The 71202-nt window shown below is 46.5% G+C and overlaps 1 protein-coding gene and 4 long non-coding RNA genes across 8 annotated transcripts in view; all 5 read left to right on the top strand.

Annotated features, from left to right (window-relative positions):
• LOC142827740 (uncharacterized) overlaps nt 1-10962 on the top strand; it is a 12406-nt gene extending 1444 nt beyond the window's left edge. For both annotated transcript variants that reach the window (XR_016349037.1, XR_016349038.1), the window contains exons 2-4: nt 768-855; nt 3441-3571; nt 10846-10962. This is a non-coding gene — a long non-coding RNA (uncharacterized LOC142827740). The remainder of the gene's footprint in view (nt 1-767; nt 856-3440; nt 3572-10845) is intronic.
• A 9089-nt stretch (nt 10963-20051) lies between these two features.
• Nucleotides 20052-27618, top strand: LOC102454860 (uncharacterized). Of its 2 annotated transcripts, none has more exons than XR_012902457.2 (4): nt 20052-20188; nt 22170-22257; nt 24623-24753; nt 27446-27618. It is a non-coding gene; the product is annotated as an uncharacterized LOC102454860 (long non-coding RNA). The 2 variants fall into 2 exon arrangements; XR_012902456.2 differs by having other exon boundaries at nt 20106-20200.
• Nucleotides 27619-39599: 11981 nt separating this feature from the next.
• Nucleotides 39600-45752, top strand: LOC102454684 (uncharacterized). Of its 2 annotated transcripts, none has more exons than XR_012902222.2 (4): nt 39600-39705; nt 41803-41890; nt 43312-43438; nt 45532-45752. It is a non-coding gene; the product is annotated as an uncharacterized LOC102454684 (long non-coding RNA). The 2 variants fall into 2 exon arrangements; XR_001369193.4 differs by having other exon boundaries at nt 39621-39717.
• Nucleotides 45753-53463: 7711 nt separating this feature from the next.
• LOC106732949 (uncharacterized) lies at nt 53464-61001 on the top strand. Its single transcript, XR_001369187.3, has 4 exons — nt 53464-53532; nt 57100-57193; nt 59579-59702; nt 60823-61001. It is a non-coding gene; the product is annotated as an uncharacterized LOC106732949 (long non-coding RNA).
• Nucleotides 61002-66554: 5553 nt separating this feature from the next.
• LOC102454433 (ostricacin-4-like) overlaps nt 66555-71202 on the top strand; it is a 5358-nt gene continuing 710 nt past the window's right edge. The window contains exons 1-2 of the mRNA XM_089777002.1: nt 66555-66680; nt 69937-70024. Coding sequence (XP_089633128.1) covers nt 69967-70024 — 58 coding nt within the window. The 5' untranslated portion in view covers nt 66555-66680; nt 69937-69966. The remainder of the gene's footprint in view (nt 66681-69936; nt 70025-71202) is intronic.

The raw sequence follows: 71202 nt of genomic DNA, 5'->3' as shown, positions 1-71202 counted from the left end.
GGCGTGGAATATCCCTGCGCTTCATTTGCTTAAATAATGAGCAGCCATTTTTGTGCAAGAGGCTTTTGAGAAAAAAACAAGCTGTGTACACGGCTCCTTTTAGCACAAAAGCCTCGTGCTCAAAATCGGCTGCTAATTAATTATTCAAATGAAGCATGGCAATATTCCATGCCGCGCTTTATTTGCATAAGCTTTTCTGGACGAAAGCTACAGTGTAGACGCAGTCTCTGTATGTGGGTGCCCCAGTTTCCCTGGGCACTGCACTGAAGCCCGGTGCGGAATTGGCGTTTTGGATGTGACTCTCACTGTGGGGGAGGCTACTTGAGGCTGCCCCAGTTCAGCAATTACACACAAAAGGCTCAGGCTCTCATGTAACCTGAGGCTGGGTGGGGTGTGTGCGTGTTGCAACCAGATAACCCCTCTTGCCCAGGAAGCTGAACAAAGGAGGAGGCAGGGCTGACTATAGGGTGAGACAGGTCCTGAGTGTGTGTGTGTGTGAGTCTCTGCTGTCTTAGGATGCAGGGAGGTGGCCCAGGGCTCTGCCTTTCGGCCCCCGCTCCAGAAGATGGATTGTACTGGCTGCTCCTGGTTCCTGAGCTAACCAGTCTGTGCTATGCTGCACCCTTGTGAACGAAGACATCTTCTGTTCGACTTGCTGGCGGAGAGTCACATTTGGCTGCTGATGGGAGTGTGGGGCCAGAGACTCCCCGCTCTTCAGTGACAACCTATAAATGTCTCCTCTCTGTCTTTTTGTATTTTCTCTGCAGCTACGCTGAGATCCCTGCTCATCTCCAGCCATGAAGATCCTTTATCTGCTCTTTGCTCTTTTATTTCTGGTGCTCCAGGTTGCACCAGGTAAGATGTCAATGAAAAGGGGGTGATGATGCAGAGGGATCTCTAGCCTGCACTTACATTGTCTCACCCTTTCATTTAGATAAACATGGGACTCTTTTTACAATGAACACTAGTGCCTCTTCAGGGCTTGTCTACACTGCAAGCTTAGGACGATGTCGTTAGCATAAGGTCACATTTGTAATAAGTCTGTTTATACTACTGAACCCTTTCCTTCCACCTAAAGGGTTTTTAAAATTTACCCTCGTACTTCATAAAGTCAGAATGGACATTCATGCCTGGAATTAAGGGCAGTGTAAACACTATAATTTGCTTCCAGGACTACATGTACACTGCTATGCTATTTCAGGATACCGGAGTACCCTGAAATAGCTATCCCGCGTCTTCACAGCAAGTCCGTTATTTCTGGCTTGCTATTCTGAGATCTTTGCAAACCTCCTCATTTTACAAGGAGTAAGGGACGTGTTGTACTAGCGCTTTATTTCAACATCTGGTGCTGTAGACAGTGCCAAATGACAAAATAAGCTATTTTGAAATAGCATCGAAATAAGATATGCAATTTGCATGGCTCAAATTGTGTATCTTATTTCGACTTACAGTGTAGTTTGGACACACCCCAAGTGATGACCCCGAGTGTTCCAGTGTGACACTCTAGTGAGGACTTTGATCTGCAATGCTGTTGAGCCAGGCAACTTGGAAAAGCCCTTAAGAATTTTGGAATGCTTATTCCCTGTTGGAGCAGCTGTGGAGAGCTGAGCATGCATGTCCAAGGGCACGAATGCATTTCAGCAGGGATCATTCCAGAGTATCTGATTGCTGGGTGGGAGGTGGAAGAGAGTCCCTGCAGGCAGAGCTCCGAACCAGCAAAACGAATGCTGATATCTATGTCCAAATAGCACAGGGCAATACCACGTGAAGATAAAGGAGCTTAGACAAGTGTACCACAGGACAAGGCTAGTGAACAGCTGCTTTGGTTCTCAGACACAGATTTGGGAGGGTGACCACAGGCACCCACTAGCACCACCAACTCTGTTTTCATCCACGAGGCACTGGGGCCTTAGCCAAAAATTTCAATTTGCTGCTAGCACTGTGAGATAGCTACCCACAATGAATCACTCCTAGACTGGATGCAATCTCTGGCAGAGATCAGGATGTGCACTATTGAAGGCAGCCACCTAGTGGGGACATGCAAAATTGCAGTTGTTAAATCAGATGCTCCGAGACAAATTAAATCAACCTAATATCGTAGTGTGGACTCAGTCTGAAGAAAATACATAAAATTTGAGAGGAATTGCCCTGATTCCAGGGATGTGTTTTTGCTTCCCCCAGTAAAAATGATTGAGATTTGACTGAGTTATGACCAGTAAGAAAAATATTCCATAGTATTTTCCTCAGACCTCTCTGAGGCGTGCTGCTTACGTCACCGCAGAATCTATCAGCACGGCATGTAGAGTATTCCTGAAGCAGTCAATCACAGAATTCGAAAACTAGGTTGGATACAGAAAAATGAATTCATGCCAACCCCGTCCAATATATCTTTGGTCTAGGAGCAGGCACACAGAGCCGGCTGCTGGAAGACTGTAATTTACAATGCTGCTTCTGCTGCTGGCTAGTGTTAATAATTCGGTGCTTTCATAGCCTCAATTATAATATCAGGGCTCATTTGCCACTGAGAAGTTACGTGGTTGGGAATAGAGCCCAGGTCTATAAAATGATAGTCCCTAATCCCAGTGTCTTGGCCCCCACTCTCACCTCTCTGAGAACCTACCACAGGTATGTGTTTGGCTTTCTTCCTTGGAATGATCTCATCTGTTTGGGGCAGTATTTGCCACCCTGGCACGTCTCTGTTTCAGTTGCCCAACAAACTCCTGTTAAAAATGCTCCAACCTGATTATTCTACAAATTTTGGTTGTGTGCCTGGGGGCAGGATTTTCAAAGCTGCAGGTTCTTCAGAGTGGCCACTGCTCAGCAAGAAAGTATTCGTGAATGAGTCTTCAGAAAAAAAAAATCTGTTCAGAGTCTCACAGAGAGGCAGGCATTCCTTCTCTTAGAAAAATGACAGTCATCCCACCTGATGCAGCGCAGAATCCTAGCTGGCTAAATTCCATTGATGCTTCCTGGCACATCACTGTAGCAGCCAGAGGGAACCAAATTTACAGCTGGAGCTACTAAAAGGAAGGTGAAGAGGTGGTTTATATGCTTCGTAGATGATGCTCAAAATTTAGCTGTGAAATAGTCCTAGGATCAGGAAGGTGCCTGAGATGTGCATGTGAAAATCTATTCAGAGTTGGTTGAATTGTTCTCTGTGAAAATATCCCCACTCTTGGAGCAATCCTATTCAACATTTTTATGAATGACCTGGCAGAGAACATAAAATCATCACTGATAAAGGTTGCTATTCAACGTGCACAAAATTGCAGCCATGTAAGAATTATTAAATATCAAACAAAATGGTGCACAGAAAGATTAGTATAGTGACTAGGCAGTGTCTTAGTGAGTGGGAAACACCTGTAAAACTGCAAACACAATGCTCAGTTCCCCTTATGTGTATTTATGAAATTCAAGACTGTTTTTGGTTTTTGGTGCAGGATTTGGGTGTTCTTCTCTTTGTGAAATGCGATGTAATAGCATGGGAGGCTGGTGCTTTTATCATCATTGTCATTTCAGTACGAGTTTCATATTTCACTGCGCTCCGTTCGTATGCTGTCGTCGAGGCTAGGTAAGTTCATGATTCCACAAGGAAGACATGACTATGTGAACAGAGATATTTTTCCATCACTTTCTATATTGTTTAATCTTGGTGGAGGCGTATGACAAAGCACTGTCCAGGCTTCTGTGCTTTCCTGGATCCGGCCCGCCTAGGAGCTTACTTACTGACTTCTTTTATTTAAAGCAGCCTTCCCCTAGTTGCGAAGAGCAACTCCTCTGAGACCTGGCTACATCAGCATCAACTCCAGCACAATCCATAGGACAGTGGTTGAAAGAGGACAGCACAGAGCCAGTTACATCAGCATTAGTTTGTCCATGGGTCAATTCTGTCAAAGCACCTATAAGTGCCAGACCATCATTATTTGGGCATAAGCTACTCCGGAGATATATTCTGAAATAGCTTATTTCAAAATAGAGCGTCCACACTACAGGGGAGCTTCAAAATTAGTCTGAAGCAGGCTCCCGTTATGTGGATGCACTACATAGATTTAGAGCCCCGAGAAGCATGGGGGAAATATTACTTAGAATGGCTCTGGTGAGGAGCTATTTCGAAATAGTAACACTGGAGAGTCCATCATAAGACGGGATTTTCAGGTGTTCTCTCTTGAGCACTCTCTCTCTCTCTCTCTCTCCTACTGCCTACCCCCCTCTCTCTCAGCTCTCCTCTGCCTCCTGCCTCTCTCTGGGTATGTCTACACTACAGCGCTAATTCGAACTAACTTAGTTCGAATTACTTAATTCAAACTAAGATAATTCGAATTAGCGCATCCAGACTTAAACACTAGTTCGAATTAGCGTTTTGCTAATTCAAACTAGTATGTCCACACAGACTGTACCCTGAACTGGGGTTAAGGATGGCTGGAAGCAGTGCTGGCAGGGCATCAGAGGAGGACTTATAGCGTGGAGATGCTGCCTCAGGCTAGCCCAGGGCTGCGCTTAAAGGGACTCGACCCCCACCCTGGACAGACAGTTCTCAGGGGTGCCCTGCTTGCAAAGCAGTCCTGGCTTGGAGTGCCCTGAGTGCCCACATTCGGCACATCACAGCACTCAGACATTAGCCCGGCTGCACTTGCCACAGGCTGCCATCTGGGGAGAGGGGTCAATCGAGGGGCTGCAGGAGAGTTTCTACCCGGAGGAGCCCGCAGAGCCAGCCCAGTCCTCCCCATCAGGGGCTCGTACCCCATTCCTCCCTCAACTCCTTCCACTTACCCCTCCCTAACCCCCCTTCCTGATGTACAAAATAAAGGACACGTGTTCAAAAATAGAAACTCTCTTTATTGAACAAAACTCGGGGAGACTGCTAAAAGGAGGTGGGAGAGGGGAAGAGAGAGGGTGGGAGGGGGAGGGCAACTAAAATGATCAGAGGTTTGGAACAGGTCCCATATGAAGAGAGGCTAAAGAGACTGGGACTTCTCAGCTTAGAAAAGAGGAGACTGAGGCGGGATATGATAGATGTCTATAAAATCACGTGTTGTGTGGAGAGGGTGCATACAGAAAAGTTCTTCATTAGTTCCCATAATGGAAGGACTAGAGGACACCAAAGGAAAGGAATGGTAGCAGGCTTCAAACGAATAACGGAAAGTTCTTCTTCACAAAGCAAATAGTCAACCTGTGGAACTCCTTGCTGCAGGAGGCTGTGAAGGTTAGATCTAGAACAGAGTTTACAGAGAAGTGAGATAAAGTCATGGAGGTTGGGTCCCTGGAGTGGTATTAGCCAGGGGGTAGGAATGGTGTCCCTGGCCTCTGTTTGTGGAAGGCTGGAGATGGATGGCACAAGACAAATGGCTTGGTCATTGTCCTCTGTCCATCCCCTCCAGGGTACCTAGTGTTGGCCACTGTCGGCAGACAGGCCACTGGGCTAAATGGACCTTTGGTCTGACCCAGTACGGTTATTCTAAGCTCAAGGCTCAGGATCGGGGGTCTCAGTGGACCACCCTGATTTTCATGCAAACCTGTTCCTGGGTTGCCAGGCTGGCAGCTATCCTGCTCTAGACGGCCACTTTCCTGTGCTTAGTGCGGAAGTCGTGGATGAGGTCCACGATGTCTGCACTGGACCAGGAATGCGCCCGCCTTTTGTGGTCCTGTGCAGGCTCCCGGGAGCCGCCAGCCTGGTCCCGGGAAGAGGGGGAGGGCTGGGTGGCAGTGGGTGGCTGGCTCGAGCCGTGCCAGGTGCAGGGTCTGCTGGCTGGGTGCTGGCAGGCTTGCACCTGGCACAGGCACCGTAGCCAGCCCTTGCCCCTTTAACGAGTCCGGGGCCGGGAGGGGGGCAGTAGAGTTTCCCTGGTGTTGGCCAGAGTGGCCACCAGGGAAAGCTGGGGAGGGCTAGCCTCCCACTAGTTCGAATTAATTGGCTACACAGCCCTTAATTCGAACTAGTTAATTCGAACTAGGCTTAGTCCTCATGGAATGAGGTTTACCTAGTTCTAACTAAGCGCTCCGCTAGTTCGAATTAAGTTCGAACTAGCAGAGCGCTAGTGTAGCGCCTATCAAAGTTAATTCAAATTAACGTCTGTTAGTTCGAATTAACTTTGTAGTGTAGACATACCCTCTCTGTCTCTTTCTTTCTCTTCTCCCCGTCCTGCCTCTCTCTTCCCTATGTCTTTCCCCTTCCTCTTCCCCTTCCCCTTCCCTTCAGCTTTGAAGTTTGGCTGAGTACTGCCTGCTCAGCCGGGCTGCCGCGAGGGAGGGGGGCGGGGCTGTGACGTACTTGGCCAGGGGGTGGGGCTGTGTACATCACCGCCCTTCCTTCCCCTTCAACCGCAGGGGAGCCAAAATGGCCCCTTGCACTGCTGGCTCCCCCAGCGGCCCAGCTGAGGGTGCAGCACTCAGATGAGTGTCACAGTGGGAGAGGAAAGGGGGCGGGGAGGTACACAGGCCCTCCCCCTGGCTGTGTATGTCACTTCTCCGCCACTTTTCCCTTCCTCCGTGGTGGCTCGGTTGAGTGTTGCACGCTCAGCCGGGCCTCTGTGGGGGAGGAGGGGTAGAATGATGATATACCCAGCTAGGGGGCGGGGCTGTCTACATCACCGCCCCTCCCTCTCCTCTTCCCCGGTGGCCCGGCTGAGGGGCGCACCACTCAGCGCCACGGCGGGAGAAGGAAGGGGCCATGTACATCACTGCGCCGCCCCCACTCAGCTGGGCCCCGGCGGGATGGCAAGCGTTGGCAAGAGGCCCTTTGGGGTCCAACTGCGGCCAGTGTCTGCACCCCCCCCCCGCCAGGTCTGCTTCCAGCCCCCCTTCTCCTGTCCAGCCCCATAACCCCCAACCCCCCCAGCTCTGCTTCCCACCCCCTCTTCCTGCCGGCAAGCCCCACGGCCCCCTGGACACACTCCCCACCAGCGCTGCTTCCCTCCCCCCTTCCTCCAGGCCCCCCAGTCCTTCCCATACTGCCCCCCCAGTTCTGCTTTCCACCCCCTACCAGCCAGGCCTGCCTCCTTCCTCTCTCTGTGTGGCGCCTCCCCCCCCTTCCCCTCCCTTCCACTCCCCCCCCACGTGGCTGAGCGGCGGGGCCTGGCGTGGGGAGCAAGCAGTGGCAAGTGGTCCTTTGGGTGCCACGCAGGGAGGGAAAGGGGGCGGGGCTGGCTGGATGGGGGATGGAAAGCAGAGCTGGGGAGTAGATTGGGGGCTGTGGGCCTGGAGAGGAGGATGAGGGAGGGGCAGAGGAAAGGGGGAGGAAAGCAGCACTGGTGGAGAGGGATGTCTGGGGGCCTGAGCAGCCCGAACCAGCACAGAGTAAGGAGAAGGCATTACAGACGCACAGACACTGGGCTACTATATTTCATAATAGTAACAGTGCAGCATCTACACTGCAGCTATTTCGGAAGAGGAGTTCATCTCCGTGGAATGAGGTTTAAAAAAGTCTGAATAAGCTGACAACAATGAATTGCTGTGTAGATGCTCCCATTGTTACTAACGGGAGAGTGTAGACACACCCGGACTCAGAGCAGAACATTTTTGGAGTTCTGTAGTGATTAGTTCTTGACCATGCACCATTTAACATTTTTGTTTACTGACCAGGAAGAAACCTTAAAATCATCACTGACAAAGATAGCAAAGAACTTTAAAAAAGCAGCAGTAGGAAATAATGAAGCAGGGAAGGCAGGCAACAGAAGAATCTCAGTCACTTGCTAAAGTGGACGCAAACAAAAAGAAAAATAGCTTAATGCAGTTACAACTAAGAGTAGTCACCTAAGAACAAAAAAAGGGGGGAACTGTGTCCTGGAAAGCAATGGGCTCGGCTAGTCTATGCGGAAGATTCGAAGGAGGATATGCAAATTCCGCAGGAAAGCTCCGCTTTCGAAAATGAGATCAGAAGAAGATATGGAAATTCCTGAAGAATTTGCATATCCTCTTTCGAATCTTCTGCATAGGCTAGACATAGCCTTAGACAAAGGAACACAGGAAATCAAACTGGACCCCGGACTGACCACTGTGGGGCCCCAATACGCACATCCTACCAGTCTGAAAGTGAACCATTGACAACTGCTGTTTGATTGTGTTCTTTCAACCATTTGTGCCTCCACCTTATAGTAATATCACCTAGACCAGTGGTCGGCAAGCCGCGGCTCGCGAGCCACATGCGGCTCTTTACACTCTTTAATGCGGCTCTTCTGTGTGCCGGGCGCCCGCTCCCCTCCCTCCTCTCGGGCGGCCGCCCCAAAAGTCTAGTTACTAGACCAAACCGCAATTCAAACCGCATTTGGAGTGGGGCGGGGCCGCAGGGGGCGGGTGGGCGTGGGCCGGGATCCAATGGGGCTCCGGGGGCGGGGCCTCACCTGGGAAGGGGGCCGGGTGGTGTTTCTCGGCACCTCCTGCTGCTCAGCGCCGCTTCGTGTGAGTGCCGGGCCGGGGGGCAGTGAGACGGGGGGGGGGGGGGGAATAGGAGGGCATAGAGATAGTGAGGGGGGGTAAAGGAAGGGGGCTAGAGGCGGGGACGGGGGGGGCGCCACCCGGGCAGAGTGGCGGGTGGAGGAACCGTGGGACGGAGGGGAAGATGGGGCGGGGGGAGAAGGAGGGGGCAGGGGCGGGGAAAGGAGGGCAGTGGGGCAGGGGGGAATGGAGGGGGCAGGGGCAGGGGCGGAGGGGGAGAAAGGAGGAGGCAGGGGCAGTGGGGCGGGTGGGGAATGGAGGGGGCAGGGACGGGTGGGGAGAAAGGAGGGGGCAGGGGCAGTGGGGGGGTGGCGCCCGGGCAGCACGGCGCCCGGCCGGACACACAGCGGGGCGGGGGAGTGGACGAGACAGGGGCACTGGGAAGGGGTAGAGGACGGGGCGGGTCAGTGAGGCGGGCGGGGACGGAGAGGGCAGACGGGGAAGTGGCAGGAAGGGCGGGGTGCGGAAAAGGACAGTGCGGACGCGTGGAGGAGGGGCAGATCAGACACTTCTTTTCGTTGCGGGAAGTCGGGGTGTCTGCATTGTATGGTCGGGGGGTGGTGGCGTTGGGGTCTCTACACGGAGCTGCCTGTCTCTGGTGCTGGGACCCCAGTCTCTTGGGGCGGGCTGCCTTTGCTCGCGGGTCTCACTCCTTGCTTCACAGCTCGTTTGTTTTGTTGCGGAGCCTTTTCTCAGCTGAGACCCCCACCCTGGCTAGCCTGTGCTGCTGTTGCGCTTTGAACGTTATGCTAAGCATTTTGGAGCATTTAGTTTGAACCTGTGTAAAACACTCCTGGGCAGATAAACGGCCCGGGAGAGTAGAGGGGTGGATTTTAGCGATGCTTCATTCTGAATTTTTGCTTGGTCTGAAATGAGAGAAGAAGTTTCTTTCTGTGTGAATTAAACAGTCTGTAAAATACTAGTTCTTTCTTATCGTAATCACTCGGAGGGGCCTGTGCAAAGATACTCAGTGCAGAAGGTCCCTTATCATGATAGCCAGAGACCCGACAACACACAGATACCTCTAAGAAGTGTTAACAAGAACAGCCGGGATTCTGGAAACTGGAAGCTCTCTAAAAATCCAGTGCAGTCTTCACCCTTGAGGTTACTCACTTCTTGCAATTGAACAATGAAAATAGGGCGATTGGGTTGCAGGATTTGGTTTTTTTTATTGTAGCCTTTCTGTAATTGTTCCAGTGAGTTAATGCACTTCCTCATGTTTGGATTGCAGATACTGCTGGGGAAGCTTTGTTTATTTAAAACTGACCTGCTGGGAGGGGGTTGTTCCTTTTGTGCTGCTTTGTGATGTGTAACTGTAGCCTGAACATTTTAAGGTTTTATTTGCTTTCTGGGACCTTATAGTTAGGAATTTCAAGCTTGAGATGTGAATTTGGACAGAGGGAGACTGATCTGAAAGACTGAGCTGGCAGCATAGAGATGGTAGTTGAACTTCTTTGCAATTTAGTTTACTTGGCTATAAGGTATAGATGAAGAGCCCTATACAACTTCCACAGAAAGATGGAGTGGGGATGAGGATTTTCAGAAAGACCTATTGATGGAGGATTAGAGATGTAGGGGAATCAGAAGAGAACAGTTCACTGCTGAGGAAAAGGGTTTTAACTCATGCTCACTAAGGCACAGCAATTTAGCTTTAAACTTGGGTTAGCAGTGCTAGCTCATCTGAGGCTGCCCTATAGACTTTAACAGTATACTAATAAGAGTTAAATGCTGTGTTGCTGTATCTTCACTGTTTTGTCCTAAATTAGCTACCCTTGAGTTAAGCATACTTTTTTTATGTAGACATACCCAAGAGTGGTGAAAAGGCATACTTGCATGCAGAATATTCTCAATAAAAACTTATTGAAACTAAAAACAGTGTACCATCCTATGTATTTTCAGGTTTAAAAATGTGGCTCTCAAAATAAATTTCAATCGTGGTTTTGGCGAGATTTGGCTCAGTTGAAAAAAAAGGTTGCCCACCACTGACCTAGACTACATTTTCCTAGTTTGTACATGAGAAAGTCATGGGCAACTGTGGCAAACTCTTATTAAAACTCTTACTGAGCTAGATCATGTCTATGGCATCTCCCAGCCCACTAGACAGTAATCCTGCCAAAGAAAGAAAAAGGATTGTTTCGGCAGAATTTAGTCTAGACAAAGACATGTTGTCAGGTATCCTCCAGGTGCTTACAACTTAATGATTTCAGAAATAGTTTCAGTATCTTTCCAAGAAATGAGGTCTGTCTGATGGATGTATAATTTTCCCAGTCCTGTTTGGTCCCTTTTTAAACATAGATACAATCTTTTGGCCTTGCCCAGTTCTCTGTGACCTCACTTGTTCATCACGAGATCTCACATATATTCAGCCATTTGTATTAAAACTGTAGTTTTCTAATGTAATGTCATATTATTCAGGGTCCACAGGAGTGATGACAACAAAGATTCTCAAGGCATCATCTCTGGGAAGCTGGAAGAAAATGCCTTGCAGTGAAAATCTTGAAGAAAATCCAGAAAGAGGCTCTCTATTTTGTAATATGACTTTTGTCTAACTGAAATAAAAGCAACTGGTTGTGGTGGTGTATTGAAAATTTGTGTGAGTGTTTTCATGAGCACACGGAGCTTGTTTTCATACAGAGCAATGGGGATGATGGCCGTGTTTTGAAATGTTTTCAAGGTGGAGTTGTTAAAAGGGACAGAGAGAGAAATCTCCTCCGTGTTCTAAGTCCCTAGACTTTGACGTGGTTATTACATGGCTGGCATAGGAATAGTAAACAAGTGAGAGAAGACCGGCAGTGCATCTCTCCTCTTCTCTACCAACTGCCTCATCATTCCCCATGACATTCCCCACGACAGGTAGCCAATATGAGTTCCCATGTCTCCTTCCCTCCCATCCCATTAAGCTCGTAGTTGGTCTCCTGTCCTGTCCTGCTGGGCTCACATATCACAGGCAGAACCTCATGCACAAGACATCAGCCCAAGTTTGATACTGAGCTAAGCCCCTCATTCCCACAACCCATCTCCATCTGAGACACCTGCCTCTGCTTCAGCCAGGCTTCCCCAGCCATTTTAACCCAGTGCTGCCCTGCTCCAAAGCTCAGCCCTGCCCCACACACAGCCCAGTCCATGGGGTGATAGTTACCCTAACTGTGTGCTTTCTGGGTGTCACGTGATCAAACTTTAAATGTCCTCCAACCCTCCTTCTTCCCTCCCACCCCCCTCTGTATTTCAGGTCACATGGAAAGACAGTGAGAGGGCCTCAGGCAGGCCAGGAGTAGCAGGGCTTTGCAGATGTAAGGACACTCAGAAAGGATGTAGAAGGGCTTGCAGTCTTGCACAGCGTCTGAGCTTCTGTACCTCTCAGCATGCCCACAGGAGGAGAGAATTGAACACTGACATCCCTCCATCAACCCTAAATCCTCAACTTCCTCTGCTACCCCTCCACTCACCCTGCCCTCTTCTATCCCCTGTAGCTGCGAACCCCCCTCCCCCACACACAAACACAGACACACACTTTTTCCTCTACCCATTTATCCATCTCCTCCTCATAGCCCCATCCTTCTGTGCAGGCCCACATCCTTATTCCCTCTTATTGCAGTCTTTCGCCCTGCAAGCATTCTCAAGGGGAATTGATTTTCTTTTAAAAAACAGTGGCAGTGCATTATATATAGTCAGCTGAGCTCAGATCTCATTTCTCCGTAATTATAATCAGAAAAAAATGGGGAGAGTCAAGTTCAGTCTCAAATTTCTCCCCCAAAACAGCTTTCAAATATCAAACGTCATCTTTTATAACTCCTGTATAATGTAACCCATTCAACAGCCCTGTTTCCTCCATTCTTTGAGCTCTGTTCCTCATGGTGGCCCATTCGCTTTCTATCCTTTCCCTCCAGCGTTATGAGGAGATAACCCAATGCACTTTTGACTTTCCAAAGATGGTTGTTGTCCCATTCCTCATTCTTATTATCTCACATGTCTGGGTGACACTTCTCATGGAGTGAAGTCACCAAAATCTTCTGAAGAACTGGCACCATCTTATTTAGTAGAAAGTCCCCTCGGTCCTAGGAAAAATAAAAAAAGGGATTATAAAGGAATCCATTTTGAAGCACTTGGAAGAGGGAAAAATAATCAGGAACTCTCAACATGGATTCACCAAGGGCAAGTCACGCCTCAGCAACCTGATTGCCTTCGATGCCTTCTTTTAAGCCAACTCCCTCCCGCAGTGACTACTGCTTCACCCTCCCCTGGCTGCCTCTGATACAGTAGTCGAATAGTGACTCACATTTCCAGTTACCACTTGGAGGGTTGACAGGTTCTTGTCACAGGATCAGGGCCAGTATTTAAATTATTGTATGGTTGTGAATCTTATGTGCAGAGTTGCAAGACTCACACTACAAGAACTCTCATATGCTTACAAATATATTTTATTAATATACTTAGAACAGTCGCAAACACCCTAACTTAGACAGATAGACTGGGAATGTAGATCTATATTTCCACATAAACCGTTCCTTCTAGAACATCCTAAAGTGTAGTCCATCATCTTACTCATCACCATCACCTTCCCTATAGTCATCAAGGGCCATCATTCTTGCACCTCCCAAAGAATACATCTCCGTCTGCTCCCGCACCTTGGTTGGGATGGCCTTTTTATATATTATGGTGATTATGTCATGTTTGATACATATTCACTAGGGGACCTTTTCATATTGCCTTATTTGTATTTCCTCCCCCTACTAATGGTGAAATGTTTGTTTGTTTTTGTTTTTCTCATATACATCAGTTTCCTACCATGTTCCCTTCTGTGGTTTACAGATCACATTTGTTATTTTTATCCTACTCCAGTTACTCGGTCTAGTCTTAACTTGGTATTTCAGGGTTTTCCAAGTCGTGATGGGCCTGGTAAGTTTAGGGGTATGCTTGGAAGCCCGTAATGCCATGAAAAGTTGCTTCATCTTACCACTCTTTATCTAGGTGGGAGGTCCCAACTATCTGTTAAATTTGCTTTGGCTCAACATACAGGATGTAGCCCGTAGGCCTCTTCTGTTACAGCAAACTACTTCAGCATAAACCTATTGCACCTTGTTTTAATAACCAAATATTTAAACCCTATGGAAATAAGAAATCTATACGATAGAGTATAGGGAAGCAAGTAGGTTAGCCCTACAGGCTAAAACTGGGAAGGGGATTTAGGAGTGAGTACATAAGAACATATCCTAAGAATGGCCGTACTGGGTCTGACCAAAGGTTCATCTATCCCAGTAGCTTGTCTGCCAACAGTGGCCACCACTAGGTGCCCCAGAGGGGGTGGACCGAAGACAATGATCAAGCGATTAGTCTCCTGCCATCCTTCTCCAGCCTCTGACAAACAGAGGCCAGGGACACCATTTCTATCCACTGGCTAATAGCCTTTTATGGACCTAACCTCCATGAACTTATCTAGCTTCTCTTTAAACTCTGCTAGCCCCCTAGTTCGAACTAGGGAGGCTAATGTAGGCATTCAAAGTTGCAAATCAAACCTGGGATTTCAATATCCCGTGCTTGATTTGCATCTTCCCTGCCGGTCACTATTTTTGAAATGTACAAGTCCTGACTAACTGCTTCACGTGGCAGAAACCCAGTAGTTCGAATTAAAGCCCTAATTCAAACTACCTGTTATTCCTCCTGTAAGCAGCTAAACTTAAAGAGCCACACACAGGGTTTCCTACTCCTGACATGGGTTTTTTGCCATTGAATTCTTAAGGTTTTGGAGACTGGGACGCACTGAAGTGCAGATGCAAGTGATATTTATCAGACTGTGCTGCAATCTGTCAATTACCACTCTTAGTCTTTGTACAACACCAGCAACACCCATGACCCACTTCAGGGAAATACAATTAACTGGATCCTACCTGGGAGCTGTTGCACCCCATAAACATCGACTTCCTGGAGCAAAGCCAGTTCAAGCCAACTCTGAGACTGCCAGTGACTTTATTAAGCTTGGGGAAAATGCCCAGTTGCCCAGAGAGATCGCAGGAAGCAGGTCTATCCGGGGAGAGGCAAGGAAAGAAGGTGTATTTGTTTAGAATAAATTGTATCTATATATTATATGTAGGTAGGGCAATTTCCTACTTGTATGCATCCAAACCCAGAGGAGAATAAGAACAGCTCAGTACAGGTGGTAGGGCAGAGGGGGAGCAAGGAACTGGTCTTGGGGAGGGTGGAATTCCTTCCTCACAACAACCAGAAGCCATAGCTTGAAACTTGCTGAGGGTGCAAGCCATCCCCTCATGCAGGACATTAATAAAGATGTTGAACAAAAATGGCCCTAGAACTGATCCTTGGGGCACTCTCCTCGACAGCGACCGCCAACCAGACAGCGAGCCATTGATCACTATCTGTTGAGATAGATGATCTATCTAGCTTTTTGTCTATGTTACAGTCCATTTGTCCAATCCATATTTTAACTTGCTGGCAAGAGTACCAGGGGGAAAATATTAAAATTTTGCTAAATTCAAATATGCTATATCACATTCATTGCTTTCTCCATATCCAGAGAACCAGTTACCTCATCATGGAAGGCAATCAGGATGGCAAGGCATGACTTTCTCTTGGTGAATCCATTTTGACAATTCCTGACCATTTTCCTCTTTTCCAAGAGCTTCAAAATGGATTTCTTGAAGATTCCTTCTATGATTTTGCCAAGGACTCAAGAAGACACTGCCAGTTCTTTAGAAGATTTTGGTAGCTTCCCTGTGGGACCGGGGGTCACCCAGACCTCAAAGGGTACATCTACACTAACCCCCTAATTCGAACTAGGGAGGCCAATCAGGGTGACCGAAATTGCAAATGAAGCGTGGGATTTAAATATTCCGTGCTTCATTAGCATGTTCATGTCCGTTCGCCATTTTGGAAACTGACTATTCCAGAATAACTACCCGCGTCTTCATGCGGCAGAGAAGCGCGATTCTGAGATAAACCCCTTTGTTTGAATTAACAGTTCAAAATGCTCAGAAGCCAGTGGCAGAACATTTCTGTTTATCAAACCATAATCTCACAGATCTGAAGGTGGCGGTCTTGTCACAGGCCAGTTGCTCAAGCCAAATCCACAGGAAAAGCTTGGAATCACAATACATATGCAAATTCAATTCAATTAATTATGGACTTTTAATTGAGATATGGGGTGGTGGAACCTTTATCACTGAAGGTGCCAACTACTTTCTGAATGGTATCCTTCCTGCCTTATCCATCCACTGACTTTGATATTTATCTACTCAGGTTTAGCACCCTTTCTCCTGATACTTTATGCATAGAAGTAGGGGTGTGGGCGACAGAACATCTTTCTTCCTCTCCCCTCCTCCCCCTTTCCCTTCTCCTATTTATTTCAAGTTTCCTTATCCTCTAAGCATAACTCCGGTCATCTGAAGAAGTGGGCGGTGCCTATGAAAGCATATGATACCATCTACATGTTAGTCTATAACAGTGTTTCCCAATTTTATTTGGCCGAGGAACCCTTTTCACCTTTTCAGAATTTCGTGGGTCACAACCACTTGCATCTGCATCTGACAAAATGGCTTTGACCCACAAAGTCTTATACCCAAACAAATCAGTTAGGATAGTGATAGAAATGTAGCCATGTTAGTCTGGGGTAGCTGAAGCAAAATGCAGGACAATGTAGCACTTTAAGGACTAACAAGATGGTTTATTAGATGATGAGCTTTCGTAGGCCAGACCCACTTCCTCAGATCAAATAGTGGAAGAAAATAGTCACAACCATATATACCAAAGGATACAATTAAAAAAAAAATTTCATTCATTTTTTTTAATTTCATCCTTTGGTATATATGGTTGTGACTATTTTCTTCCACTATTTGATCTGAGGAAGTGGGTCTGGCCCACGAAAGCTCATCATCTAATAAACCATCTTGTTAGTCTTTAAAGTGCTACATTGTCCTGCATTATAAATCAGTTAGGGTATGTCTACACTACAAAGTTAATTTCCACTAACAGCCATTAATTTGAACTAACTTTAATAGCGGCTCTACATAAAAGCTGCTAGTTAGAATTTAATTCGAACTAGCGGAGCGCTTAATTCGAACTTGGTAAGCCTCATTCTATGAGGAGTAATGCCAAATTCGAAGTAAGTCGTTTGAATTAAGCGCTGTGTAGTCACTTAATTCGAACTAGCTGGTGGCTAGTCCTTCCCAGGTTCCCCTGGTGGCCACTCTGCGCCAAACCAGGGAAACTCTTCTGCCCCCCTCCCAGCCCCGGAGCCCTTCAAGGGGCAGATTCTGGCCACAGTGCCTGTGCCAGTTGCCAGTCTGCCAGCAACCCTGCACCTGGTACACCATGAGCCAGCCACCCACTGCCACCCAGCTCTCTGCCTCTTCCCAGGAACATGCTGGCAGCTCTCAGGAGCCTGCCAGGGGCCGAAAAAGATGGGTGCCCACCTGGTCTAGTGTGGAGATCGTGTACCTCCTTGAGGTTTGGGAGGAAGCCTCCAACGTCCATGATCTCCGCAGTAGGCAAAGGAATGCAGCCATCTACAGCCGCATGGCTGCCAGCCTGGTCACCGGGCCACTTGGGCAGCCAGGTGCAGGTCCACTACAAAATCAAAGACCTGCGGCAGGCCTACTCCAGGGCCTCCCAACCAGGGGCTGACCCAGACACCTGCCCTCATTACAAGGCCCTGGTCCATATCCTGGGGGCTCACGCAATTCCTGACGTCGGGTGGTGATCGACTCCGGGGCAGAGGGCTCCGCCCCGAAACAGGGGAAGAGGAGGAAGACGAGGAGGATGACAGCTAGGAGCCGCAGGAGCTCTGTTTAGGCGGCCAACAACTGATAGCTTTATTGATCAGTAAAGGAAAGTGAGCAAAACGTGGTCCCAGCAAAGTCGGGTCCAGTAAGGCTGCTTAATACAATCGATCCTAGTATCTTTATACCCTTGACCAAACAGCCTGACGCCAGGGCATCCAATTAAGCTAGGAAATCATCAATTATGCTAGTAAAATAAAGCCTTATCAACAAGATGGTGGACAGGTACGAGGGAGTACCTCTCCTGTCTAAACCAGTCCAATTAAACATTCCGATAGCACATCTGTCTTGGCCTGGCACATGGGGTGATAGAAAGTTCACTCTGGTCTACATGCAAAGGCAAAAAGCTGAAATGGTTTCTGTTATACAAGATGGCTTCTAGCTAAACATAAAAATGGTTTCTACAGCTTCTACATCCCCTTATGTGGGGGAGGGAGAGAGGGAGTACAGGGACTGTGCGCCTGGGCCTTGCCCACCATGGGGCAGCAGATGGGTGTCATGAAGGAGTCCTGGCCCGTTCCCCACACGCCGACCTCACCTTGCAGAGGGGGGCTGGGTTTCACCCACCGTGTCCCCAGGGAGAACTGACCACTGCTCTTGTTTCACCACAGCCGGAGCACCTACTGGTGCAGGGCACACCCCCTGCCTGGAACAACCACACGCACCCGGGCCAGCAGGCGCACCTGTGACCAGGAGGAGTACCAGCGGCAGCACCTGTGGCTACTAGAGCAGCATCTCCGCAACCAGGAGCACTGAGTCCATGAGGACCTGTGGCTGTGGCAGCAGAGCTTGCAGGTGCTGGAGGAGCAGGGCCGTGCCCTCAGAGGTCACCTCCAGACCCTGGTTGACAGGTTCCTGCCTCCTTCTGCTTCAACCCCAGCGGCCACCCCAGCTCTCGCTCCTCCTCCCACCTCTGCTCCCCCTCCTGCTTCTTCCACCCCCCCGTCCCTCTTGCCCCACCTTCCACACCCACTCCCTCCCAACACCTCCACACCCACAGTGCTGCGAGATGGGAGAGCCAGCAAGACCCCAAACCCTGAGCTTTCCCTTCCCTTCCTACCCTTGCCTCCCCCTTCCAGCTCCCTCCTCACAGGTTTCCCACTCTCATCTCCCACCCTCATTCCTCCCTCCCCCCACCTCAGTTCTATGAAATAAAAGAGATTTTTGTTGGCAAAACAGGTGTTTTTATTTTACATTAGGAAGGGTGCTTAGTGAGGGGAAAGAGGAAGAAGGTGATGGTGGAAGAAGGCCCCAGTGGGGCATTTCAGGGAGAGTTCAGTCCTTCTCCACCTGGAAGCTCTCCCGGAGGGCTTCCTGGATGGCATCGGTGCAGGGCTGCACATACTTGCCAGCCAAGTGTTCCACCTCAGCCATCCAGGCTGGCAGGAAAGCCTTCCCCTTTCTCTCGCATAAATTGTTCAGCACACAACATGCTGCCACCACGGGAGGCATATTGTTCTTGGTGAGGTCGAGGCGGGTGAGGAGGCATCTGAATTGGGCTTTCAGGAGTCTGAAGGACCCCTCCACCACAATGCGGGCCCTGGTGAGCCTGGCATTGAAGTCCTGGCGGGAGGGGTTGAGGTGCCCCGTGTACGGCTTCATCAGCCAGGGCTGTAGGGGGTAGGCGGCATCCCCCACCAGGCAGACGGGCATGTCCACGTCCCCGAACCTGATGTAGCGGTTGGGGAAGAAAGTCCTGGTGTGCAGCCTCTGGCACCCGTGCGTCGTATACCTTGCCGGACCAGCGCACATTAATGTCCGTGTACTGGCCCCGGTGGTCAGATACGGCCTGCAGGACCACTGAGAAGTAGCTCTTCATGTTGATATACAGGGAGGCCTGGTGTTCCAGGGCACAGATGGGGATGTGTTTTCCATCCATTGCCCCCCAGCAGTTGGGGAAGCCCAGGGCGCCGAAACCCTGAATGACCGCGTCCAGCTCGGTGAGGTGGACGACCCTGCAGAACAGCAACCGGTTGATGGCCTTGAGCACCTGCAGAGAGACACAGAAAACCGAGAATCACTGAGGTGCCCGGGTGGCTGGGAGTGTTTGTTCCCTGGCAGTGCCCTGTGCCCCAATCCCAGAGGCAACCCCCGCTGCAATTCTGGCCACCGTGGGCAGTTTGTAGTACAGCTGCTACAGACCAAACCCTCCCGTTCAAAGAACTTTCGCTTCCTCCCCCCGTTTTCCGTGGGGAAGACCATCCCCTTCTTGCAGTCCCTCTCCCTCTGGGCCAGTGGCGGGTGAGTGCCGAACCTGCAGGAGCACTGCTCCAGCGGTGGATTTCCCCACGCCGAACTGGTTCCCGACGGATCGGTAGCTGTCCGGCGTGGAAAGCTTCCACAGGGCGATGGCCACCCGCTTGTGGAGGGAATGGCGGGCCTCATGCGAGTGTCCCTTTGCTGCGGAGCAGGGACGAGCCACTCGCAGAACTCCAGGAAGGTGTCCTTCTTCATCCTGAAGTTCTGGGTCCGCTGTTGGTCTCCCCAGCGCTCCCGGACGATGCGGTCCCACCAGTCGCTGCTGGTGTCCAGACACCAGATATGGCGGGGCACACTGGCATCCGGGTGCTGCTGCCACTCCTCCATGACCCCTGTTGAAGTAAGTTGTTGATCAGAGACAAATAAGCAGATGTCCGTTATATGTGCCAAGATATTTTACCCAAACCGCTGTAGCCTAACATGGTTTACACAATCTGGGATGGCGCAAGATGCTTTCAACAATGACCCTAAATATTCTAGAGAGACAGAGTTGCAAGAATTCCATCATCCATTTCTTGCAAATTTCCCCACAAGCAGGGTGCTTTCTGATTGGCTCAAAGCAGGTTGGCCAAGAAGAAACCAAACTTTCAGAGACGGTATAAAATTGAGAGTTTGTATCATCAAAACCCACTCCCTAAAGCTTATAGATCTTCATGAGAGACAATAACTGGGACTGTCATCACCTGTCGATTGAGAGCATCCCCAAGCTGGTAACTATTAAGGTTGTTTCCCTTGTGATCCCTCTACTATCTCTTCCTGTACAGGCCTGTCTCGGGAAATAGTTGGGAGATGCAGAAAGAGAAGACTATTGGTGTCATAACTGTTTCTGTGTCTGAACTACTTGAAAGAACTCTCTAGCTGTCTGGAGAAACCACTTGGTGCCACTGTGATGCAGTGCTGGAGAACAGGCCTTCATTCAGCTTTCATGGATAAGTAGGAAAATTCCGTGCATTTCGTTTATGCAAATACAAGCATTGCTATTTTAAAGCTTCCTGAGTTGAAAGCATGGACAGAATAATTCCAGTTATCTGACTTCCCTTTATACAAGGAATCCCAGTTACCCAAATGCGCTGTGTGAATCACCTTTGCTGAGCTACCTTTAGCGTGGTGGGAGCTGTGATTTGGGAGGATTTCCATTATTAGCAATGAGGACAGGGAAAAGGGAAGAAGAAGTAGGGGTAAGATGGGGGAAGAATAAGTGAGGAGGGAGAGAAAAAGCAAACAGGGAAGAGAGACAGAGGAAGGGGTTACAGCAAAGACAGAAAGGAAAAGCCTTCAAGGAGAGAAAGGACAAAGGGAGATACAGGGCAGGAGTTAGGGAAAGAGAACATGGCCAAAGGGATAGGGAATGAGGAAATGCAGAGGAGAGTGGAGGAGAGAGAAAGGGAAGGAAAAGAAGAGCAAAGGAATAGCCACAGAAGCAGACAAACTCCTTGTTGCTTCCTGAGGGAATCCTGACATGGACAACTCTGGGTTCTATAAGCCCCTGTATAAATAGTGAGGGGTAGGGCCAGCTCTCTTCTCTGAAGCTGTCAGTGCTAAAGCAGCACCAAACAGTCTCCTGTCTCCCTTTGCTTCATTACCCTTCCTTCTCCTTTTCTCCCCTTCTGCCTTCTCTCTGTCTCCCTTTGGGCTCTGCCCATACAGCACCTTGGGAACTCCCCTCACTGCAGCATGTAGGGGTGAAGCACAGCTCAGAACGACCCCTTCCTCTTCCGAGTTCCCTTTGGATTCTAACTTCAAATTCTCTTGCCTATTTGTCTCCTCAAATGCCTGGTTATCCCAAGTTTTGGCTGTCTCCCAGGCCTGTCAGATAAATGGGTGTGTGCTGTAATAGAAGTGTGTTGTCTAAAATAGGGGTAGCTCAGGCTATAACTGTAGCCTTCTTGCGGAAAAGCATATGCAAATGAAGCATGGAGTGGAATCTCACTGCGATTCATTTGCATAATAAATGAGCAGCCATTTTTGTACAAGAGGCTTTTGCACAAAAATGAGCTGTGTACACGGCTCCTTTTAGCGCAAAAGCCTCTTGTGCAAAACCGGCTGCTAATTAATTATTCAAATGAAGCATGGCGATATTCCGTGATGCGCTTCATTTGCATAAGCTTTTTCAGAAGAAGGCTACAGTGTAGACGCAGTCTCTGTGTGTGGGTGCCCCAGTTTCCCTGGGCACTGCACGGAAGCCCGGCGCGGGATGGGAGTTTTGGATGTGACTCTCACTGTGGGGGAGGCTGCCTGAGGCTGCCCCAGCTGAGCAATTACACACCAATGGCTCAGGCTCTCATGTAACCTGAGGCTAGGTGGTGTATGTGTGTGTGCGCGCGCGTTTGTTGCAACCAGATAACGCCTCTTGCCCAAGAAGCTGAACAAAGGAGGAGGCAGGGCTGATTATAGGGTAGACAGGTACTGAGTGTGTGTGTGAGTCTTTGCGGTCTTAGGATGCAGGGAGGTAGCCCAGGGCTCTGCCTTTCGGCCCCACACTCCCGAAGATGGATTGTACTGGCTGCTCCTGGTTCCTGAGCTAACCAGTCTGTGCTAAGCTGCACCCTTGTGAACGAATACATCTTCTGTTCGACTTGCTGGCGGAGAGTCACATTTGGCTGCGGATGGGAGTGTGGGGCCAGAGACTCCCCGCTCTTCAGTGACAACCTATAAATGTCTCCTCTCTGTCTTTTTGTATTTTCTCTGCAGCTACGCTGAGATCCCTGCTCATCTCCAGCCATGAAGATCCTTTATCTGCTCTTCGCTCTTTTCTTTCTGGTGCTCCAGGTTGCACCAGGTAAGATGTTGATGAAAAGGGGGTGATGATGCAGAGGGATCTCTAGCCTGCACTTACATTGTCTAACCCTTACTTTTAGATAAACATCGGATTGTTTTTACAATGAACACTAGTGCCTCTTCAGGGCTGGTCCACACTGCAATCTTAGGTCGATCCTGAAATAGCTAATCCACGTCTTCACATCAAGCCCGTTATTTCAGGTTTGCTATTCTGACATCTTTGTAAACCTCCTCATTTTACGAGGAGCAAGGGAAGTGTTGGAGTAGCACTTTATTTCAAAATTTGGCGCTGTAGACAGTGCCAAATGACAAAATAAGCAATTTTGAAATAGCATCGAAATAAGATATGCAATTTGCTTGGCCCAAGTCACACAGGGCAATGCCATGTGAACATAAAGCAGCTTAGACAAGTGTGTCTTATTTCGAGTTACAGTGCAGTGTAGACACTCCCCATGTGATCTGCAATGCTGTTGAGCCAGGCAAGTTGGAAAAGCCCTTGAGGAATTTTGGAATGCTTATTCCCTGTTGGAGCAGCTGTGGAGAGCTGAGCATGTGTGCCCAGAGGCATGAATGCATTTCAGCAGGGATCATTCCAGAGTATCTGATAGCTGGGTGGGAGGTGGAAGAGAGTCCCTGCAGGCAGAGCTCCGAACCAGCAAAACGAATGCTGATATCTATGTCCAAATCGCACAGGGCTATGCCACATGAAGATAAAGGAGCTTAGACAAGTGTACCACAGGACAAGGCTAGTGAACAGCTGCTCTGGTTCTCAGACACAGATTTGGGAGGGTGACAACAGGCACCCACTAGCACCACCAACTCTGTTTTCATCCACGAGGCACTGGGATCCTAGCCCAAAATTTCAATTTGCTGCTAGGACTGTGAGATAGCTACCCACAACGCATCGCTCCTTGTCTGGATTCAATCCTTGGCAGAGATCAGGATGTGCACTATTGAAGGCAGCCCCTTAGTGGGGACATGCAAAATCGCTGTTGTTATATCAGATGCTCCGAGGCAAATTAAATCAACCTAATTTCATAGTGTGGACTCAGTATGAAGACAATACATGAAATCTGAGAGTAATTGCCCTGATTCCAGGGATGTGTTTTTGCTGCCCCCAGTAAAAATGATTGAGATTTGATTGAGTTATGACCAGTTGGAAAAAATATTCCATAGTATTTTCCTCAGATCTTTCTGAGGCGTGCTGCTTACGTCACCCCAGAATCTATCAGCTCGTCATGTAGAGTATTCCTGAAGCAGGCAATCACAGAATTGGACCGCTAGGTTGGATACAGACCAAATGAATTCATGCCAACCCCGTCCAATATATCTTTGGTCCAGGAGCAGGCACAGAGCCGGCAGCTGGAAGACTGTAATTTACAATGCTGCTTCTGCTGCTGGCTAGTGTTAATAATTTGGTGCTTTCATAGCCTCTGTTATAATGTCAGGGCTCATTTGCCACTGAGAAGTTACGTGGCTGGGAATAGAGCCCAGGTCTATAAAATGATAGTCCCAGTGTTTTGGCCTCCATTCTCACCTCTTTGAGAACCTACCACAGGTATGTGTTTGGCTTCCTTCCTTGGAATGATCTCATCTGTTTGGGGCAGTATTTGCCACCCTGGCACGTCTCTGTTTCAGTTGCCCAACAAACTCTTGTTAAAAATGCTCCAACCTGAGTATTCTACAAGTTTTGGTTGTGTGCCTGGGGGCAGCATTTTCAAAGCTGCAGGTTCTTCAGAGTGGCCACTGCTCAGCAAGAAGGTATTTGTGAATGAGTCTTCAGACAAAAAAAAAGTGTTCAGAGTCACACAGAGAGGCAGGCATTCCTTCTCTTTGAAAAATGATAGTCATCCTGACGCAGCACAGAATCCTAGCTGGCTAAATTCCATTGGTGACACTCCCTGGCACATCACTGTAGCAGCCAGAGGGAACCAGATTTACAGCTGGAGCTACTAAAAGGAAGGTGAAGAGGTGGTTTACATGCTTCGCAGATGATGCTCAAAATTTAGCTGTGAAATAGTCCTAGGATCAGGAAGGTGCCTGAGATGTGCATGTGAAAATCTATTCAGAGTTGGTTGAATTGTTCTCTGTGAAAATATCCCCACTATTGGACCAATCCTATTCAACATTTTTATGAATGACCTGGCAGAGAACATAAAATCATCACTGATAAAGGTTGCTATTGAACGTGCACAAAATTGCAGCCATGTAAGAATTATTTAATATCAAGCAAAATGGTGCACAGAAAGATTAGTGGAGTGACTATGCAGTGTCTTAGTGAGTGGGAAACACCCGTAAAACTGCAAACACTATGCTCATTTTCCTTCGTGTGTGTTTATGAACATCAAGACTTTTTTTGGTTTTAGGTGCAGGATTTGAGTGTCCTCCTGGTTGTAGAATACAATGTAATGGGATGGGAGGCGAGTGCCTTCGTATTTGTCCAAGAAATAAGATCCTGTTTTCCTGCGGCCGGTTCGTATGCTGTCGTCGAGGCTGGGTAAGTTCAGGATTCCACAAGGAAGACATGACTATGTGAACAGAGATATTTTTCCATCACTTTCTATATTGTTTAATCTTGGTGGAGCCGTGTGACAAAGCACTGTCCAAGGTTCTCTGTTTTCCTGGATCCGGCCCGCCTGGGAGCTCACTTACTGACATCTTTTAGTTAGAGCAACTCCTCTGAGACCTGGCTACACCAGCATGAGCTCCAGCACAATCCATAGGACAGTGCTTGAAAGAGGACAGCTCAGAGCCAGTTACATCAGCATTAGTTTGTCCATGGGTCAATTTTGTCAAAGCACCTGTAAGTGCCAGACCATCATATTATGGGCATAAACTACTCCGGAGATATATTCTGAAATAACTTATTTCAAAATAGAGTGTCCACACTAAAGGGGAGCTTCAAAATTAGCCAGGGGCAGGCTCTTGTTATGTGGATGCACGATATAGATTTAGAGCCTCAAGAAGCATGGGGGAGATGTTACTTAGGATGGCCCCAGTGAGGAGCTATTTCGTAATAGTAACAGTGAAGCGTCCACACTGCAGCTATTTCAAAATACCTATTTTGGAAGAGGAGTTCGTCCTCATGGAATGAGGTTTAAAAAAGTCTGAATAAGCTGACCGTTATTTTGATATTATTTCAAAACAATGAATTGCTGTGTAGAAGCTCGCATCATATATATAGTAGCCCATTGTCTGTGCATCTGTAACGCTGACGTACATGGCCACGCCTTCCGGCCATGTATGTCAGCGCCCCGTCCCCCTTCCCCTCCCTACGTGGATGTTCAGCCAGCCCCATGGCCCTCCAGACACTCCCGGTGGAGGAGCAAGCAGCGGCAAGTGGCTCTTTGGGGTCTGGGGAGCACGGATCCCAAAGGGCCACTTGCCGGTGTTTGCTCCCCCGCTGGAGCACAGCAGAAGTGCTGCTCAGCTGAGCGGTGCGGTGCGCCACTGAGGGAGGGGAAGGGGGCGCAACTGGCTGGAAGGGGGGTGGGAAGCAGCAGTGGGAGGAGCTGAGGGGCTGGAGGGGAGGATGGGGGGGACCGGAGGAAGGGGGGAGGGAAGCAGCACTGGCGGAGGGAAGTGGGGAATGTCCGGGGGGCCGTAGGGCTGCTGGTAGGAAGAGGGGATGGGAAGCAGACCTGGGGAGGGGGGTCGGGGGCCGTGGGGCTGGACGGGAGGAGGGGGGTGGGAAGCCCCGGGGAGCCAGCAGTGCAAGGGGCTGTTTGGGCTCCCCCGGGGTGAGAGTGGGAGGGAGGGCGGTGATGTACATGGCTCCGCCCCCTGGCCATGTACATCACCACCTCGCCCCCACTCCCTCGCGGCAGCCAGGCTGAGCAGGCAGCAATCAGCCAAGCGCGACGGCAGGAGGAACGGGGAAGGGGAAGTGGGGAGGGGAGAGAGAGAGGAGAGAGAGAGGCAGGAGGAGGAGGAGAAGAGAAAGGGAGAGTGAGAGGCAGGAGGGGAAGAAGAGAAAGAAAGAGACGGATAGAGAGGCAGGAGGCGGAGGAGAGCTAAGAGAGACGGGGGGGGAGGCAGTAGGAGGAAAAAGAGAGAGAGAGACAGAGCGAGAGAGGTTAGGAAAGAAGACCTGAAAATCCCATCTTATGGCGGGCTCATTGGCTAGTTGTTAATAACAGTAGAGTGTAGACACACCCTGACTCATAGCAGAACATTTCTTGTAGGTCTGTAGTGATTAGTTCTTGACCATGCACCATTTAACATGTTTGTTTAATGACCAGGAAGAAACCTTAAAATCATCACTGACAAAGATAGCAAAGAACTTTAAAAAAGCAGCAGTAGGAAATAATGAAGAAGGGAAGGCAGGTAACAGAAGAATCTCAGTCACTTGCTGAAGTGGACCCAAGCAAAAAGAAAAATAGCTTAATGCAGTTACAAATAAGAGTAGTCACCTAAGAACAAAAAAAGTGGGGAACTGTGTCCTGGAAAGCAATGGGCTGGGCTACTCTATGCGGAAGATTCGAAAGAGGATATGCAAATTACGCGGAGAGCTCCGCTTTCGAAAATGAGATCAGAAGAAGATATGGAAATTCCTGCAGAATTTGCATATCCTCTTTCGAATCTTCTGCATAGGCTAGACATAGCCTTAGACAAAGGAACACAGGAAATCAAACTGGACCCCGGACTGACCACTGTGGGGCCCCAATGTGCACACCCTACCAGTTTGAAAGTGAACCATTGACAATTGCTGTTTGATTGTGTTCTTTCAACCACTTCGCCTCCACTTAATAGTAATACCACCTAGACTACATTTTCCTAGTTTGCACATGAGAAAGTCATGTGCAACTGTGACAAACTCTTACTAAAACTCTTACTGAGCTATATCATGTCTATGGCATCTCCCAGCCCACTAGACAGTAATCCCGTCAAAGAATGAAAATGGATTGTATTGGCAGGATTTAGTCTAGACAAAGACATGTTGACTGTTATCCTCCAGGTGCTTACAAGTTAATGATTTCAGAATAAGTTTCAGTGTCATTCCAAAAAATGAAGAGTGGCTGATGGATGTATAATTTTCCCATTCCTGTTTGGTCCCTTTTTAAAGATAGATACAATCTTTTGGCCTTGCCCAGTTCTCTGTGAAATCACTTGTTCACCACGAGATCTCACATATATTCGGCCATTTGTATGAAAACTGTAGTTTTCTAATGTAATGTCTTATTATTCAGTGTCCACAGGAGTGATGACAACAAAGTTTCTCAAGGCATCATTTCTGGGAAGCTGGAAGAAAATGCCTTGCAATGAAAATCTTGAAGAAAATCCAGAAAGAGGCTCTCTATTCTGCAGTATGACTTCAGTCTGACTGAAATAAAAGCAGCTTGTTGTGGTGGTGTATTGCAAAGGTGTGTGAGTGTTTTCATGAGCACACGGAGTGACAGAAATCTCCTCCGTGTTCTAAGACCCTAGACTTTGACGTGGTTATTACATGGCTGTCACAGCAATTGTAAGTGAGTGAGAGAAGACGGGCTGTGCATCTCTCCTCTTCTCTACCAACTGCCTCATCATTCCCCACGACATTCCCCACGACAGGTAGCCACCCTGCCTTCCAATGTATCCTTCCCTCCCATCCCGTTAAGCCCGTAGTTGGTCTCCTGTCCTGTCCTGCTGGGCTCACATATCATAGGCAGAACCTCAAGCACAAGACATCAGCCCAAGCTTCACACTGAGCTAAGCCCCTCATTCCCACAACCCATCTCCACCTGGGACACCTGCGTCTGCTTCAGCCAGGCTTCCCCAGCCATGTTAACCTAGTGCTACCCTGCTCCAAAGCAGAGCCCTGCCCCACACACAGCCCAGTCCATGGGGTGATAGTTACCTTAACTGTGTGCTTTAGGGTGTCATGTGATCAAACTTCAAATGCCCTCCAATCCTCCTTCTTCTCTCCCACCCCCCTCTTTATCTCTGGTCACATAGAAAGGGCTCTGCAGATGTAAGGACACAGCAAGGAGGGAGAAGGGCTTGGAGTCCAGCAGAGCGTCTGAGCTTCTGTTGATCTCAGCATGCCCACAGGAGGAGAGAATTGAACACTGACATCCCTCCATTGACCCTAAATCCTCAACTTCCTCTGCTACCCCTCTACCCATCCTGCCCTCTTCTATCCCCTGTAGCTATGAACCACTCCTCCCCCCCACACACACAAACACAGACACAGACTTCTTCCTCTACCCATTTTCCATCTCCTCCTCATAGCTCCATCCTTTTGTGCAGGTCCACATCCTTGTTCCCTCAGGGTATGTCTACCCTACCCCTCTAGTTTGAACTAGGGGGGTAATGTATGCATACCGAACTTGCTAATGAAGCCCGGGATTTGAATTTCCCGGGCTTCATTAGCATAAAGCCGGCGCCGCCATTTTTAAAAGCCGGCTAGTGCAAACCCCGTGCCGCGCGACTACACGCGGCACGGACTAGATAGTTCGGATTAGGCTTCTAATCCGAACTATCTGTACGCCTCGAACTAGGGGGGTAGTGTAGACATACCCTCAGTCTTTCACCCTGCAAGCATTCTCAAGGGGAATTTATTTTCTTTTAAAAAACAGTGGCAGTGCATTATATATAGTCAGCTGAGCTCAGATCCCTTTTCTCTATAATGATAATCAGAAATAAATGGGGAGAGGCAAGTTAATTCACAAATTTCTCCCCCCAAAACAGCTTTCAAATATCAAACATCATATTTTATTACTCCTGAATAATGTTACCCATTCAACTGCCCTGTTTCCTTCATTCTCTGTGCTCTGTTCTTCGGGGTGGCCCATTTGCTTTATATCCTTCCTCACCAGAATTATGAGGAGATAACCCAATGCACATTTGACTTTCCAAAGATGGTTGCTGTCCCAACCCTTATTCTTATTATCTCACATGTCTGGGTGACACTTCTCATGGAGTGAAGCCACCAAAATCTTCTGAAGAACTGGCACCATCTTATTTAGTAGAAAGTCCCCTCAGTTCTGGGGAAAATACAAAAAGGGATTCCCAAGGAATCCATTTTGAAGCACTTGGAAGAGAGAAAAATAATAAGGAACTCTCAACATGGATTCACCAAGGGCAAATCACGCCTCAGCAACCTGATTGCCAACGATGACTTCTTTTATGTCAACTCTTCCCAGCAGTGACTCCTGCTACCCTCTCCCCTGGCTACCTCTGATACAGTAGTTGAGTCGTGACTCAAAGTTCTAGTTACCTTGAGGGTTGACAGGATCTTGACACCGGATCACGTGCAGTATTTAAATTATAGATTGGTTGGGAATCTGATGTGCACAGTTGCAACACTCACACTACAAGAACTGTCTTGTGCTTACAAATATATTTTATTAATATACTTAGAAAAGTCGCAAACACCCTAACTTAGACAGATAGACTGGGAATGTAGTTCTATATTTCCACATTCACTGCTCCTTCTAGAACATCCTAAACATCCGAAATATCCTTCTAGAACGTCCATCATCTTCCTCATCACCATTACCTTCCCTATGGTCACCAAGGGCCATCATTCTTGAACCTCCCAAGGAATACATCTCTGAGTCCTCCTGCACATTGGTTGGAATGGCATTTTTATATATTATGCTGACTATTTCATGTTTGATACATATTCAGTAGGGGACCTTTTCCTATTGCCTTATTTGTATTTCCTCCCCCTCTAATGGTGACATGTTTTTTCTTTTTGTTTTTTTCATATACATCACTTTCCTACCATGGTCCCTTTTGTGGTTTACAGATCACATTTGTTATTTTTATCTTACTCCAGTTACTCGGTCTGGTCTTTACTGGGTATTTCAGGGTTTTTGCAAGTCAGAATGGGACTCTGTTAAGTTTGGGGGTATACTTGGAAGCCCGTAATGCCATGAAAAGTTGCTTCATCTTACCACTCTTTATCTAGGTGGGAGGTCCCAACTATAGTCTAAATTTGCTTTAACTCAACATACAGGATGTAGCCCGTACGCCTCTTGTGTTACAGCCAAACTACTTCAGCATAAACCTGTTATAATCACCAAATATTTAAACCCTAAGGAAATAAGAAATCTATACAATAGAGCAGGGGTCTCCAAACTTTTCAGCCCGAGGGCCGCATTAACTATCAAACAGCAGTTCGGGGGCCGACTACACACTTGAGGTCCAAATAAAAAACAATCAAAACATGGATGTTGTTTTTAATTATTTATTTAATATTATTTTATTCAGTTATTATTTAATAACACATTGATACACTACACATGAACACCTGTATTAGTGTGAATGGTGAAATTGTTTCCTGGATGCCAAAATAGCAGACATTTCTGGCTTTAGATTTGTTGTCCCTAACATCAACAGTGACCTGAGATTATCATCGGACAAGTTTGTTCTCAAATTGTTCTTCACATATTTCATTCTTGAAAATGTTTGTTCACACAGGTATGTTGTTCCAAAGATTGAAAGGTACCTTGATGCAAAAGTTTTGACATTAGGAAAGTCTTCCTTGGGCAAAAACTGGTAAAAACCCACCAGTCCTATTTTGAACTTGTCCCTAAGGAGGTCATTTGCTTGCAACTCAATGACTTCCAGCTGCAGTTCATCTGGGCAACTGGCCACATCTGCTTCAAATGGGTTTTGAAACAATCTCACTTCTTCTGCCTTTGAATCCAAGTCAGAAAACCGCTGCTGAAACTGCAGCTGGAGGTCTTTGATGATCTCGCATGCAAATGACGTGGGGAACTCAGCTGTTGCTTCAGCCATGAAGACCTTGCACTGCTGAAAGTGCGTCAAGTTGTTGGCCTGTACTTGTTCCAAAAACAAGACAAGTTTGGATCTGAAGGCCTTTAGGTGGGTGTATAGATCTGAAACTAGATTTTGCTTTCCTTGTAGTTTTAGGTTCAGAAAATTTAAATGACTAGTTATGTCTGCAGCAAAAGCCAATTTCCATACCCACTCTTCATCAGACAGTAATGGCTGTGGCTTGCCTTTACTTTCCAGGAAGTCACCTATTTCCTTTCTTAACTTAAATACTCTGCTCAGAACTTTCTCACAACTTAGCCATCTTACTGCTGTGTAATATGGTAAATCTTGCGATTCTGTGTCTGTATCTTTCAACATGTCTCTGAACTGTCTATGGTTGAGCCCATGTGACCTTATTAAATTCACCATCTTCACCACAGGATTCAGTACACTGCTAATGTCCACATATTTAGCACACAAAGCTTGCTGGTGAATAATACAGTGCAGGAACATTGGTTGTATAATGTTTTTCTCATTACACATCTGCTTCACTTGTCCAACCAAGCCTTTCTTTATGCCACTCATGTTCTTTCCTCCATCAACAGTCAGGCAACTGAGGTTAGTCCAGTCCAAGTTATAATCAGCAAATGTTTTTTTCAACTCATTGAATATATCCTCTCCGGTAACAGTGCCATACATGCTATGTAGGGAAGCCAGCTCTTGTGTTATGTTCATGTCTTCATCCACACCTCTAATGAACACAAGCAGTTGAGAGGTGGAGCAGCTGTCCAGCGATTCATCCATTGCAATTGAAAAATGGTGAAACTTGCTTGCATTTTTCGCTATTTGAGTCACAATGTTTTCACCCATGTCTGCAACATGGCGGGCAATGGTATTCGCACCCAAAGCTACATTTTCAAATTGTTTTGACTTTTCTGGGCAAAGTTCCTCAGCCACTTCCAACAAACATTCCTTCACTACTTCACCATCTGTAAAGGGTTTGCCACTTTTAGCCAGGACGTAGGCAACTTTATAACTGGCCTTAGTTAAGGATTCATTTTCATTTGAGGATTTACTGAACAATGTCCTCTGAGATGTGAGTTGATTTTGTAATTTCAGACTCCATTCTTCTTGAAATTGCCGACACTCATCGTCTGTTTTTCTTTTCCTCTTCTCGGCCATCGCTGGGCACTAAAATAAAGTGAATTCAACATGAATAAATAATGAAACTGAAAGTATCTTGCACACAATATCGCTCAAAAAACCTGATTATGCGAACTAATTTTGTCGCAATAATAGCTGCAAATGACCCGAAACAATTTTTAAAAATTCTTATGATTTCTTAAGTTAAACTTACCTGAATATAGTGTGCAAATATATCCACTTATGGTAGAGAGATTGTTGCTTTTAATGTTTCCTCTTCAGAATATTCGCCTGCGAATCCATTTCTCCCGGAAGGGGGGGGGGGCTTTTCCTCCTGCTCTCCCCTTCCTCTGCATGCTGTCCTCCCCTCCTGCTTGCCACCGCTCACTCCTTCCCCCCCCCGGGCGGAAGGGGTCACCTTTTTAAAGTTCCCGCCGGGGTTCACGTTCCCCCGCACGTCGCCGGGCGGGCGTTACCACCACCGCCCATCCTGCCCCCTGATTGGCCGGCTGCCCTGTCAGTCTGGGCGGGGGAACGCCGCCTGTGCTAACCCCCGCCCCCTGCGCCGTTTGCCGCCGCGCGGCCACTTGTCAGCGGAGCGGCCCGCTTCTCCTGCCCCGGCGCGGCGTGAGTACACGCCGCACACCCCTGACAGGGCCCCCCCCCGCAGCAAGAAGGGCCCGTTCGGCGGCGCCCCAGGGACGGGCGGGGGTCGCCTCATCACACCGGCACGCGGAAGAAGGCGGGGCCAGACAAAAAGGTCTCCACGGGCCGGATGAGAGGGCCTCGCGGGCCGCATCCGGCCCGCGGGCCGTAGTTTGGAGACCCCTGCAATAGAGTATAGGGAAGCAAGTGGGTTAGCCCTATAGGCTAAAACTGGGAAGGGGATTTAGGGGTGAGTACATAAGAATATAAGAACATAAGAATGGCCGTACTGGGTCTGACCAAATGTCCATCTAGCCCAGTAGCCTGTCTGCCAACAGTGGCCAGAACCAGGTGCCCCAGAGAGGGTGGACCGAAGACAATGATCAAGCGATTAGTCTCCTGCCATCCTTCTCCAGCCTCTGACAAACAGAGGCCAGGGACACCAATTCTTTGCCCTGGCTAATTGCCTTTTATGCACTTGCAGAGGGGGAGTAAGGGACTGGCCTAAGGGAGGATAGAATTCCTTCCTCACAACAACCAGGAGCCGTAGCTTGAAACTTGCTGAGGTTGCAATCCATCCCCTCATGCAGGTCATTAATAAAATGTTGAACAAAAATGGTCCTAGAACTGATCTTTGGGGCACTCTCCTCGATAGCGACCACCAACCAGACAGCGAGCCGATAACCAACTTTGTTGAGAAATATGATCTATCCAGCTTTCTGTCTACCCGGGGGGAAATATTAAAATTTTGCTAACTTCAAAATTGCTATATCACGTTCATTGCCTTCTCCATATCCAGAGAACCAGTTACCTCATCATGGAAGGCAATCAGGATGGCAAGGCATGACTTTCTCTTGAGGAATCCATTTTGACAATTCCTGACCATTTCCCTCTTTTCCAAGAGCTTCAAAATGGATTTCTTGAAGATTCTTTCTATGATTTTGCCAAGGACTGAAGGAACTTCCTACTAAAGAAGACACTGCCAGTTCTTTAGAAGATTTTGGTAGCTTCACTGTGGGATAGGCCGTCACCCAGATCTCAAAGGGTACATCTACACTAGCGACCAAGTTCGAACTAGGGAGGCTAATGAGGGCGACCGAGATTGCAAATGAAGCGCGGGATTTAAATAACCCGTGCTTCATTAGCATGTTCCTGGTCGTTCGCCATTTTGGAAAATGACATGCCCAGAATACCTACCCACGTCTCCACGCGGCAGAGAAGCACGATTCCGAGATAAACCCCTTAGTTTGAATTAACAGTTCAAAATACTTAGAAGCCAGTGGCAGAACATTTCTGTTTACCAAACCATAATCTCACAGATCTGAAGGTGGCGCTCTTGTCACAGGCCAGTTGCTCAAGCCAAATCCACAGGAAAAGCTTGGAATCACAATACATATGCAAATTCAATTCAATTAATTATGGACTTAATCAAGATATGGGGTGGTGGAACCTTTATCACTGAAGGTTCTAACTACTTTCTGAATAGTATCCTTCTTGCCTTATCTATCCACTGACTTTGATCTTTATCTACTCAGGTTTAGCACCCTTTCTCCTGATACTTTATGCATAGAGGTAGGGGGGTGGGTGAGAGAACATACAACATACACCAACCTGTAGGGAAATACTTCAGTCTTCCTGGACACACAATTGCAGATCTAAAAGTAGCCATCCCGCAGCAAAAAAACTGCAGGGCCTGACTTCAAAGAGAAACTGCTGAGCTACAATTTATCTTCAAGTTTGACACAATCAACTCTGGATTAAACAAAGACTGTGAATGGCTTGCTAACTACAAAAGCAGCTTCTGCTCTCTTGGAATTCACACCTCCAGATCAACTACTAGAAGTGGGCCTCATCCTCCTTGATTGGATCCACCTCGTCATCTCCAGCCTGATTCTGACCTGCATATATATACCTGCCTCTGGAAATTTCCACTACATGCATCTGATGAAGTGGGTCTTTACCCACAAACGCTTATGCTCCAACACTTCAGTTAGTCTATAAGGTGCCACAGGACTCCTAGCTACTTTCTGAATGGTATCCTTCCTGCCTTACCCATCCACTGACTTTGATCTTTATCTACTCAGGTTTAGTACCCACGAAAGCTCATGATACCATCTACACGTTTTGTTAGTCTTAAAAGTGCTACCAGACCATTTGCTTGCTGTTTTTTTTCTGTAACAGACTAACTCGGCTACTCCCTGAAGCTGCCCAAATATGGATATTCTCTAAATAGGGTTGCCAAATGGTTTCAACAAAAATACTAGACCCACTTGACATTACATCACAATCTCCATGACATCTTATTTAGAAATACCGGACATTGAAATTTTCTCATTTATATTTTCTCAATTTGTTTCCAGAACGGAAAGCTCAAATACTGGACTGTCCGGTTCAAACCTGGACACCTGGCAACCCTATCTCTACACCTTATTTGATAGATAGGATGACTATATATGTCATGAGGTATCCTTGCAACTATAAATCCAACAGAGGATCATGCACAATGTTCCTATAGGCCTTATAATATTTTAGTGCAATGCACTTTACAGATTTTTACTGTTTAATTGTTTCACCACATATCAGCTTAGAATATCACCTTTTTTATCATAAATGAATGCCTTCTACACATATGTTAGCAATTATGTAGACATTCCGAATGGAAATCAGAAAGGTGAACACAGATATTGTGTCATAAGACATAAACCAGCACAAGGCCCAATTCAGCTTAAAATTATTAATAGTTATTATTAACCATTAGTAGTATTTTTAAACATATGATGTAACCCAACTATCTCACAAAGAAAACATAGAGATTACACAAATGCTGGTACAGAACCATGTAGAACAGTGTCTCATCATATTGCGTGGTGGAGTTTGGGCTATGTCCCCGGGACCTGCACTTCCTGGCAGGTTGGTGTATGCTTCTGAGGCTCGCAATGTCCCTACCACTGCCTCAGAGGTAAGGGTACCTCTCTTCATGAGCCATTTTCACCATCGGCCAGACCCTCCAACATCCAAAGGTCTTTTTCACCTCGGTCTGAAATAATTGATGTAATAGTTACCAATGTTATTAATAACAAATGAATCAAGTCAATCCAATTACTTTGTTGCAGCGAGGTGAACTATGAAAAACACACAGGACTCTCAGAGGGCAACTGTGTTAGTCTGTATCTGTCGAAACAATGAGTAGCCCTGCCTCACATTAAAAGCAGATTTGGTTTGCTTATATTGGATGACTGAGCATAAGCTTTCGTGGGTCAAAACCACTTGAATCTGCATCTGACAAAGTGGCTTTGACTCACAAAGTCTTATGCCCAAACAAATCAGTTAAGGTATGTCTACACTACATAGTTAATTCGAACTAAATACCATTAGTTCGAATGAATTTTAATAGCAGCTATATATACAAATGGCTAGTTCGAATTTAATTTGAAATAGCGGAGCACTTAATTTGAACTTGGTAAGCCTCACTCTACGAGAAGTAATGCCAAATTCGAAATAAGTAGTTTGAATTAAGCGCTGTGTAGTCTCTTAATTCGAACTAGCTGGAGGCTAGTCCTTCCCAAGTTCCCCTGGTGGCCACTCTGGGCCAAACCAGGGAAACTCTTCTGCCTCCCTCTGTAGCCAGACAGGAACCCCCCTTGTAACATCCATTTTTGCTTGCCTGGAGCATACAGGGCACACAGAGCAGAAGGCCCAGGCTGTGTGACCGTGAATGGCTGTAAACAGAGATGTGCCAATTGCTGACCAAGAGGCTGCCAAGGAGTGTCCTTGACTTAACCCATATTGATACGAACACACAGCCGTCCGCGGGGGGAGGAATCTCTCACCCAGTAAAAAAATGTCTAGTACTCACAATTTAGTTATCTCTCTCTTGCAAGTGTAAATTAACTTGATGCGGGCCCCCAGGGGTATATAGATGGGTCCAGCAGCACATTTTCTCTGAGTGTCAATCTACCATCTATCTGCCGGTCAGGTTAGGTGTTTGATCTCCCGAGGTTCCAAGGGGACGCCCACCTCGTATTCGTCTTTCCTAGGAATTGAGAGACTGGCCCTGGCCTGACACGCTGGAGTCGAGAGGCACAGAAGGGGGTAAAAAGTGTACCTGTATGTGGTCCTTTGCTTAAGTATATATATACATAGTGTTAGAGCTCTTTAAAGATTAAGCTGTCACTTGGTACCATTATTTCTATTTTCTATCTTTACCTTTTTCCTGTAATCATTTTTAAGACCTACATATATATATATTTGCTAGCATTTACAAAATAGAGCAATAGCCATTGTAACCATATGATTTATAAGCTTCTTTAATAAACCTGTAACTGTTTAAGCTTTAACTTGACTCCATCAGTTGCCGTAATAGAACCAAGCACAATTTAAAAGAACTTCAGCCGGTCATAAAGGGACAGACATAGGGAGAGGTTGGGCGTTTGGATCTGTGTCACTCCCAGGTGACAAGATCTGTTGGGGCACCTTTTCAGCCTTTCCTAGGCTGCCTGCTGCGAAGGAACCCCTGTGTTCTAGCAACTAAAATCTAAGGTGTAATAAGCTCTTCCTATACCACGGGGCGTCTGTTGGCCTGCTGGCCACCCTCTGCGACGGGACCCCAGTCCTAGCAGTAAAGACACGGACGTTAAACCTTTTCTCGGTAACACACACACACACAAACACACACACACTGCCCTGACTGTCGGCTGACACCCTCCCAGCCCCGGAGCCATTAAAGGGGCAGATTCTGGCCACAGAGACTGTGCCAGTTGCCAGTCTGCCAGCACCCAGCCAGCAGACCCTGCACCTGGCACGACATGAGCCATCCACCTGCTGCTACCCAGCCCTCCACCTCTTCCCAGGACCAGGCTGGCAGCTCTCAGGAGCCTGCCAGGGGCCGAAAAAGACAGACACCCGCCTGGTCTAGTGCGGAGATCGTGGACCTCATTGAGGGTTGGGAGAACGCCTCCAATGTCCACGATCTCCACAGTAGGCAAAGGAATGCAGCCGTCTATAGCCGCATGGCTGCCAGCCTGGTCACCAGAGGCCACCTGCGCAGCCAGGTGCAGGTCTGCTACAAAATCAAAGACCTACGGAAGGCCTACTCCAGGGCCTCCCAACCAGGGGCCGACCCAGACACCTGCCCTCATTACGAGATCCTGGATCACATCCTGGGGGGTCACGCAGTCCCTGCCCCCGGGTGGTGATCAACACCGGGGCAGAGGGCCCCGCCCCTGAAAAAAGGGAAGAGGAGGAAGACGAGGAGGATGACAGCCAGGAGCCACAGGAGCCTGCAGGGAGTCTGGCCAGGACCCAGAACCCCCAAGTCATCCCACAGAGCCCATCAGCTGTGTCGTCTGAGACCGGGGAGGTCTCCACATGTGAGTGCCATCATAGTCCCCTTATGTGGGGGAGGGACAGAGAGGGAGTCCTGGGACCGTGCGCCTGGGCTTTGCCCACCATGGAGCAGCGGCTGGAGCCCTGGCCCATCCCCCACACGCTGACCTCACCTTGCAGAGGGGGGCTGGGTTTCACCCACTGTGTCCCCAGGGAGAACTGACCACTGCTCTTGTTTCACCACAGCCGCAGCACCTGCTAGTGCAGGGCACAACCCCCCGCCTGGAACAACCACACGCACCCGGGCCAGCAGGCGCACCTGTGACTAGGAGGAGTACCAGCGGCGGCACCTGTGGCTACTAGAGCAGCATCTCCGCAACCAGGAGCACTGGGTCTGTGAGGACCTGCAGCTGTGGCAGCAGAGCTTGCAGGTGCTGGAGGAGCAGAGCCGTGCCCTCAGAGGTCACCTCCAGAACCTGGTGGACAGGTTCCTGCCTTATCCTGCTCCAGCCCCTGCGGCCACCCTTGCTCCCCCTCCCGCTTCCTCCACCCCCCATCCCTTCTGCCTGACCCTCCACACACTTGCAGCAACAAGTCCAAAAACGGCACCAAAATGCCCAGGGCCAGCTCGGACACCATGGTGCCAAGTGTAGCACCGTCCCCAATGAGAACGACTGAAACAGGCAGGCAGAAAGGAAAACGCTTTGCTGTCCCTCGGCGAGGTAGGCAAGCAAGAGAAAAAGTTGAGAACCGGCTGTCCGGGTGGGGGGCGGAGGGGGGGGTCCGTTTAAGCACGAGCATCAGATAACCTAAGATAGCAGCCACACAAAGCAACTACTGACCTGATGCCCTGCTGGAACCGGTTTCAGCTGGCCTTAAATGCGACCCAGTATCCAATCAGTGTGGACACGCTAATTTGAATTAGAAAAAAGCAAATTAGAATTACTTTTTGGGTCTAGATGCGTTATTTCGAATTAACTTACTTCAAACTAACTAATTCAAAATAAGTTAATTTGAAATAACGCTGTAGTGTAGACATACCCTTCGTATTTAAGGTACCACAGAACTCCTCATAGTTTTTATGAAAAATGTTATTAATCAAAAAAGGAATGTGAGAGGACTTTACAGTATTGGAAATTTCTGCTGGCAGCTGAAAGTGCTGACAGAGAAAATGCCATTTAGAGACAGATATAACATTGTTTTAAATTGGCCAAAGACAGGGAGGCCTATCGGAAGTTGACTGTTGAAGTAAGTTGCTGATCAGAGACAAATGAGCAGATGTTCGTTATATGTGCCAAGATGTTTTACCCAAACCGCTGTAGCCTAACATTGTTTACACAATCTGGGATGGCACAAGATGTTTTGCACAACGACCCTAAATATTCCAGAGAGACAGAGTTGCAAAAATTCCAACATCCAAACGGTAGTAGGACTGTTCAGAATTTCCCCACAAGCACGGTGCTTTCTGATTGGCCCACAACAGGTTGGCCAAGAAGAAACCAAGCTTTCAGAGACGGTATAAAATTGAGAATTTGTATCATCAAAACCCACTCACTAAAGCTTATAGATCTGCATGAGAGACATTAACTGGGACTGTCATCACCTGTCGATTGAGAGCATCCCCAAGCTGGTAACTATTAAGGTTGTTTCCCTTATGATCCCTCTACTATCTCTTCCTGTACAGGTCTGTCTCGGGAAATGGTTGGGAGATGCAGAAAGAGAAGACTATTGGTGACATAACTGTTTCTGTGTCTGAACTAATTGAATGAATTCTCTAGCTGTCTGGAGAAACCACTTGGTGCCACTGTGATGCAGTGCTAGAGAACAGGCCTTCATTCCAGCTTTCATGGATAAGTAGCAAAATTCGGTGCATTTCATTTATGCAAATACAAGCATGGCTATTTTAAAGCTACCTGAGTTCAGAGCATGGGCAGGATAATTCCAGTTATCTGACTTCCCTTTATACAAGGAATCCTAGTTACCCAAATGCGCTGTGTGAATCACCCACTGCTGAGCTACCTTTAGCGTTGTGGGAGCTGTGATTTGGGAGGATTTCCAGAATTAGCAATGAGGACAGGGAAAAGGGAAGAAGAAGTAGGAATAAGGTAGGGGGAAGAATAATTGAGGAGGGAGAGAAAAAGCAAACAGGGAAGAGAGAAAGGAAGGGGTTAAGGCAAAGACAGAAAGGAAAAGCCTTCAAGGAGAGAAAGGACAAAGGGAGACACAGGGCAGGAGTTAGGGAAAGAGAACAGGGCCGAAGGGATGGGGAATGAGGAAATGCAGAGGAGGGTGGAGGAGAGAGAAAGGGAAGGAAAAGAAGAGCAGAGGAATAGCCACAGAAGCAGACAAACTCCTTGCTGCTTCTTGAGGGAATCCTGACATGAGTTAGAATCCTTGAGTTAGAATCCAAAGGAAACTCGGAAGAGGAAGGGGTCATTCTGAGCTGCGCTTCACCCCTACATGCTGCAGTGAGAGTCGTTCCCAAGGTGCTGTATGGGCAGAGCCCAAAGGGAGACAGAGAGAAGGCAGAAGGAGGGAAAAGGAGAAGGAAGTTTAATGAAGCAAAGGGAGACAGGAGACTGTTTGGTGCTGCTTTAGCACTGACAGCTCCAGAGAAGAGACAGAAAGGAAAAGCCTTCAAGGAGAGAAAGGACAAAGGGAGACACAGGACAGGAGTTAGGGAAGGAGAACCCTGTATAAATAGTAAGGGGTAGGGCCAGCTCTCTTCTCTGGAGCTGTCAGTGCTAAAGCTACAGTGTGGATGCAGTCTCTGTGTGTGGGTGCCCCAGTTTCCCTCGGCACTGCCCTGAAGCCCGGCGCGGGATGGGGGTTTTGGATGTGACTCTCATTGTAGGGGAGGCTGCCTGAGGGTGCCCTAGCTCAGCAATTACACACCAATGGCTCAGGCTCTCTTGTAACCTGAGGCTAGGCGGTGTGTGTGTGTGTGTGTGTGTTGAAACCAGATAACACCTTTTGCCCAGGAAGCTGAACAAAGGAGGAGGCAGGGCTGCCTAAAGGGTGAGGCAGGTGCTGAGTGTGTGTGTGAGTCTTTGCTGTCTTAGGACGCAGGGAAGTGGCCCAGGGCCCTGCCCTTCAGGCTCCCACTCCCAAAGATGGATTGTACTGGCTGTTCCTGGTTCCTGTGCTAACAAGTCTGTGCTATGCTGCATCCTTGTGAACGAATACATCTTGGCTATGTCTACACTGGCAGCTTCTTGTGCAAGAACATCTTCTGCAAGGGCTCTTGTGCAAGAAGTTTTGTGCAAGAATACGTCCTCACTGCCATGTGCGAGCTGTGCTTTTGCACAAGAGCGCTTATGGCACTGTGGACGGTCTCTTGCGCAAGAAAGCTCTGATGGCCATTTTAGCCATAGGGCTTTTTTTCACAAGAAATCCCTGCCGAGCATCCAGACTGCCCTCCTGTGCAAGAGAGCTTATATCTGAGAAAGAAGAGCGTAGAACTTGTGCAAGAAGCCCTCTCTTACCACGCCGTTCTGTAAATTTCCTTGCGCAAGAGTGGGCAGGCAGTGTGGATGCTCTGCAGATTCTTGCGCAAGAACGGCCAGACTTGCGCAAGAATCTGCGAGTGTAGACCCAGCCATTCTGTTCGACTTGCTGGCGGAGAGTCACATTTGGCTGCGTATGGGACTGTGGGCCCAGAGACTCCCCATGCTTCGGTGACAACCTATAAATGTCTCCTCTCTGTCTTTTTGTATTTTCTCTGCAGCTACGCTGAGATCCCTGCTCATCTCCAGCCATGAAGATCCTTTATCTGCTCTTCTCTATTTTCTTTCTGGTGCTCCAGGTTGCACCAGGTAAGATGTCGATGAAAAGGGGGGGATGATGCAGAGGGATCTCTAGCCTGCACTTACATTGTCTCACCCTCTCTTTTTACAATGAACACTAGTGCCTCTTCAGGGCCGGTCTACATTGCAAGCTTAGGACGATGTAGTCAGCATAAGGTCACATTTGTAATAAGTCTGTTTACACTGCTGAACCCTTTCCTTCCACCTAAAGGGCTTTTAAAATTTACCCTCGTACATCATAAAGTCAGAATGGACATTCCTGCCTGGAATTAAGGGCAGTGTAAACACTATAATTTGCTTCCAACTCTACATCTACACTGCAATGCTATTTCAGGATACCGGAGTATCCTGAAATAGCTATCCCGCGTCTTCACAGCAAGCCCGTTATTTCAGCACGGAATGTAGAGTATTCCTGAAGCAGGCAATCACAGAATTGGACAACTAGGTTGGATACAGACAAAATGAATTCATGCCAACCCCGTCCAATATATCTTTGGTCTAGGAGCAGGCACAGAGCCGGCAGCTGGAAGACTGTAATTTACAATGCTGCTTCTGCTGCTGGCTAGTGTTAACAATTCGGTGCTTTCATAGCCTCTATTATAAAGTCAGGGCTCATTTGCCACTGAGAAGTTACGTGGTTGGGAATAGAGCCCACGTCTATAAAATGATAATCCCTAATCCCAGTGTCTTGGCCCCCACTCTCACCTCTCTGAGAACCTACCACAGGTATGTGTTTGGCTTTCTTCCTTGGAATGATCTCATCTGTTTGGGGCAGTATTTGCCACCCCTGGCACGTCTCTGTTTCAGTTGCCCAATGAACTCTTGTTAAAAATGCTCCAACCTGAGTATTCTACAAGTGTTGGTTGTGTGCCTGGGGGCAGCATTTTCAACGCTGCAGGTTCTTCAGAGTGGCCACTGCTCAGCAAGAAAGTATTCGTGAATGAGTCTTCAGAAAAAAAAATGTGTTCAGAGTCACACAGAGAGGCAGGCATTCCTTTTCTTTGAAAAATGATAGTCATCCTGATGCAGCACAGAATCCTAGCTGGCTAAATTCCATTGGTGATGCTGCCTGGCACATCACTGTAACAGCCAGAGGGAACCAAAACTACAGCTGGAGCTACTAAAAGAAGGTGAAGAGGTGGGCAGCTACTTCCTTTTTACTCCTTAAAGGCTCAGGCACCAAAGGATGAGAGAACTGTATCTCTGATAGCCAGCAATCCAGGTTACTTAACTCACTCTTCTCCCTTCTTAGCATCAGCCACTGAGAATTTGCACGTGGCTACATACAGTACTAAAGCAGTGACAATCTTCTGCACCTAAAGATAACTGGGCTGATTTTGCCTGGTATAAATGAATGGGAAATGCCTGTCATCTGTGAATCATGCCCTAATTTACCTGCAGAAGGATGATTATTCCTTTTGTCTCTTCAGATTTCTCACAGGCTCAGGATCTCAGCAAGAGGTGTGTAAATCTTGGGGGCATCTGTTACATTGGGTCATGCCCTCGTCATGCGATACGCAGAGGAAGGTGCAATCGCGGGAACGTTTGCTGTAAAACGTAAGTTCAGCAGTCCACAAAGCAAAGATTTCAGTGTGAACAGAAACATTTGTTCCTCTCCTTACAGCAAAGGTTAACATTTGGGGGGGGGGGGGGGGAGAGGTCCGTGCATGTAGCCCAGCACGAAGACCAAGGAAGTTTCAAGTGGCATCTGTAGAGCCCTGCAAATCTGTGGATATCTGCTTTGTAACCATGAGTATCCTCACCTACGGCCGTGGATGCTGGTATCTGTGGCGCCTTTTTGTGCCTACAGATGTGGATACAAATTTTGTATTTGGAACCCCACAGATGCACAGATATGGACTTTGTATCTACGGGTATTCACATCTGCAGGTGCGGATGCAGATATCCATGGGTCATGTTTGCAAATGTGTATGTGGATACCAATTTTATATCTGTGCCAGGCTCTATGCATCTGTGCTGCCCACATAGTAGGCCACGTGACAGCTGGCGTGGCCCCAACATGGATAAGAGCCACCACTGTGGCTACATTTGCATAGAACAACCTTACCCCCTGACTGTTGGTGGGCTTCTCCCGAGCTTGGAGGTGCCCATATTCTCTGCAGATTCAGGGGTGCAGCACTTAGACACAACAGCTTCCAGCAACATCTACACCACCAGGACAACCTCTGCTTGGAATAGGGACAGCAGAGCCCTGCATGGCAGCCATGAGCTACTCAGACTTTGGGATAATCCCTCACCCCGCAAATCTCTTTCTGATTCTTGTACAGTCCCCATCGGCTGCCAAAGCTTCATATACAGGCAGGGAATGCGGCCCAAACTCCCCACTGCCTACATTGCTGTTATATACAATTGTAAAATCAGCTGCTAGGAAAAAACAAAATCTGGAGAGGTGAGTGCAGGCAGATTCTGAGTCTTTTCTGTATCAGTCTGCAGGGGAAGTAAAGGCAACAATTAGAAATAAAACATTATCAACACCAAATGGAAAACAGGGGAGGTAGATAGCCGTCCATCTAAATTAAAAAAGGATTAAGTTTAGCTATAGGATAGGGGGAGGGAAAGACATCATGGAAGAATCTGTGGCTAGTTGGACTAAGGATAAGAAGGATGTTAAATCACGATAGATGGATACATAGCTAGCTAGCTATTTTTAAATCAACAGAACTGGTTAATTTCAATTATGGAATCCTTAAAGAACTAGGTGAGGAGATCTCTGTTCCACTGGTCATTAGTAACACATCTCTGGAACCAGGGATATCAACTAGAATGGCCATTCCAGGAGCGGCTCAAATGTAACGGCCACCAGAATGGAGTCAGCCTTCAGAGAGAATTGGAATTTCCCTTCCTTCCAAAAGAGAAAGTTATTTATCACCTCAATAATGATCTGTGATTTTAGCTTCAGTTAGGATGGCGTGTGAGATAGAACAGCTCTCCAGGATGGGAGTCTTGCTTTTATTCAATATAGTTTTTATTAGGCAGCCATTTCATCTGTTTAAATCAGTGATGGGCAGCCCAGGCTAGTGAGTGGGCTGTGTGGGTTGCCCTCCTTCATCTCAGTGGGCCGCACGATGGTTGTAACGAAAGACGGTGTCCCAGGATAGGGTAGTTTTGGTAAATGCACTTGCATACCTAAAATTTGTGTGTTTGTATGTGTGTGGGGGGGTGCTGACTGAAGCGTAACAGTGCTTTGATCGGATGCAGAGGGACCGCACGGCTCTCACAATCAATGTTGTGTGCAATCGGCACGCACCTCACTTCATGTGCCCTTGCATTTACATGCATGTTAGGAAAAAACCCACCTACAGATGGCAACGGGTGGAATTTGGGAACCCTATGCACAGGCAGTGATCAACAAAATGTCTCATGGGCCTCACATATAACCCTGATGGACCACATGTGGTCCTAGGACCACAGGTTGCCCACCATCGTTTTAAATTCATATGACTATTCCCCTTAAAGCTCTGTTGCAATAGGGACAATAAATTCCCCGTGACGGCATTAACCAGGAACCTCTTCATGCACTATTCAGTGACTTGCCATTTCCTCCTGTGGTTTGAAGCCAAACGTTATATTAAGCTGTTTTAATGGAAAACAACAAGAAATCTGAGTCCGCTTTCTTTGTGCATGTACAGATGGAGACAAGGCTAATTGTCTAAGCAGAATGTCTTGGAGTCCGGTAGATAGCTGCTTGCTAGTTAAATCATCCGATCCTGCTTCAATGGAAGGCTAACGTGCTGTTTATCGGGACTGTAAAGAACCTTGTCAGCTGGCAAAATTCCAGAAGGGAGCCTTTGTATCACCCATATAAGATCTGTTACTCTTCTGTTAATAAAAGAAAGCTGGTGTGAGATAATCTTGGAGAAGTGTGTGCCAGGGGAACAAGGGAGCTGTTTCTATCATTTGTCTGTTACCAAGCCATTTTATTTATTTTTATAAAATTAACACCCTCCAACATCCCTATCATGTGTTATTTCCACACTTGGGTGGTTTTAGACCATGGTCCACGCACCTCTGTCAGTTCCAACGAGCTCCTGTGGAGAAATCTCTCATCCTTATAATTTTTACAAACCCTTTCAGTGTGTTGTGTCAGAGGGGTTCAGTCACTGACTGACTCTGAACTGTTGCGTTCTATGGCAGTGTTTCTCAACCTGTGGTACGAGTACCCTTAGGGGTACTGAAGAGAAGTCTGGCGGGAGTACGTCAACACAACAGAAATTTGGAGAAAATTGAATTTTTATTTTAAGTTTTACAGTGCTTTATTATTTTTGTACTTTTGACACCCAAAAATTTCATCGCCCACCTAGCTATAATTAAGTTGTTTAAATAAATGTGTTGCAATAGTAGAAAAAAAATGTGTGTCTGAAAACTGTAGGTACTGGGGGTATTTATAATTTTTTTTTTTTAAAGGGGTACTTATAACTTTTTTTAAAGGGGTACTTTATAAAAATGGTTGAGAAACACTGCTCTACGGCAACTAAATCCACACCCCTCCCTCTGCTCCAAAATCTGGTCTGCAACATTGAGAAGGAAAACAATATTGGGGTAAGCTGTGTTCAGGTCTCATGCCTGATTCTTTTCCCTGTGACACTGACTGCTGTAAATTTAGGAGTCACTCCACTGAAACCATCATAGTTAGACTAGAACAAAACTGGAGCAACTGAAATCAAAATCAAACTGCAGTGTGTCCCCCTTGCAAAACCCTGTCTTTTAGGTCCTCCTGGGGCTTCAATATCATATACACTCCCTAAGGGCACATTCAAAATATCTTTCTTCTTCTTCTTCTTCTTATTATTATTATTATTTCTTGCCTTATGCAGCTAGAAAGGTAGTAGCAGAGAGAAGGGACCTTACCTGCATCTCGGTCAGCATTTTATACTGTTTGGCTGTGTCTAGACTGGCAAGTTTTTCCACAAAATCAGATGATTTTGCGGAAAAACTTGCCAGCTGTCTACACTGGCCGCTTGAATTTCCAGAAAAGCACTGACGATCTCCTGTGAAATCATCAGTGCTTTTCCGGAAATACTATGCTGCTCCCGTTCGGGCAAAAGTCTTTTTCCGAAAAACTTTTGTGCAAAAGGGCCAGTGTAGACAGCATAGTACTGTTTTCTGCAAAAAAGCCCCGATCGCGAAAATGGCGATCGGGGCTTTTTTGCGGAATACCGCGTCTAGATTGGCCACGGACGCTTTTCCGCAAAAAGTGCTTTTGCGGAAAAGCATCCTGCCAATCTAGACGTGATTTTTCCGAAAATGCTTTTAATGGAAAGCTTTTCCGTTAAAAGCATTTCCAGAAAATCATGCCAGTATAGGCGTAGCCTTTGCGTTTTTCTGTGGCCTAGCCAGCTGGTGAGCTAATTACCTCATTAGCTCGTCAGATGCCCTAAAAATGCAAATGACCCCAGTAAACTTCCAAACTCAGACTGCCCAGCTACTTTCTATTCCAATTACACCCAGCCCTCCTGCACGTTTGACATGACAAGTGTGCTGGCTCCCAGAAGGCCAGTGAGGGGATAGAATGAATTGCCGGACAAGGAACAGTCAGATGTGGAGGGTCATTTGTGGGTAGGGGCCAACAGCATCTTTCTTAATAAAGAAGAACATAAGACTGGCCACACTGGATCAGACCAAAGGTCCATCCAGTGTCCTATCTGCTGACAGTGGCCAATGCCAGGTGCCCCAAAAGGAATGAACAGAACAGAGGCTCAACATAGGGGAAGGAGAGCTCAATAGCTTGAGCATTGGCCTGCTAAATCCAGGGTTGTGAGTTCAATCCTTGTGGAGGCCATTTAGGGATTTGGGGCAAAAGTTTGTCAGGGATGGTACTTGGTCCTGCTGTGAAGGCAGAGGACTGGACTTGATGACCTGCAAGGTCCCTGCCAGTTCTAGGAGATAGGCAATCTTTATTTATTTATCCATCATTTGCAACCTGGGGATAGATTGTGTTTGTGGGGGGATATAGAACTTTTTTTATTTCCTACGTAAGTAAAACATGATTTTGATCACCTGAGGCTGCCAGTGTTGCAAATGCTGTGATTGCATCTGTCCTCAGCAATTTCTTGAAAATAGGATGCTTCCTTCAATTGCTGGGAGAGTGACATGTAAAGATCCTGAAACAAGTGCAAAGTGTTATCCTCTATCAGCTGCCAACTTCATCTGGAGAAGTGGGCTGTGCCCACAAAAACTCACAATATACCATCTACATTTTTCAGAAGCTTCAGGGGGTAGCCAAGTAGCTCTTTGTCTGTGCAGATTCTTGCATTAGTACCCTTCCTATCTAATTGCTATCCTATGATCCTTATCTGCTTCTTTTAACTATCCAATCTTTAGGTGCTTATAGATTACCAGTTCTGCCTACTTGTTTTTTCCCTTTGATATTTTCATACCCTCTGCTCCTTGTTTCCCACCCCTTTCTTTTTTTTCCTTCCCCCTTTTCCCTTCTTCCCTATTTATTTTGGGTCTGCACATCCTAAACTCAAAACTCCGGTTATCTGAAGAAGTGGGCTGTGCCCACGAAAGCTCATGGTACCATCCACATGTTTTGTTAGTCTTTAAAGTGCTGCCAGACTATTTGTTGCTTTTCAAGTTTATCGTCTACATTTTTGTGAGTCTCTAAGAGGCTGCGGGACTAGTCATTGTTTTTAAAGTTTTTTTCCAGTTACAGACTAACATGGCTACCCCTCTGAAACTTTTAAACATGTGGCTAGTTATGCCTGTAATAAATTCAATCATGTTACACTGGGATGTGGATCATAGATGTGTGTGAGCCCACGTTCATAGTGTCTTTTCTGTACGTACTGTCCCACCTTCAGACATGGCATTGCCAGGGTGACAACAAATACATATATAACCCAGAGACTCAGACCATTCAGAGCTCTCTGTGGCCTGGGACAGGAAGTGCAAGGGCAGTGCAGAGAGATGTTTGGGTGGCTTAAGCAGCAGCAGGAAAGATACAAGGCAGCTCTAATTCCACCTTTTGCCTCCAAGGTGCCCACGTGGGGCAGGGTGTCAGGAATCAGGGCCTCAGGCAAAGCCTGTCTCCATGCTACCTCAGCCTAATTATAGGAGGACAGCCTGATTGGCTGTCACTGCTGGCTCATGGGAAGAGCCAGCTGATCCTAGCTTACGCCCAGCAGCAGGAGCGGTCAGAGGCTGCTCAAAGCACTTGCCTATGGCTGCGTGTTTCTGCATCTTCCCAGCCACCCTCCCACCTTTTCCCACTCCTGCCTTGAACAGAGCCTTGCCTCATTCCAAATCACCCAGTTCTGATCCTTGGCTGCAACTCTTACTCCTGCCATGAGGCCAACTACCCACACCCCAGTTATGTCAGGTAGGCAGTCAGTCACTGGCTCTGGAGTTGGAATTTCCTGCATCGTTGCCAGATTGGCCCAGTGCCTGGCCAAACATCTCACTCGTGCACTTAGCAGGTGAACTGGCAGCATTGCCTCTCCGTGTGTGAGAGGGTGTCATGGGCAGCTATGAATAAGGCACTTCTGGGAGCCAGCATCCTGGCTTCTAAGAAAGTGCCAGGGGACCGGGGGTAGCTAGAGTAGGAAGGAGACCGGCATATGGGTAGGACATTTTAATGGGGATTGTTTGCACCTGTGGTGCATCTGATGTGCTAATGAGATAATTACTGCTCACAGAAGACAGCAAGCAATATAAAATGCCGACCAAGGAACCAGTAAGGTTCCTTCTTTCTGCGGTTACCTTGTGCTGTGCCAGGAACATAAGGCAGGAAATAATAAGACACTAGAAGGTGCCTCAGGGAGGGTATGAGTTTATGCCAGTTTTTTTTTTTTTTTTTTTTTTTTTTTTTTTTGCAATGGGCACTGTGACAGACAGCAGGCTAAGCCAGAGCTCTGCCACTGTAGCCTGGCTGAAAAGGCTGATTGCAGACAGCTGAACAAACCCAGGCCTGAGGGGCTAATAGAAGCAGCTGTGGGCCTCATTAGCCAGAGGGCTATAAAAGGCAGAGGACTGGGGCTAGGAAGGAGAAGGAACAAGGGGTTAGGGTGTGGTGGAGTGTGAGCTCAGGCATCTAGGAAAAGGGAAGTTGAACTCTAAAGACTGTAAATAGAAGGTGGTGGGAAAGTGACAATAAAGGCATAAGTGATTGCACTGAAGGTCTCTGACTAATTTGTGGACCAGAAGGTGTCCTAAGGCAAGAAGCCAGAGCAAAGACCTTGCCATAGCATATACCTGCCACTTGATTCTGAGTCTAATTTACACCAGTTTTATGCTAGTGTTGTTATGATGGCTTCAGTGGAGTAACTCCTGTTTTACAGCAGTGAGTGTAATAGGGGAAATGAAGTCAGGTCAGAGTCCTGCATGCAGCTTGAGAAGAAAAAGGAAGTTACTCTACTATGGAAGATGAAGAGTAGAAGAGGGTCTTGGTGGCATGAGTGTAGAGTCAGACTGATTGAAGCCAGCTCTTGGAGACCACAAACTGAATCGATTTGTAACAATTCTCAAAAAGAGATTTTCCCACAGGAGCTCATGGAAACCCTCACAGATGTGTGGACCATGGTCCACAAACACCTAGATTTGTATATAGCATGTGATAGGAATGTTTTAGGGTATTATTTTTAGTTTCAACCAATAAACTAAAGGTTTTGTGACACAAATGAGTGATAGAAACAACCCCCTTGCTTCCTAGCCACACTTCTGCAAGATTAAAAGAAGCCAACTTTTGTTTAATTAAAAAGGGAGGGTAACTAATCTTATATAGGATAATGCAAGGGCTCCCTTCTGAATTTTTCCAGTTTACAATGTTCTTTGCATTACCCAGATAAACAGCACTTCAGTATTCCACTGAAGCAGCATCTAATAATTTTAAAAGTAAATGGCTGTCTGCCAGATTCCTGGAGATCCTGCCTGGAGAGTTAGTCACAGTGCCTACTGTTCATGGAAAAGGGAATCTGATTTGTTTACATTTCCCCATAGAGCAAGGATAATATGTTTGATTTCAAATCAAAAGGCACAGGAGGAGTCCCCTGTCGCTCTCCAGAGAGCGAAGAGGTTCCTGGATTACTTTACCATAAGGAATTTATTTTCCCTACTGCCATGTTCTGTTAGGCTATGTTTACACTGGTGGGTTCTTATGCCAGAAATATGCAAATGAGGCTAAGCGTGGAATATTGCCAAGCCTCATTTGCCTTAGTGTTGTAAGGAGAATAGTGATATGTATCTAGCTAGATAAGTTAAGTGCTTACAAAAAGACTATACCTCAGAAGAGCATGATTCACCTACTAGAGGCTATGTCTACACTGGCGGGTGGTTGTGCCAGAAGTATGCAAATAAAGCTAAGCGTGGAATATTGCCAAGCCTCATTTGCATACCTAATGAGCCACCATTTTTGCAGAAGAGGCTCTTGCGCTAGAAGGAGCTGCCTACACTGCTCCTTCTTGTGCAAGAAAAACCCTCTTGCACAATGCCGTTATTCCTGAAAATAATCAGCGTAGCGGCATTGCGCAAGAGGGTTTTTCTTGCGCATGAAGGGACAGTGTAGACAGCTCCTTCTAGCGCAAGAGCCTCTTCTGCAAAAATGATGGCTCATTAGGTATGCAAATGAGGTTTGGCCACACTAATTGTCCATACGAAGACTGATGTTTAAACATTAAAAAGCCCACGTAACAGTTTTGAAATTGATATTGCCGAAATGAACATAATTATTGCCTTTGGGCTTCCAAAAGGGGAAATTCCAGGCTAAGAGTCAGTACTGAGTTGCTTCAGGGACTCCTCAGCCCTGAAATGGCTTGACATTCCCTATATTTAGTGGCTATGAAGAACTAATGAACTCTAGACATTATTTTAATCCATATGACTCTGTTCTGTAATCGCTTAATAATAATGATTGTTACCTACACAGCTGCATAGAAAGACAAGGAGGATTCCAAAGAATAACAATTGGGAGGCAAAACATATTTTACAAGCAAGCACCCTGTAATGAATTCTAATGTTTAATTTTTCAGTGTCTTAAATTAGATCTCCTGCTGTAATCTCTTTTTTTAAAAGCCGAAATATAGAATGCAGAATTATTGCACATTCACATATTTTATTAGACAAAATAGAATGGGAAACAATTAAGAAATTACATAATGCAAAAAGGAAGGTGGCTAGATATTTTACGAACGGGAGCAGCTAGCAGGGGAGTTTTGTGAGGCAGTTCTCCAGATATAGGAGGGGCGTGACCCTTGGGGTAAGTCATCCATAGGGCATGTTTGTAATGTGATTGCTGCTTGACTGAAAGATACTGTGTGGTCTGTGTGTGTGGAGGACTGTGTGTTGTGGCTAGTAACAGGCTAACCAAAGCTGAAAGCTTGTTAATGAGACTTTGATTCCTAATCTCTTTAGCACCCATCAACTCTTAACCGTGGGGCAGGGCTATTCGGGAAAGCCAGGGCTTTAAAAAGGCTACTCCTAAGCAGTTAAAAGAGTTAGGCTATGTCTACACTGGCAGCTTCTTGCACAAGAATAGCCGTGACCAGAACAACAATGTCTGCAGTGTTAAGCCTCGCCCTGGCCTTGTCCAAAGTATGGATCTTTAACACACCACCCTGGATCTGACTCAAGCTTGGGCATGCACGTATGCTCACACGCAGGCCAGACCAGAAAGTGTGGGGGGAAGTCAGGAGTGCTTGCCCAATTATGCATAACTTGTATCGGACAGCGAGACCAGGCCAAAAAGACCAGAAACAACCTGGTACTAGGACATCCCATTTTTTGATGAGAAAAATTCAAGAGTCAGCCAGAAAAACTATTAATTAAGCACTTTTGCAATATTTTGGTATAGGAAAATGTATCCTAGATATTGGCATAATAGGTATCTTACTTAAACTGTAGTTGATTGGTAGATATTACTAGAATGACCAAGTCTCCCTTTGCTATACATTGGGTTAAGTAAGAACCATCAGTGGGAGGGAATAAGCAGATTGATCCACAGGTCCTGCTTTCGATGGAACAGGAAGGAATGGACCCCTTCACCCTGGCAAGCCCAGTGCCTGGCATTCCGATGCATGAGAAACAAGGGAATCATGACTTCCTGGCTGGTACTGTAGGTAGCATATGGGTGAAGTGTAAGTGAACTAGGCTTAATTATTGTATTACAATAGTCTTCTATTACTTGCTGTGTGCTGTATTAATTGCTTTAGATTTTAAACCTGAAATATTTTAAATTGTATAGTGATTGTAAGGCTTGTAAAACTTAAATAACTATGTTAACTGTTTAAAGCTTGCAATAAATAGGAGAATGGTTAAGTCTCTCTGGAGTGTTCTCGTTTCCCTTGGATCTAAAAACCGAACCACACAACAATGTCCTAAGAGGCTTTGCTCAAACGCCTGTGGCCTAATATGTTTTACACAATCTGGGGTGGAACAAGAGGTGTTGCCCCATGGATTTTGCAGAGACAGGGCTGGAAGCTTTCCAACATCCAGATTGTGGTCCATATCTTTCTGAGATGCGAGAGTCACTTTCTGATTGGTCCACACAACCACGTAACCAAGAAGAAACCAAGCCTTCAGCAACTGTATAAAACAGGCAGGTGGGTCAAACCATCAGTATGAAGCTCAGATAACTGGATGAGAGAGACAGACCAGTAGGAGTGACTCCACTTGGCTACTGAGAGCATCTCCTCTAGGTAATAACTATAATCACTACTTTTTACTCACCCTATTAACCCTTTTATTTAAAGTCAGAACTAGGGAAATGGCGTTGAGATCCAGAAGGAGATGAAGACAACTGTGTCAACCTTGTGAGTGACTGACCTACCTCAATTAACTTTGTAGATATCTAAAGAGACCACTCAGGGTCATGCAGACCCGGAGAACAGCCCCGCCTGCCAGTTTTAATGGATAGGTGTCACAGTTCCATGCATTTTGTTTACCCTAATGAAAACTTGGTTATTTAACTGAAGTTAAAATGATCTGTAAGATCATTCCAGTTACTCAAGTTCACTTTATCCAGAAATCCTAATTAGCTGTATGCCTTGCCTCTCTCCCTTGCAGTTGTATGTTAATAGGGTTTCCAGGTGTCTGGTTTTGAACCAGAGAGTCCGCTATTTGAGCTTTCTGTTAGGGAAACAAATTGAGAAAATATAAATGCCTGGTATTGTCTAAATAAGATGTCATGGAGATTGTGATGTAATGTCAAGTGTGTCTGGCATTTTTGTTGAAACCATTTGGCAACCCAATACAAGGTTAATTACCTCAAAAGTGACTAGACTTAGGGCTGTTGGATCCGTGATTTGGGTGGAGTTTGGGATCAGGACATTGAGAAAAGAGGGAGAGGAAGAATGAGGGAGAAGGTGGGAAGGAGAGAAAAGTTGGGGAGAGAGAGATAAACAGGGAAGAAAGAACAAACACAATCATCTAACCACCTTCATTCTCCTCTCTAGAATTTCTTAATTGCTTTATATGAAGAGGAAGGGAATGGCAGAGTAGCCACAGAAGACTGGCGCTACCTTCCTGCTTCTAGAGACTCATAGACTCATAGACTTTAAGGTCAGAAGGGACCATTATGATCATCTAGTCTGACCCCATGCACAATGCAGGCCACAGAATCTCACCCAGCCCCTCCTAGAATAATCCTCTCACCTATATCTCAGATATTGAAGCCTTCAAATACTTTGAAGACTCCAAGATGCAGAGAATCCTCCAGCTGTGATTTGTACACCATGCTACAGAGGAAGGCGAAAAACCTCCAGGGCCTCTGCCAATCTACCCTGGAGGAAAATTCCTTCCTGACTCCAAATATGGCGATCAGCTAAACCCTGAGCATGTGGGCAAGACTCACCAGCCAGAGACTCAGAAAGTTCTTTATAGTAACTCCTATCATCCCTCCATTGACCTATTTCCCACTGATAATGAATGGTCAATTAGTTACCAAGATCATGTTATCTCATCAAACCAGGACATAGTGGCACTCAAAGCCACAAGGACAAGTACACATAGTTAAGGGTAGGGATCGCTCACTATTCCAGGGCTAGCAGTTATGGTATAGCAGCACCAGGAATGCTTCTTTCTCCTGTGTCTCCTCCCTCCCCCGAGTCCTTCCTTCTTCTTTTCTCTCCTCTGCCCTCTTCTCTGCCTCCCTTTGGAATCTCTTCATGAAACACATCACTTCAGCACACAGGGAAGCAGTTTGGCCGCACCCTGTCTGACTCCCTCTTGCTTCCAGCACTGAATTCTCTAACAGTTCTGCTTGTCCAAATTCCTGGTTACCTGAAAAGTTTTGAATGTCATAGAATCCTAGAACACTAGAACTGGAGGGGACCATGAGAGGTCATCGAGTCCAGTCCCCTGTCTTCACGGCAGGACCCAGTACTGTCTAGACCAGTGGTCCCCAACTTTTTGGGGCTGCTGGGTGCCTGGGGGTGGGGCCGCGCATGTACTGTGCGCCTGGGGCCCGGGGCGCAAGAATGGCTTGGGTCGGCCCTGGTCACTCGGCGGGTGCACATAAATGTCCCAGAGAGTGTCATGGCGCCTGCGGGCACGGCATTCGGGACCATTGGTCTAGAGTCTAGACCCGTGGTCCCCAACCCGGTGCCCGCGGGCGCCATGGAGTCCGCCGGGCTCTTTACATGCGCCCGCGGAGCAATCTGGGCTGGCAGGTGCCAGCCCCGGGCGCATGGACGGTCCCGGCCCCGGGAACACCGCGCGTGCCCTTGCCGGCTCTGGCGCCGCGCGTGCCCCGGCCCCGCGGCGCTTACGGGGGGGGGGGGCCGCCGGGCACGCGGCGCTTACGGGGGGGGGGCCGCCGGGCGCGCAGCGCTTGCCAGGGGGCGCCTTCCCAGGGCGCGCGGCTATGGAGGGGGCCCCGCCCCCGGGCATGCGGCTGGGGGGGGCCCCGCCCCCACCCCCGGGCGGGCAAGTGTCCCAGCCCCCAGGCGCCCAGCGGGCGAACGGCCACGCCCCCTGGCGCCCGCCAACCTGAAAAGGTTGGGGACCACTGGTCTAGACCATCCCTGATAGATGTCCCCCAAGGTGGTCTGTGCTGTCACAGAAATTGAATCGTAGTTGTTTGGAAAAGTGTTTCTCAATCTTTTTGATACCAGGGCTTGCTTTTATCCCTAAGCTGTGCCAGGGAAATTTCAAGGATCGGTGCTGGTCCCTGAAGAAACATCAGTTTAAAAATTCCGGTTGCTCGCTACATCATTAGGAATGTTGAAGTATTCGGAACAGGAAATTTCTCCTCAATAGAAGATAGCAGAGAACCATCCTGTTTCAGAGTTTTAGCCTAGAAATCATACAGAATTTGTGTTTCAGAGAAACCGACAGCTTCTTTCACAAATGGAGGAAGGCACTTTTAATTGGCTGGTTCACTAAAGATTGATCACACAATTGGACTATTTAGTTAATCTTGAATATTTAAATAAAGTAATCTAAGACCATAGGATACTGGTAATATTCCAAATAAATTCATAGTTTAAATATCTACATTATGGGTATATAATGGGGTTTGGTTTTTAATATCTGATAAAGAATTGGATTTTATTCTTAGTGCTTAAGTAATTTGACTGATTTTCTAAATTGTAACTTTCGAGCTGTTTGTAGAACTGCCACAATTCCTCCCTTTCATTCCATGGAGGAAACATTTGATTAGAAATGGATAAGAAGCTTCACTAAATGATTCCTAGTCCCATACTAGTAGCAAATCACTGTGCCTGCATAGTACAAATTGAGAATAAAGTCACCTTATGTAACATGATTGTGATAAGGCCATGCATGAATTGATGGGGTGTATCAATTGCTGGTAAACTGTAACATCACATCATGAATTAATTCATTGTTATAAATAATATAAGCACAAATATCCAGCCATCTTTCTTTTTCTTTTTGTAACTTTTTTGTTATTGCTTTCAATCCTATTCTGGCTAATAAATTAGATTTCTCATGGTAATTTCTTTTTTTCCTTAGCCAAGCTACAGATGAGAATTACAGCACAATTATATATTTTAAGTCACTGGAAAATGAAAATTAGTTACAAAATATAAGTTTGTACTATCTATTTTGCCTCACAGAAGGGTATGTCTCTGAAATCCTTCTCATGTTTCTATGCAGCTCTATTGATAACAATAATTATTAAAACATTATGGAACACAAATATTCTTTGGATTAAAATAATATTTCTAGATCTCATCATATCTCGCTATGTGCTTTAAAAATTGGACCTCACTATGTCCCCTTTGCCTTGCTGTTCTTTTCAGACCAGTGGCACTGAGTTCCCCAGCTGAACTTCAGTCATGAAGATCCTTTACCTGTTCTTTGCTGTTGTCTTTCTGGTGCTTCAGGGCCCAGCAGGTAAGATGTAAAAAGGGATACTATAGAGGGGCATTTGGGACCCTCCAGTTAGATTGCCTTACATTCCTATTTTTACTGACTTTTATCCTTAGGAGCTCTAGCACTTCCGCAGTTTGCAAACTTTACATCCAAATTGCCAGAGGAACTGTCTGGAAGTCAGGGATGCATGTTTGCTGCCCCAAGAAAAATCCTCAAGAGACCAGTGCTTATAGCAGGGAGCCAGCCGACCATGACTTAAAACATAACTGCTGCTGCTGGCGATGGTTAATAATTCTGTGTCTTTCATAACCTGTGTTAGAAAGTCAGGCCCTGTGTCTGTAGCCAGACACGAACCCCATCTTGTTCCCCCCCACCCCCCCCGAGAGCAAGAGAAAGGCAGTCAGCCTTTGATGCCCTGGGAACGCAGGTGTGCTGCCTGTCCCTGACTCTACCATAAACAGAAACCAGACAGTAAATGGGCTAGCTGACGACCCGGGGCCTCCCGTCGCCCTGATGGCTAGTACCAGTAATTGACACGCCTGCACTGTCCCAGGAGAGGAATCTTCGCCCATCACATACCAGAGGTGCCCATTGTCTGCATTTTCCCAGGTGTGAATTATGCTTTGCACCCTTCGTGGGAAACTTTGGCATTCAAAGCCATTTTTCCTAATTGGCCACTTGAGCCCAGGAAGAAGCCTACATGACCCAAGGGGTATAAAAGAGGTTCAGCAGCCCACCCCATTTGAGCTCCAATCATCTATACCTGCTGGCAGGTATTGATTGTCTCCTGAGGTCTTTGGGACGCCCAACCTCGCCCTACTTCTTCCCGAGGGATTGAGAGAAAGACGCTGGCCACGCCAAGTCTGGAACGCAGGGGTGAGAATATATACCTGCTATGTGTCTATTTTGCATGCGTTTAATAAGAGCTCAGAGAACCAAAAGGGTTTCATGGTACCTGTAAGTGACTTCTTAGTGTAATTTCTGTCCTGTCCTTTGTAGTGTCTGTGTTATCTGTAACACAGCAGTAGCATTTAACAACTAAGTTTACCCTGTAACAATAAAATAGTAACTGTTTAAGCTTTAACCTGACTCCTTCAGTTGCTGTAACAGAACCAAGCACAATTTAAAAGAACTTCAGCCGGTCATAAGGGACTCACTGCCCTGACCGTCGGCTGACAGTGTCCCACTGAGAGGTTTCACAGCTGGTAACACAACTTGGGTCTCTTAAATGGCAGCTCCTCATTTATGTCTTAACCCTGCTGCATCTCAGGATCGGTCACTATTACATGCTTAGTGTTGTCCTAGAAATGATAGTATCTGAGGGCAGAGTATAACAGTATTGATATTTAAGTTGCCTTGCTTGCGACAGTTAAAAATGTTCTAACCTAAATATTCTATAAGCTTTGTCTGGGCACATTAGGACTTCATGTTTGAAATAGAAAGCCCTTCAGGTTTGAACCAAAGCCTGTCAGGCCCAGCTAAAGAGTTTGGGGGGCCCAAGGTGGTTGGCTGTGAGTGAGTGGCCAAGCAGGCGGGTGCTGGGCAGTGCAGGGCCCTGAAGGTGTGGGGCCAAAGGCAACGGCCTTGCTCACCGTGCCCTAAGGCAAGCCTGCCAATTGGTCATGAAGATAGCATTCCCCAGGGAATCTTCAGGAAAAAAAAATCTACCCAGCATCTCCCAGACAGACAGGAATTCAAACCAGAAGGGACTTTTTCAAGCGTCCGTGTTTCAGAAAGTCGTAGCGATCCAACTCAGAGCTGAGCCAATGCAACCTGATGATCCTTTCTGGCACCTCGCTATCAAGGGGAGTCAAACAGAAGCTGGAGGCGTAGGCAGATACTTGCTTTGTAGAGCATCAAGGCATTGGCAGCAAAGGGCACCATGCTCAGAGCTATGGTTCTTAATGCTGCAACCAGAGAGCCACATTTAATTAACGTATTTATCATAGAATCATAGAGCTGGAAGAGACCTCAGGAGGTCATCAAGTCCAGCCTCCTGCCCAAGGCAGGACCAATCCCAACTAAATCAACCCAGCCAGGGCTTTGTAAAGCCGAGACTTAAAAACATCTAGGGATGGAGATTCCACCACCTCCCTAGGGAACCCAGCCCAGTGCTTCACCACCCTCCAAGTGAAATAATTTTTCCTAATATCCAACCTAGAGCTCTTCCACCGTAACTTGAGACCATTGCTCAAGTTTAATTAACTCCTTTCAGTCTCTTCATAGAGGCTGAATGTGCCCAGAACAGTAGCTGCTTAAATAACACTAAAGCTGTCATACAATTTCGTACTTCAAGTTATTTGGGATGACTTGGCCAGAGAGGTATAGGAATGGGAAATGCTTGTCATTGTCAAAGTCTTTGGCCTGCTCTTCATTCTGATCTTTAGACTATTTGATTCTGTGCAGCAGTCTCCCAGGCTCAGAGGATCAGGAGCTGTACTTTCCCGGGGGGTGTCTGTTACCGTAGAAGATGCCCTACTGGTACTTGGATGGGGGAGAATTGTCTTGGAGGGGGTGTGTGTTGTTACAGGTAAGTTCAGCATTCCACAAGGCAGACACTGCAGTGTGGACAGAAATGCCTGTTCCTCTCCTTCTTACTATTGCACAAGGCTCTTGGAGCTCAATGCCCATTAGCCCAGCCTAGAGGCAGGGGGAAAATGAGCCTTAAATCCTTTTCTACTGCCCCTTAAACCTGACATCTTCCAGCAGCATCTCGAGCCCCTCCCCAGCTCCAGCGCTGGCAACCGGGACAGCACCGCGCTATTATGGCACTGGTGTGCTGCTCAGGTTTTGGGCAATCCCCACCAATCTCTTTATGGAGCTTTTATTGCCACTGTATCCTGCCAAAGATTTGTCTCTGGCCAGAGGCTGGGGCTCAAACATTCCAATGTCTGCATTGCTTTTATATATTAAGGTCGGGAAATCAAGCAGGAAAAACAAATGTCTGGAGGAGAGAAGGTAGGGACTGTGTGAAATCTATCCATCTGCAGGAGAAGTGAAAGTAACAGAAGATTTACCCAGCATTGCCTGGGTCCTTAACTCAATTAAGTTTTGTTTCCCCCAGTTTAAACCATTGCTCTGGGGTGGTGCTGGGAATGAGGGGTTCCATCTGCAGGCTGTCCCAGTGAGAGAGGGCAACCCCAGCCCTCTCTCAACCCTACCACCGTGAGGCCAGGTGAGAAGCACCTCTCCATGGCTGCAGAAGCTGCAGCAGGCACAGCCAGGAGAGGGGTGCATGTCCCCCGGCTGGGGCAGGTCCAGGTTCATTTGCCTCCTGTACCCCCAGCCAGAGTGAGGAATGCAACAAACTCAGCACTTTCCTCTCACTCCCTGATGAAGAGGAACATCCAGCAATACCTCTGTATGAATTGCAGGGAGGAGCTTCAGCGTCTGGGGGTGGGAGACAGACAGGGTGCCTCCAGCACTGTAATTTTTTAGCGACTGGCTTAGATTCATATGACTATCCCCATTCAAACTAACAGAATGTTGCAGTAGGGAAAAAAGAATTCCTTGTGCTGCAGTTTGTGGAACCCTTTCTTTTGCCACGAAGTGACTTGGGAAGTCCTCCTCTGTCTTTTGATTTGAACTAGGGTGTGTTGTGTGTTTTATGAGAAACTTAAAAAAAATCTCATTCAATTTTCTATGTACAGACGATACCCTGACTGATTATCCAGCCACTTGCTTCTAAAATCATCTGACTCTGCTTCAATGGAATCCTAAAGTGCTGTTCATTTGGACTGGGAAGAACTTTGTGAGCTAGAGAAATTCAAGAAGGCAGCCCTTGTATCCCTCATAGAGGATTTCTCCCTTTCCTTTTAATAAAAGCAAGCTGGCTCGAGATAATATCGCTGATGTGTGTGTGCATTGTGGGAGACAATTGGGCTGTTTCTAGTGTTCTTCTCCATTAGAACTCTGTCATGAAACTGGTGTAAAGTGAGATCCAAACCAACCACATGATTGTCCATAATAAGTACAAGCCGCAGGCTTTAAGTGAGAACACGCAGAGCAAAGTAGATTACAAACTCAAAAGTAACAGGAAATGCTTAGCTAATTCTACACTAAAATCCTCTGCACAAACTTCTTATAAACTCACCCAAACACTGTTCCTGTTCCAGCTTCATCTTCAAAAACAGGGAAATTTCCATTTCTGGTAGGGGTCTCCAGTTTACCCTCCTTGGGTGTGTGCATGTAGCCAGCCCAAATACAAAAGATTCCTACGTTCCTATTCTTTTTAAAGAGTTCCCTTATTGCATGGGGAGTCACCTGGCCACTCCCCACAAAGCACTGTTAAGACTGAAGGACAAAAGGCTATTTGCATAGGATTGCCCAGATACTTAGGCCTCCCTTGATGTCTTTCCAGTTACACATTTAAAAAACATTAAGTATTCCCTACTCCATGACTGTGCCTAGACTGGCCAGTTTTTCCGGAAAATCAGCCACTTTTCCGGAAAAACTTGCCAACTGTCTACACTGGCCGCTTGAATTTCCACAAAAGCACTGACTTCCTACTGTAAGAAATCAGTGCTTCTTGCGGAAATACTATGCTGCTCCCGTTCGGGCAAAAGTCCCTTTTGCGCAAAGCTTTTGCGCAAAAGGGCCAGTGTAGACAGCTCAGATTTGTTTTCTGCAAAAAAGCCCCGATCGCAAAAATGTCAATCAGGGCTTTTCTGCAGAAAAGCGCGTCTAGATTGGCACAGATGCTTTTCCGCAAAAAGTGCTTTTGCGGAAAAGCGTCCATGCCAATCTAGATGCTCTGTTCCGAAAATGCTTTTAACGGAAAACTTTTCCGTTAAAAGCATTTCCGGAAAATCATGCCAATCTAGAGGCAGCCCCATATGTCTAATTTTACACATAAGAGTGATACATACACCAAAATAAGATAAGCGGATCCAGTGGATCATGACAAGAAGATTGATGGGTTACATGAAGTCATTTGCTCAAAGCACCTTTGAGTTAGGGATACTTATGTCCAGAACTCCATTTCATAAAGTATGCGGGGTATGTATCTGTCACATTGTGCTTGTTGTACTATGACTATAATCCAACAGCGGCGAGGAGTCCTGTGGCACCTTATAGACTAACTGAAGTGTAGGAGCATAAGCTTTCGTGGGCAAAGACCCACTTTGTCAGATGCATGTGGGTCTTTGCCCACGAAAGCTTATGCTCCTACACTTCAGTTAGTCTATAAGGTGCCACAGGTCTCCTCGCTGCTTTTGCAGATTCAGACTAACATGGCTACCCCTCTGATACTATAATCCAACAGGCAGTGCTGTGAGCCAGTAGAATTTCTATTTCAAGACGGAAGGTTAGAGTATTTTTCTCATGTTACTGTCATAGACTCATAGACTTTAAGGTCAGAAGGGACCATTATGCAGGACAATGTAGCACTTTAAAGACTAACAAGATGGTTTATTAGATGATGAGCTTTCGTGGGCCAGACCCACGTCCTTGAAAGCTCATCATCTAATAAACCATCTTGTTAGTCTTTAAAGTGCTACATTGTCCTGCATTTTGCTTCAGCTACCCCAGACTAACACGGCTACATCTCTACCACTAAGGGACCATTATGATCATCTAGTCTGACCCCCTGCACAGTGCAGGCCACAGAATCTCACTCACCCACGTCATCTTGTAGTTGAGATCCAGAAGCTCCATTTTAAGATACTTTGGAATTATTTTTCCTGACTTCAACGTACGGGTTTTAACATTTTAAGGGTTGAGTCAAATGTTTCTAAACAAGAGCACCATCTGCTGCCCTGGCTTATCAGGTAAGTAGCAGAAAGACAAGATGAGTAGGAGATTATCTTGTGGTGGATCAACGTCTGTAGGTGAGAAAGACATGCCTTCAAGCTACACAGTGCTTTTCTTCCAGTCTGGGAAATGTGCTCAGAGCTCCACAGCTAAAGGGAAGGTGGAACTGGTTGTTTAGAATAAGTAGTTAGCACATGTTCTAAGGGATTGTAACAGAATGGCACTTTCCTCCCATGAGTGCTCTATCTGGCCAAGTGTGTGTACCTGCACGGTCTCTTTAACAGCCTTTTTGGGTACTCAGCCCTTTGATTGAGGGACATTTCTGTGTGTAAAACAAACCATACGCCTAGCGGAGGCCTATCCTGGTGCTCTCTGCTGGTGTCTCCAAGTCTATTTCTCAGTTTGTTTTCCCACTCGGGAGCAAATGATGCCTCCAGGGAGACAGCTTCCTTGCTCTTATCTCAGGGTTTTCCACATAGGCTTGTAAGGCCCATCAGTCTTAAGCTCCCTTACGGAGCTGGTTGCTCCTCAGTCTCTTTCCTCAATCCAAGAGAGTGGTGCCTCTTCCCCCACCTGGAGGCAACTTCTATAGCCAACCTCCCAGTCTGCGCTCCTTGAGCCCTGCTTGGCACTGACTGCTGCTCTGTTTTGCAGCTCCCTTTGTAGGCCTCCCTGGCCTCTGATTGGCTGATTCCTCTGCTGCCACTCTTGCCTGCTTGGAGGACCTCTTTATAGTTTTTCTGGGGCACAGTGAGGTTGGACCATCCCATCAAAGGGATCATTCAAAGTTAGTGACCAGTTAATATCTCTGCAGTCATAGGGCAAAAGGAGGAGGTTAGGTGGTTACAGACCATTGTAGTAAGCTATAAATCTGGTGTCTTCGTTTAATCCAGGATGTTTAGTGTTGAGGAAAGTCAAGAATTTAAGGTCCCAGGCTCATCTTTGAAAATATTGTGCAGGTTTCCTTTGCAGTCTGGGATTGATAGGATTTATAGAGATAGAGAGATTGCTTTATGGAACTTGTTCATCTATAAGTGAGAGGGTATTTTTCTCTTTTACCTGTGTGAGTTCATTCAAGAGGATAGTGAATGGTTTCACTCACATAACTTTTATCATATGGGCTGATATTGCACATGTACCACATGTTGTGATGGGCATGTGTACAATCCAATAGAGCTTGAAAGGTGTGTTGTGAGGGGTGTCAATCACTGTAGCAGTGGACATGTCTGCAGATTTGCATCCATTGTCCTGTCAGGGTGTGGTGCCTCTGAGTTGGGGTGTTCAGGTCTGTGGGAAGCTTTCTCCCAATGATGAGATTGAAAAGGTTGTTGGGTGTTTGAAGGTCAGATATGGATTTTCAGAAAGGATTTCTTTCAGGATGGGATCCTGAACGAGTACAGCTTATAGTTGTTTGATGATAATCTACAGGGATTCCAGTGTGCAGTGGAGTGGTTGCTGGTGATGAGGAGTGTGCAGCCAGATGTTTTGTAATTAATATTAATTTACCCGTTCCATAAATTAGGTTCCTTGTGATTCTTTGGATGTCTGTTCCTTAACCAAAATACAATCTGGAGGATTATTGTATGATTCTGATTTTTTGTTAGCCACCATACAACAAAGTGATGCAATTGTTCAATTCATCACAAATAATATTGATAGCAATACTTTCTAATTATCATTAGGGGTCACCAAATGAAATTAATAGGCAGCAGGTTTAAAACAAACAAAAAAGTTTTTCTTCACCCAGCACACAGTCAACCTGTGGAACTCCTTGCCAGAGGATATGGTGAAGGCTAGAACTTTAATAGGATTAAAAAAGAGCTAGATAGATTAATGGAGGTTAGGTCCATCAATGGCTATTAGCTGGGATGAGTAGGAATGGTGTCCCTAGCCTCTGTTTCTCTGGAAGTGGGTGACAGGGGAGGGATCACATGAGGATTACCTGTTGTGTTCCCTCTCTCTGTGGCATCTGGTATTGGCCACTGAGAGCAGGCAGGATACTGGGCTAGATGGATCTTTGGTCTGACCCAGTATAGCCATTCTTATATTCTTAGTTATTGGAGTATAAGAAAAAAACAGCTGTACCCTCTGTACTCGTACTTGTTCATGCTCAGCATGTCATTTGATAATTAGAAAGATGGTTACATTTGTCTTTGGAAATGGCTGTCCAAAAGATGACCAGGATGTCATAAAGGCCTTATAAGATTTCAGTGGAATTCAGTTTAGAGATTTTCATTTTTCATTGTTTTCAGAACATGAGAACTGAAGGTATCGCCTCCTTTATCCAGTGGTGAAGCACTGGAATGGGTTACCTAGGAGGGTAGTGGAATCTCTGTTCCCCTAGAGGTTTTAAAGTCCCAGCTTGACAAAGTCCTGGCTGGGATGATTTAGCTGGGATTGGTCCTGCTTTGGGCAGGGGGTTGGACTTGATGACCTCCTGAGGTCTCTTCTAACCCTGTGATTCTACGATTCTATGAAAAATGCCCCCATATACCTTTGTTAATGATTAGTTACAGGGACACACATGCAGATTTATATTTAAATTGTCTAAAATGCTTATAGCACTCCTTTTCACGAGATCACCTTTGCAATGAAGCATCCTCAGGTTGTTGTGCTGTGTTGCCAAATGAACAAGATAAATGTTAATGTGATAAAGTTTCTAAAAGAAAAGGTTATAGTGCCAGATCAAGTAAGAGCTGATCAACTGTATGTCTATTATGAACATCTAGACATAAAATAAATGATAGAGAAGTAACAGTTAAAAGCTGAAGTTGCTTCAAAACTTAGTAAGAATTTGTGGTTTGCTTCACTAGCAACTGTTGCCGTTACTCAATCTAACTCCTCGGTGAACCACAGATGCTGCATGGGATACTGGATATGTTTTAAGAACATAGGCTGAAATGATTCCAAGTGTTATGGGCTATGCCTGGATTTAAGTGACGTTATTATTAATACATCGAATGTTTGTACAGTCATCATTGCCTTTCTCAAATATATATGAAGACCTAAAAAACACAAGGCCTGATTAACTTTGACATTAGTATTAGCAACAATGAATAGCATTAGTCATTACTATTTGAAAGCATATGAGGCAACCCTATTGTATTACAAATAAAACGTAAAGGTTAAATAGGTACAGAGCAGTAGTTTGTTTAGATATTGATTTGTGGCCAGCAAAAGAGTCAAATGATTTTATGTTGCAGCATTGTAATCTATCAAAAACAGAATCACCAGGGATTGGAAAAGGACATTACACAAAGAATCTCTTCTGCCTTCAGAATAGATATTTCTGCTGGCCTCTCTCAATGGCCACTTGGGGAAGGACACAGAGTTGTGTCAAGTTAGCCAAGGACATCAGTCACTGCAGGGTGGCCTATGGGAAGTGTCCTGCATTAGTAAGTTTCTGAGTAGAGCAGGTGTCCGTTATATTTCCCAAGATATTTTGCATAAGATTCAGTGGCCTAATTTGTCTTATACAATCTGGGATGGCACAAGATGTTTTGCACAAAGACCATGGATTTCGCAGAGACAGAGTTGCAAGAATTCCAGCCTCCAGACTGTGGTAGGACAGTTCAAAACTTTCCGAGAAGAAAGGGTCAGTTCCTGATTGGCTCACAGGAGCTTTGCCAAGAAGAAACCAAGCTTTCAGTAACTATAAAGGAGGCAGTTTCGGTCAAAATATACATATGAAGCTCATATGTATGGATGAGTGAGACTGTGGTGGGACCACCTGGCTACTGAGAGCTCCTCCTATCTGGTAACTACTAAAGTCTTCCCCATTGTGCTCACCCTATTAACTCTTCCTTTGATGTTCTATCTAGGGATGTGGTCATGAGATCCAGAAAGAGAAGCAGCATACAACTGCCATAATCTGCCGAGTGAATGAACCACCCGAAGGGACTTTCTAGCATTCTTGAGAGATTACTCAGGGCCAGTGTGTCGCAGAGCTGGAGAATGTGCTTTCACACCAGTTTGCATGGATAAGTGGCACATTTATATGCATTTTGTTTACCCCAATGGAAAACTTGGTCGTTATAAAGATACATGAGTTAAAACCATCTACAGGATACTTCCAGTTATCCAGAGTCCCTTTCTCTAGAAATCCTAATGATCTGAATACACAATGTTATTTAATTACTCATTGATCAACTAGTGCTGGGACTCTGGGAACTGTGATTTGGGAGGATTTCTGGAGTTAGGGATGAGGACAGCGAGAAAAAGGGGAGAAAGTAGGGGCAGAGGGAAAGGGTGAAGTGTGGTAAGAGAGCAAACAGGTACAAAGAAAACAAGGGTTAAAATGAAGACTGAAAGGGGAAGGGTTCAGGGAAAGAACAGACAAGCTCTTCAGAAGAGGAGTTAAGGGAAAGAGAGCAGGGAAGAAGGGAGGGGGAATGAAGAGCAGCAGATGAGAGGAGAGAAAATAGAAGGAAAGAAGGAGGAGACATGCAGGGTGAGGTTAAGTAGCCACCTGATCTCGGAGCCACCTTGGTGCTTCTTAAAGGCATCCCAACACTCACAGCTCTGCACTCTAAAAGCACCAGTACAAATAGTGAAGGGTAAGGCTGGCTCACTAATCCTGGGCCACCCATGGTGAAAAATGCTCAAGCAGCACCAAGAGGGTTTCTGTCTCCTGCGGCCTCTCCCCCTCTCCTTCCCTGTTTCCTCTGTCCTTCCTTCTCCTTTCCCCTCCCATTCCCTCTGGTTTTTAGCACTAAATCCTCCAGACCTCCTTCTGTTTGTCCAAATGTCTAGTGAGCTGAAAGTCAGGATGTTGCCCAAGCCAGTCAGACAAATAGGAGTGTGCTGTAATAGGATAGGGTTTTTTTTATTTGCATTTCATCAAGACTCTGAATCTTTGTTGTCTAGAAATAAGGTTACAACAGGGCATGTCTCCTCCATGGAAATTAGCTGACAGACACCCTGAGTGTTTTACAGCTTAGCCAGGAAATACTGCAGAGTGTATCACTGAGAAAAACTGAGAGAGAGAGTTGATTGGCTGGTAAGCAACTGATTGTTCTTGCTATCTTGAATATTCAGTTAACCTTGATTATTCCATTCATGTAGCTTAAGAGGAAAGATTACTGGTAAAATTCCATAGATATTTGAATAGATGGAATCATTTGCATAAAGTGAAAACTAATTGCATTTGGCATTGGAATTCTTAATACTCAATGTAACTTGTTTGATGTACTTAGTTGTAACTCTAAAGCTGTTTGTTAAAACTGTCATAAGTCCCTTAATTCCACTTGGGGATGAATTTGATTAGAAATGGATAAGAATCTTCACATAATTCATAATTCCATGGTGGTACCAAAGTCACCGGCCCAATGTATTACAGAACTAGGATAAAGCTTGGTCGTGTATCACAACTGTGATAAGTCCTGGAATAACCTGATGTGATTTGTTATTTCTTGGTTGACTGTAACATCACATCATGAATTTGTCAGGGACTCTAGCCCAGACGGCTCGGTTTGTTGTCTGACCGCAAAGAGACAGGCAACACCAGCAAAGTCCAATCACAAGCTCTTTATTGAAGAGTGCACACAGCAATAGAGAGCGGCCCGTCTCCAAAGAGAACCAGCCGCGATTTTAGTAACAGGTAGGCTTATAAAGACAGTTCCGTCGCGTCATAAGCTCTTCACCCAAGCAACTCACCCCCCTTTCTAAAACTTTTAGTATCTATGCATATTTTGGGCAACCATTTATTGTGGCCAGAAACGCTTCATAATGCATCAGCAACTTTCTTATCAATCACAAAAGGCAGGTACCAGGAACGAGGAGACAAGGGAGTTGGGCACAAACAAAGGGCAAAAAATAGGGAGGTAAGATTAGCAAAGGGGAACAGAAACAGGGAGTTACTTACCAGTTCCCAAAACAAGCTGTTCTACTTACAGTAGGTACAAATATGTAATTTATCACTTATCTTACTTTTATAACCTAAGCCAGCATGGTGGGTGCGCCTCTGTTTGAACCACATTCCTGGTTCTGGTCAAGAATACTCAGAGGCCTATGAAATTAGCCTTTGTTAACTTTCCTTAGCATAATGTTGACCAGCCCTTGTTTTTCTGGGCCCAACAAATTCATCATTACAAATTTTGTAAATATGAATATCCAACCCCCTTCCTTTTACTTTTTGTAATTTCTTATTACAAAATGGCTATTAAAATAAATTAATGAGCAATAATTCTCCAATAATTTTTATTTTGGCTAAGGAAAAAGAGATTAGCATGAGAAACCTATTTTAAGGCACTCCATTAAAAGAAAAAATAATTACAAAGTATTTAAAATATATTTTGCATCACACAATCACATTTTTCTGAAATACTCACTGGAGCTTCACAGCTGTATAAATAACACTCACTATGAGAATACAGAACGCACATTAGAAATGACATTTGGATGAAAAAATATTTCTGCACATTTGTGGATTAATACATGAGTCCATGTGGCCCGTGCCCAAGGCCCTGCCAATCAGGAGCACTGGAACCTGTGTAAAAGTTGGAGGGCCCACTAGAACTATGTCTCTGACTCCTGTTCCTTCTCTTTTCTGGGAGTCCTACCTGCCTGCCCTGGCTGGAAGCTGATGCTAAATAGTAATAAGAGCTGCCCAGTGAGCCTGAGTCACTGTGGGTAGCTTGGAACCCTCCACCTGCCCTTAATGGGCGGGGGTCAGAATTCCTGAGAACAGCCCCTGATGCATGTCCCAGCCTTCTGGAGCATGCCAGACAGGGCACACAGGGGGTCCTGGGCACCCCACAGTGCCTGGGTTTTCTGGATGGCTCTTAACTCACTGCTTTCTTCTGGCCTCCACCTTGCCAAGGTGTCAGGGCCTCGGAGGAGGAGGAGTAACAAGGGTCAGGACCCATGGCAAGGGCCATGCAGGGGCCCCAAATGTTCTTTGTGCCTAGCGCCCCAATAAATCTTAATTTGGTTGTTTCTATAGCTCCACCTATCCCCAGTGTAAATATAGGGACTTCCTGCCTTCACTTTGTCGTACTGCCTCTTTTCTTCAGAGACACAGAGTTCCCAGTAGACCTCCAACCATGAAGATCCTTTGCCTGATCTTTGCTGTTTTCCTTCTGGTGCTCCAGGGTGCACCAGGTAAGAAGTAAATGAAAATGAGGGAGTATATAGAGGGATCTATGGAGTCTCTACTAAGATTGTTTAACTCTGTCTGTTAAAACCACGTTTCTGACTTTTGCTTAGGAGCTCTAATACCTCTGGAGTTTGTGGACAATAGGTAAAATTCTGCAGTGGAATTCTGTGATAGTCTGGGCTGCCCCAGGAAAATGCATGAAGATTTGACTGAATTATGATTTGTGAAAAAAGTCAATAATCGTGTTTTCCTCAGATCTGTCGGAGTCTTGCTGTTTAGCTAACCCCACCTTCTCTAAAAAAACAAGGAGGGGTCATGCGGCACCTTAGAGACTGACAGATTTATTAGGGCATAAGCTTTTGTAGGTAAAACCCACTTCATCACATGAATTGGAGTGGAAGCTAGAGGTGTGTGTTTGTGTGTGTGTATGTGTGTGTGTGTGTGTGTGTGTGTGTGTGTGTGTGTGTGTGTATATATATATATATATATATATATATATATATACAAGAAAAGAAGGAAGTTACTTATCAAATGTAGGACCAGTGTTAATGAGGCCAATTCAGTGACTAATGAAGTGTCTTTTATCCATGAAATCTCATGGCTTAATAAACCTGTTCCACGAGGAGTAACGGTAGTTCGGAATAGGAAGCCTAATCCGAACTACCTAGTTCGTGCCACGTGTAGCCGCGGGCACGGAGTCCGAACTACCGGACATTTAAAAATGGCGGCGCCCGGCGACATGCAAATGAAGCCCGGGAAATTCAAATCCCGGGCTTCATTTGCAACTCCGGTTGCCTACATTAACCACCCTAGTTCGAACTAGGGTGGTAGTGTAGACATACTCTTAGTCACTAAGGTGCCACAGGACTCCTCTTTGTTTTTGCAGATACAAGACTAACACACTTGCACTTCTGAGACTTGTCCCACATTCTCTGTGGCCTGCATGTACTGTTTCATGTCCAGGCAATCACAGAACTGAACATGGTATATAAACAAAATGAAGTATGCCAACCTTGTTCAGTCTACCCACTGGTAGAGGGCAAAGTACACAGAATGGGGAGTCAAAATATAACTTCCGCAGGTGCCTAGAGTTTATAATTCGGTGCCTTTCACAAGCTTTATTATTAAGCTAGGCCTCATGTCCACTGATATATTTACTTGTTTCCATAATATAAGAACTAGG

The sequence above is a fragment of the Pelodiscus sinensis genome, chromosome 3, assembly GCF_052426305.1.
Source record: "Pelodiscus sinensis isolate ZL-2025 chromosome 3, ASM5242630v1, whole genome shotgun sequence".
Lineage (NCBI taxonomy): Eukaryota > Metazoa > Chordata > Testudines > Trionychidae > Pelodiscus > Pelodiscus sinensis.
This window is presented reverse-complemented; position numbering and strand designations above follow the sequence as displayed.